At 24.8% G+C, this 64,846-nt stretch overlaps 2 protein-coding genes and 1 pseudogene across 2 annotated transcripts; 1 reads left to right on the top strand and 2 right to left on the bottom strand.

The window, feature by feature from the left end:
- Window positions 1–534: 534 nt before the first annotated feature.
- LOC145846539 (serine/threonine-protein kinase pim-3-like) lies at window positions 535–9,711 on the top strand (the record flags this gene model as incomplete). Its single annotated transcript, XM_082953261.1, has 5 exons — window positions 535–672; window positions 2,910–3,052; window positions 3,705–3,868; window positions 5,018–5,171; window positions 9,555–9,711. Coding segments are annotated over 5 exons (756 nt in total), but the record flags the coding sequence as incomplete, so codon positions are not given.
- A 20,164-nt stretch (window positions 9,712–29,875) lies between these two features.
- LOC145846538 (double-headed protease inhibitor, submandibular gland-like) lies at window positions 29,876–37,802 on the bottom strand. Its single transcript, XM_082953260.1, has 4 exons — window positions 37,702–37,802; window positions 35,554–35,612; window positions 35,177–35,289; window positions 29,876–30,154 (listed from the first exon to the last, which is right to left on the bottom strand). Exons 1-4 carry the CDS (start codon window positions 37,763–37,765, stop codon window positions 30,091–30,093), a joined length of 300 nt encoding a protein of 99 aa, XP_082809386.1. The 5' UTR covers window positions 37,766–37,802; the 3' UTR covers window positions 29,876–30,090.
- Window positions 37,803–39,317: 1,515 nt separating this feature from the next.
- Window positions 39,318–51,008, bottom strand: LOC145846537 (cationic amino acid transporter 4-like; annotated as a pseudogene).
- Window positions 51,009–64,846: the final 13,838 nt, after the last annotated feature.

Below are 64,846 nucleotides of genomic sequence, written 5' to 3'. Positions count from 1 at the left end.
GGTAGATAAGTGACTTAGACTGATCAGAAAAACGAGTGTATACAAATCATGATCATAGTTACATAAATGAAATAAGTTAATAGTTTACAAAATTTCAGTATTGTATATCATATCGACCTCAAATGCTAAAAATCTATCAAAACGTTAAAAAAGTATTTTTTTTAAATTTGCAAAAAAAAACATATAATTTCTCAAACTTATAGTATAGTTTTGCGGTTTGTGCAAAAATAGTTTGAACAAACAAACATTATCAGCCACAAGATTATTTTTAGAAAACAAAAAGATACATTGCTTTTTGTTCTAAAAAGTTGTAAGAAAAGTTACTTTTAGAAGATATAAACTTTGCGTATCATTTTAAGTGTTGTTGAGAAGTGACTTTTATCTATTTTTTAAACTTTCTTACTATGTGCAGTAGAAGTTAAAGCCTCAATTTTAAAAATGCTTTCAAACACATTAACAGCACTTTTGTGTTTATTTAATAGCAACACAAACATTTTACACAACATTCTTTCATACTAAAAATTCAAAACGCAGGTTATAGCCGGGTACAGGAGGTCGGATGGACTTCGTGTGGCGATCAAACGGATAAGTAAGTGCGCAACATCGAGGTGGGGGTGGCTGGGCGGTAAAGTTGTTCCTCTTGAACTCACTCTCCTGTGCCAAGTAAACGAGGTTTGTAGTTCAGCTGTAGTTAAAACAAATATAGTTTGCTTTAAAAATAAATGGCTTTTTGTGTTTAGACAAAAAATAGTTTAGTGTTTTACTGTTTGTGTTAAACAACTTCAATACAATAATAACAGTTTAGTTTAACAACACAAGAGTTTGAAAACTCAATGTTTATTATTGTTATTTTGTGTATATAAGTATTTTATTGAAGATTGATTTTTTTTTGTTAGTACTTTCTAACTCAATCAGTTAAAAACTAATTTTATATCAAAAATATCAAACACTTTATAAAAATATTTTAGCAAAAATTACTTATTTTATTCAGTACAAGTTAACTAAACTTAAAACAATAATTTTCTTCTTATTACCAATCCTGTAAGCTTTCAATCAACAACTTGATTAATCATAAATTAAATGTTTTTTTTTTTTGTAAAAACTTATTTAGAAAAAGTAAAAAACATTATCGGTTTGAAAACTCTGTGTGACTTTAAAGTTTTTGAAACATCAGTTTACGCCAGCAGTATCTGCAGCTAGAGGCTATATAAACAATTGCTGTAATTTTAACGATAAGAATTCTCTGATTACATCAAAAAATTCAAAGCAATAATAAAAATGCTACTTTTTTCTCAATAATATTTGAAGTTTTTGCTTTATTGGATGACTTTTGCTGCTTTGAAACTTTGCTTTTGTATATTTTTTTCTGTTCAAACTGGTTAGTTATGACAACATTAACTTTTTTTAAGACTTAAAACTACGTTTATTATTTAATCAAACAAAAGCATGTTTTACTTATTTTATACAAGTTTAACTTTTGTGAAATTACATAAAAAAATTGCTTTCAGCTAATATACTTTTTCTAATTTTAAAACAAAAATTTTTAACTAAAAATAAAGTGAAACTTAGCGTATAGTAAAAGAAGTTAAATAAAAAAAAAGTCCTAAACAAAACAATACTGAGATTTAAACAAAAAGTTCAATTCAAGGTCGTGTTTTTATTTTTATTTTGAGGTTTAGTTGCACAAAGATGTTCAAATTGATCTTTTATCCGCAAATTAAGTTTACCTCAAACAAGAGCTGGGTAATTTCTTACTTCTGCTGTGCAAAAATATAAGCCACTTACGAACAAACAAAAACGAAACTTAACTTTAATGACTTTAAAAGTTTGTTTACATAAAAAATGTTACACAATTCTAAAAACTAAATAAAAATTAATTTTTGTCTAAATCACTTAAATATCACTTTTTTTATAAAAAATATGTAGAGGTGCTTTAGAAAAAACTAATATAACTTCTGCATAATAAGACGATTTTTAAATGTAATTTTTTTTCTTTTCAGTTATAATTAAGTTATAATTTAAAAGCACGCGTGCAAGAATATTTCGAAATCTTTGTTAACTTGCATTAACTTCTTAAGTAGTCAGTTATTACTAGAAGATAATTTAAATTTCAAAACCTCAAAGTTAATCACTCTAAGCTATTTCATAAATTAGTAAAAAATAAGTTCATAGGAATTAGAACAAAGTTTTTGAATATAATGGCTAACTTTGTGAGGTTAAATTCGTTTAAATCAAAACATTGTCAATTAATACGCAATTACGTTCAATCCTAGCCTAAAGGGTCGTTACCGTGTTATTTTTGTTTATTTAAATTTTCATCAAACATAAGCTTTATGAAATGCAGCTTATCTACTTTTTACTATAACTATACAATACTTTTCTCGATTTTTTTAATTTACTATTTAAGTAAGTATAACTTTGAGTTTATAAATTTTATATCAGCCGACTTACGAAAGCGCTTGCTGCTACTCGAGCAAAAAAGTAGTACACTAAAATTACTAAAACAATAAGTTTTAAGTTATTTACTTGTAGTTTGTGATAGTTTATTTTATCTAAAAGTTGTCGTACTAAGTAGGCTAAAAACTCCTAAAAGTGTTACACCATTGTTGTTACACTATACCAAAAAACTTGTCAGATTATCAAGAGTGTTTTTAAAACTATCTTAATTTAACAAAAAACGTTTTTTATAACAAAAAAGCACAAAAAAACTATAATTAGCTATAAATGTACTAAAAGTGTTTAAACACAACGAAATTTTTGTGAATTTGAACTCTATTAAACTTCAAAATGCGATCTTAACAAGATTTACTTATTTAATCATTTTGATGTTGTTTGGCTCTTTTTTAAACCAGCTAATTCTCTTCAGGTGATTTTTATTCTTATTGATAAACATCAACAATATTATTAAGGTGAGAGGCAGCGGAGTGGTGGAAGTGCTGGAGTGGCACGAAACTACTGAAGCGTTTCTTATCGTCATGGTGCGACCGCATCCGGCTGTTGATTTGTACGATTACGTCAGCAAGCACAGAAGATTGAAAGAAAACCTGGCCAGGTGCTGCTACAAATTTTGTCACTTATTGTACGATTAGTGATTGTTTTAAAGAAGATTTTTTAAAGAAGATTTTTTCAAAGAAGATTTTTTTTATCAAATTGTAACTTTGTTTTTTAGGTAGATTAAAACAATATTTACAACTTGCATAAAAAGTTTTATTTTCAAAGTTTCTTATTAAGTCTTCTTTTAAAAGCCTTAAAATTTGTAGTAAAAATGTAGTACGAACAGATAAGGTAAATAATTTATAAGCTGAAATTATTGTTCTGAAACAAATAAAAAGTAAAGAACAGAAACTCATTTTTATAACATTTAAACAATGAATATAAGTCGCAGTTCTTCAGCACGACTTTTTTCTAAGAACAAAACAAACTGTATTGACCGCACCTATATTGTTTCACTTAAATTATTTTCTTATTTCTTTGTTGCTACAAATAACTGCACTAAAAAGATTCAATTGGATGCAAACTTTTAAAGTAATTTATTAACATGTATTTTATAATATTTTTACTTATTTATAAATTAACACTGAAGGTTCAATTGTTTTACTCGTAATAAGTTATGTATATTTTACTTATTTTCTTTTATTAACAACTATTTAAACGAAAATGTTAAATAAACGAAAGCTTTAAACATTATTGTAAAAAAAATATAGGCACATAGGGAGACAGATGATGATAGCGCTTCAACATTGTAAGTCCAGCGGGGTCTTGCACAGAGATGTAAAGCTGGAGAACATGCTCTTCAATCCTGAAACTCATGAGGTAACACTGATTGACTTCGGGTGTGGTGATTACGTCAGAAGCCACTCATACAAAGGTTTATGTTTGTGTTGTTAAGCTTTTTAAATTTAAAAAATAAACAAAAATTTTATTAACAAAAATTTTGAGATAGATTAACTATGTACAAACATTATTAAATTTTAATTTGTAATTTTTTCAAGTTTTAATATAAGATAGAAAATTCTAACGTATTTATAACATTTATATAATTAAGTAGTGCATCAATTAAAAAAAAATTGATAATTATTTTATAAAAAATTCACGTAAAACTATAAAACAATACTTAGTTTGGAAAGGATCATAAGATTTATATTAAATACCTTTATGAATTCAAAGTTGTAGACGGTTTTTACTAAAAAGTTAATAAAGTTAATATTCTTTCAATAATTCAAAAAAAAATGTTTTTTTGTTTCTATTATTAAATGTTTATTACTTTACAGTAAAATTTGAAAGCAATTTAGATTTTAGAAATAAATAAAAAGTTGAGAAATTAACTTGCATAATGTGGTTAATTATATAGTTAATTTTCAAAGTTTTTCAGCATTTGAGTTAAGTTATAAATTTCTTAGTAAAATTCAAAAAGCAACATTTTATTTAAGTGTTGGACATATCAGTAAATTAAAGACTAAAACAAGCATTATTTATAAGAAAGCTGACGACAAAAACTATAAAAGTAAAAAAATTCTTTAAGATTTTTCGAAGTTACGTCAAGGATGATGTCATAACTTAAGCAACATGAAAGTAATGTCGCGAAAACTTTTTACGCTGTTTCCTCGTTTTTACATAAAGCCTTCAACTTGTGACAGTGTTATATTTAGATTTAGTTTAGCTTGGCACTCTTACAAAACAAGTTTGTTGAAGCTTACACCAAAATGTCTATGATTTTTTAAAGAATGAAAAATGTGGTTTTTTAGATCCAAACAACAAATTCTGTTTGTACTTTTTATCACTGAATTGTATTTCAATCAAAAACATTATAAGAAATATTTTCTATTAGTTGTTTACTTTCCTGAAGTAATACCAAGGTTTAATAATATCCTGTAAGTTTATTAAAATTAGAAAAAAAAATACTTCATACGTTTTCGAATTTCTTTCATATAAGTTTAGATTTTATATAACGTTCTCTAGCTTATGTGTTTTAATATTTTGTTAAATATTCAATTTAAATTAATTTATTTTTATACAGAATTTGCGGGAACACCGGAGTACTACCCGCCGGAATGGTTCGTCAAGAAGAGTTACGACGGAGACCAGTTGACTGTGTGGAGCGTCGGTATTTTACTCTACTCGGTCATCTGTGGTCACCTTCCTTTCAGAAGCCCTAAGGATATCACTGAAAAGTAAGTCGCTTTGTGACAAAACGCTATACAGAGTTTTGAATTAAGTTTTTTTTTAACTTTTAACTAAAGTTGTAGAAATAGAAATAGCTTCTTTGTATTCTTTGTTCCTACTTTTGTTACATTTAGGTCTGTTTTTAAAAGAAAAGCCACTACACAAAAAAACTTTTTGTATAGTTCTATTGCTTAATACGCATTAAACTCACATGTTAAAGTTTTGACAGAAAAATTAAAAAAAAAGTCTTACTGATATCTTACTTGCTGTACTAATATTGAACTTTAGAAAAGAGAAGTTATACGCTACTTATTGGTCATCTATCATTAAAAAAACATTTTTCAACTCATCGATCTTGTCTTTTAAATACTTAAAAAAAAACTTTGAATGACATTTATAAACAACTAAGTAGGTATGAAAAATGTCTGAAATTATTTTAAAAACCTTTAAGATTTTAGTTATAATACATGAGTATAAACTTAATATACACTGTGTTGCAATTTTTTACTATTTTTTAGACTAAATTAAGTTAGAACTTTTTTGTCTAGTGGTTTTTAAATGAATAATAGTTCTATTTTTTTCTTAATTTCTTTAGTGTTAGTTCACTACCATGAAGAAGAAATCATATTTAAAAACGTGAGTTTTGTAAAATAACTTGATTTATTTTAATTAGAAGTTTAGTAATTAACCTTAAGTTTATTATGCTTTTTCTGTTTCTAAACTTGAAACCAATAAAGTTACTATAATTTAAAACCTGTAGAATTTTTGTTTTCAATACTGTTAAACGAAATAAAAAAAAAAACTCTGGTGGTATGATACTACAAATTTAATAAAAACGCTTGTTTTTTTAATTATACAACAAAGTTTTAGTTGAGTTCAGTTACAAACAAAGTGATTTTTTGAACTAATGTTTAGTTGAATTGACTTAACTATCAGTTTTAATGCTGAATACTTGTTTAAACTTTTCTTACTCATATCAATAATTTAGTTTTTAGATACCATATTATCTTTGTAACATAATATTAAAGTAGGGTAAATTATTCAAACTTCCGGAAAAAGAACCTTTTGTATGTAACATAATATTTAAATATTTAAGTAAAAATGTTAAGTCTATAACAACATTAGTTTAAATTTTGAGATTGTTATCCTTGTTTTAGCCTTTTTTCTTGTATTTATTGACCTTAAGAGTCGTAAAAAATTATAAAAAATTAAACAGCTTTTTTTATAAAAAAATATTATTCTAACTTAGTAGAATTTTTGAAACATAATTAATAAAAATATAACACTTTTATTTTATTTACTTATACAAAGTATTGTAGAACTTCAATATTTCCAGTACTATTTAAAAATTTATTTAAATACTTTTTCCTGTAAGAACTAGTTTCATACTTTCGACTTTATTTTTTTTTTTTTTTAAACAAACCATTTGAATAAAAATGATTATAAATATTTATTAAAAGTTTTTAACATAATTTGTTTTATACTTTTCCTTTTCGTCTTTAGTTGGCGTAAGAATATTTTAAATAAATAAATTATGCAAAGAGAACTTTATCAGATTTTGTATTAATAAATTTGATTGAATGTTCTGTTGATTTATTATTATTATTTTGTTTATTTTGCAATGTTAGACTCAGGCATCAAAACCTGAGCCACTCAAATAGGACACATAATGTGAAATATAAAAATAAATAAAATACTTTTATTCTCAACAAATAAATAAACATAAACAAAACATTGAACAAAGTTAGAATTATAAAAAACTTATTAGTAAGTTTAAACTTTTTTGTTTATTTAAAAGGCGATAACTTAGTACATACAAACACATTTGTACAAAACTAATAAAAGTAAATTGATAGTCTGTTAGGGGGGAGGCGTAGGGAAATAAAAATAATTAATATTACTAATAGAAAAATTAAGAAATCACTATTTAGTTTAGATGGGATAAAAGCTATAAAAAATTTATTTATTTAATTTCTGTATTATTTTCGTGGAAAAATACTGAATTTTATTGACATTTATACTGTTTAAATCAATTCTTTTTAGTTTTAAGCGAAAATGTTCCACCCTCTTACACGATACTACATCCTGTGGTAATATGATAGTACTTTTTTTTATTGATGGCTATGAATAATTGTCTTTTTATTAACATATAAAAGCGATTCCTTGTTCTTAAAAAAATAACTTATAGGCAACGTTGGTAACAAATAAATATATCTTTTTCGTAGTGTACGTTATATATTGTTTTAATGTGCATCAAATTTTGTTTTAACTTATAAAAAAAATTATAATTATAAGTAGAAGATTTATAGATTAAGGAGGAGGTATTTAGTTTGTATGTTTTTTCTCAAACAATCTGTTTTTTTGTTTTTCTTTTAATATTTATCACTATTAAAACGCAACTATGCATAAGCTAAGGTTTAATAATACAGTTAGATAAAATTAATTTCAATTAACATAGCAATTAAATGTATAAAAACAACTGATAAAATAACTTTTTAGGGTTCTATCTTATGGATATTATTTTTTTTTTTTTACAACCAATTAGTTTAAATTTTTTGGAATATATAATTGTCTGTGAAAAGACAAAACGTTTTTTGTAAAGGTTTTTTTTAACAATTTTCAAGCTGTAATTGTCCAAAATCATTAACTAAAACATATTGTAGAATGTAATAGTTTATACTACTACAACTTTAAAAGTATAGTTATAGTTTTAACAAACATTTAAAAAACCTTTTAAAGTTATTATATTAATCTTATATGGAAAAAACTTATAAATTTGATTAAAATTAATATTATAATTAAACTTAAGACCTTCAAAGAAAAAAAATTAACAAAATTAATAATGTAATTTATATATATAAATTAAACTTTGCGCGCCCATACTTCACTAAAGGTCAATACAAATAAAAAAGTTCAGTTGATTTTTTACCAGCTTTAACAATTAAAGTTCTAGTGGAACTAATTTGATTCCAAGAATATTTCAGTAGTTTTTATACTTTAGACTACTTTTTAATAATAATTAAATGTTTATAATCGATATTTTGTTGTATACTTTTTCATTCAAACAGTAGCAAAATAAAATGTGTCATGAGTTGTAGTAAATATACTAAACATTCATCAAAAATTCATTGACTTGTCTTAAAGTTGTTTACTAAATCTATTCATAAATCTTTTATACTTTTAGTATAACAAAAATTTTTTTCATTTACGTTGCTTATTTTTAGGAAACCTACTTTTTTTTACATTTTTTTTATAGTTATAGTTTGACTTATTTTACATCTTTGTCTTTTTAAGCTTTTTGAATTAAAGATCCTAAACAGTTTAACTTGATTTCACTTCTTCCACTTACAATAGTTTTAAAACATATAACAAAACTTTGTGTAAAAAAACGTCAATGCTTGTAAATTATCAATTAATGTCACGAAGCAGAATTTCCCAAGTAAACTTTTGTAAACATAATTAATGAAGTACATACTTATTCAATTCATGCTTTGATTACTAAACATTTAAGAAAAAGGATGTATAAGTACAACTAATAAAGATTGTTATTGTACATAAACGTTACCAATAATTAGCTTTTTCGACGTAAAAAGGGTTCTATCATTTAAATACAATACTCATTTCAACGTATGGGAAAAACCTTTTAGCCTGGGGTAACGTAGTGACATTGGCTGTAATTACTCAAAACAATTTATGGTTAACGTTGTTTTCTTGCAGTTTGTTTTAGTTGGTGGTTTGTTTGTAATGCTTTTCAGTTTAATACTGGCGTCATGTTTTTTTCTATGGTTTAAACATTGATTCAACTACTTTTAAAAATTATCATAAACCAGTAAAATACAACCGAAAACCTATTTTAAGTTTATACTAAATAAAATTTGTAGTTTTAATCGTACAATAAAAACTAGCTACTTTTAAATTAAAACGGTTTTTTTAGTATAGCTGTGTTTTCCAACTAAAACATAAAAAAATATTAAGTTGTATAATAATTTTCTTAAACGTGCTTTGAAATTTTTAAAGTGAAACTTTTGAAGTGTATTATTTTTTAGACTGTTTTTTTAACTATTTTATTGGTTCAACTTGTTGGCTTTGTTAAGTTTCTTGATAAATTTATTAAAATATTTATAAACAGTGACATTTATTTTTTAATTTTCTTAAACGTGCTTTAAAAATTTTAAAGTAAAATTTTTGAAGTGGATTATTTTTAGATTGTTTTTTTTAACTATTTTATTGGTTCAACTTATTGGCTTTGTTAAGTTTCTTGATAAATTTATTAAAGTATTTATAAACAGTGATATTAATTTTTTCTTTAAACATTTAGTATTAAATTATGGTGTGATATAGTTTAAAAATAAGAATCTTTCCTTTTTCTTAAAACTTTTTTTTTATAACAGGGAAATAACCAAGTACCCCTCAGATGTTAGCGAACATGCGAAAGATCTTCTTTCTCGAATGCTGCGAAAAAACCCTAAAGATAGATTGAAATTCAAACAGATACTTAATCATATCTGGTTTTCCGGGGGATCATACAAAAACGAAGACTTGAGGTGAACGGTTAATAACTTTTGATAGTTGTTCAAGTTTACAAACAAAAAGAAGAAAAAAAGTTTCAACTGTTTAGATATTAGTAAACTTTTGTTTTAAAATAGACGTTATTTTTGCTGACTTCGTCATCTACTAAACTACCTAACTTTTTTTCAAATTTTAAAAGTAATTTATTAAAAAATGTATTAAACTATTTTACAAGCAAAAATTTATAACTAACTAAAAAAAATTAATAATTTTTACTGCATGAGGCTTTGAAAAAGCGTTTGAATTATGATAATAATTAACTTTTGCTATACATAAAGTAACTATAGCTTTGATATAATTTCTTTTAAAGTGTTAAAGAAATATATTTCAAATTTCTTTTTGTTTTCAATTCTTTATTTTTTGTGCCTTTGTACCTTAATTAAAAATTGTTGTATTGATTGTCTTGAACACTCTGTAGAAAAAATTACAAAAGCTTACAAAAAATAGTTTTCGACTATAAATTTCTGAACTAAATACAATATATACTTTACTTAGAACTAAAATTTAAGTTAAAAGATAAACTTTTATAGTTTAGACTATAAATAGTTTTATTATATAATCAGTTTATTAGAAAAATAAAATAAAACATAGAGTACTTATATTTTAAGATAATTATAAAAACTATAACATTTCAGTCTATCAATTTTTTTCGATGTAGTAATGATGTAGTATTACCAGTTAAAATCAATTGAATCAGGATGTATGCTAAACTATCGATAACTAAGAGAATTCATGATTTTATGTCTAATTTTAAGCCGTTTTCTAAATACACATATGTTAATGCTACTACTAATTTTTGTTTTATGTAAAACCTCATTAGTTACAGACTGAACTAAATTGTACCATTAGTTTTATAAAATTAAATTAAAAATAACATGTTTTTACAAAAATATACATTTAATTTTTTTAGCTGTGCTTATTTATTTAACTTGAGTTACAGTTTCTTATTCAAAAATACTGTAGTATTAAAGCTTATTAAGTGGTGCAAATAATCCTTAGGCTTAAAATTATTTGTTTTATACTTACAAATCTTAATAACTATAAACTGTTTCAACTTCATTTATTTGATGCTAAAAATTTAATGCACATTAAACTTTATTATTATTTAAAAATAACTATTGTTCTTTTAGAACTAGACTGATAAATTGTATAATATTAGTTCCAAAAAAATTTTATTTATGTATTTCATTTCAAAAAAAGGTTTATGACTTTTTAAAATGACTTTCAATCAAATTATCATTTGTGTTGTGTTTTACTAAATACAAGTTAACCAAATGTTTAACTGTTATTTTGAACATCAATTAAAATACATTTTTTCAAATATGTTTTTTAAGATAATTACAGTAAAAAGTAACAACATATGGAGTAGTTACAGTCGAACCTAGTAAAATTTTCAGACAGTAGAATATTACCAAAATACATTTTCACTCATCAATGGTGTATTACTTAGTTTGTTTGTAACAGTCTTAAGCTTTGAAATTTTTCGTACTTACATTGTTTTATTTAACTCAACTTTTTTTTATTGTAATAGTGTTGTGTTTGAACTTTGAATTGGTTTTATAAAATTTCCTTACATTGCTTAAATAAAAAAATTAATGCTTTTTAATGAATTCGCAGCAAAAAAGCATTTTTGTTGTTATGTATTATGTCGGTAAAGCTTTGTATTTAGTTTGGTTACAAATATACCTAAAATACAAACTCAAAAACAGCATTGTTTAACAAAAAATTATTAATCTTCAAACTTTCTTTTTTAAAAAAAGTACTATGTTTTTTTCATGAAGTTAAAAAAAAGTTTTATTAATTAGTTTTTTACGCATAAAGTCGATAAAATAAGTATAATAAGTTGTATTTACTTACTTTTAGTTCCTTTTTTTACTTACGTATCATTTAGTTTAGAATAACTTTTTCAATAGTTTCGTTGAAAATATTCAATTTAAAATATAGTACCTTAAATCATTCCTTATAAACTTTTTTATTGTTAGATGGTATATATTTTTGTTACATTTTTCGTATCATTAACTTGCATTTTTTCTTATATAATAAATAAAAAAACCAGCTATCTGCAGTTTTTTTTTTACGTAAAAGTTTTATAATTTTAAATGATAGTTAAGTGTCTAAATAAAACTTTTTTTCTGAATTATATACCAATAAATAGATTTTAAATAAAACATTTACGTTAAGAACTTTGATTAGCACTTAAAATTATTTAGTTTATGCTAAAACCATTTCAAAACTTAAGAGATAGTTTCTGACAGCATACGACTAGTTTTTAAATTAGATCATATTTTTTAAAAGCCAATTTAAAATGTGGCATACTATGTTAGAAATACTTTTGAAGTTGTCTTCCTTACAAATATTAATAGTTAATATACATCTCAGAAATACCAATTTATTCATTAATCTTTTCATGTTTCAGTAAGGTTAATTTTTGATTTAAACTTATTAAAAGTGATATTAGTTGTCAAAACATATGCTTATTTTATGATTTTTAAACACGACTAGACATAAATTATAAGTTTTATTTCAGTATTTATTGAGAACATTTTAATCTAAGTAAATATCTAAAAAAAATAACTAATTCTGTTACTTTTCATTAGTTTTAAAGATTATTCATCTATTGATTGATAATAATAAATAACTGCTCTTAAATTAAACAGTAAAAAAAATCAAAGTTAATTTTACTCAAATTGAGACAAATTGCAAAATTTGCTGGCTATAAAAATTTTCAAGCACTTCATTTTATTGAAAATTTAATATTTAAAATAAATTTTAGTCTTATCTATGTCATCATTTTTTTCAAAGGTAAGTACTACTTAAAGTTTTTGTAAATTAAATACACGTCGTTATTTAAATATTAAACTCTATTTTAGTTGAAAAATTAAAACTTAAAAGAAAGTACAAAGTTTAATAAAATGCTCGATTAAATTTGATAAAGATCTTTAAATGCTTACATACATAAATGCAATTAGACTTTTTATCTAAATGAACTCATTATTTCAATAAAAAAATCATCATTTGATAAAGCCTAAGAATCAACTTAATATTAAGATTTTTTTTGTTCAAGGACTCCATTTTAATTTAAATATACAAACGTTCAACAATAATACTTTAGTATTAACTTGATGACTGTAAAAATTAATTTTATGGCTCCCGATGCGAGTTTTCGGTAATTTTAGATAAGTTTCTTTCTAAAATGATAAGAGATCGGAATATATTGATTATTGGAAAAGATAGATCATCTGTGAAATACCATATGTCAACTAAAGCAATACCAATACTTCACTTTTCAATTTTACTCTATCGTTGATTTATAACTTTACTTATTACTTTTGTGACTTTAAAGTAATAAAAATGATTTATTTTGTAAAAACAAAATTAAAAAACAAAATTATTTTTCAACAGTTTTACTTTATTGGTTTCAAACTTAATGTTTGTTTTTCTAATGATTTTTTTTAATTTTAAATGCTTAATCTTTATTTTCCAAACTATTAATAAGTGAGAATCGGTAAATTAAAGTATTTGTACTATATTTTTATAATGCTTTTTGCAATAAACTTATCTAAAAGCTTAGTGAACAAACTCAAAATTTATTAACATACTTAGATTTTATTTTATCTACAAATACATATATAAATTATATATATATATATATATATATACATACGTAAACTTAGTACACAATAACAAAACTTTATTCTGAAATGCAATCTAGTTGTTTACTACGGGTCATAAGAATTTTTTTTTTAGATTTGAAAAAAGGTTATTTTTAAGTAATAAACTTATAATTGGCATTTACGAAAATTAGAGAGTCTCATTTATCATCCACGGACTTCAAAAAGAAAGTATATTATAAATATATATACATGTATGTATATATTTATGTATACTTAGAGTTTTATTTATATTTTATAATAACTACGTTTCAAATAAATTTTAGAACAAAATACATTGTTAAACACTTTAACATTTTACTGCAATTCTTAATGCATGGCTTTTAACTTTTAAAGCAAGATAATTATACTTTCAGAATCGAAGAAAATTCATAAAATACAGATACTCTCTTTTTTTTAAGCTAGTGACTTAATAAATGTTATTGATTAATAGCTGCTAAGTTCTTAATATTGAATACTATTCACTAAAACTTTGCTGCAAGGTTGATATTATAAAAAAGATTACGGTTACTATAGCGATAAGAAAAGTAGTTTATTTAGTCTCTCTAAAAATTATAAAAACTTTATTTAAGTTAGATTACAATAGAACAAAATATTTATAAAAGACTAAACAAAAAAAACTACTCGTTATAAACAACTAACGAACATAATTGACAAACGCTTAATATTTTAAGACAAGCAAGTTTCAAAAAAACAATTAACATTTTCGAAATTTGAAACAGCATAAACTTTTTTAAACATTATATAGTAAAAACTAAACTTAAAATATTAGACATTTTTTTGAACTTCTTGTTTTAAAAAACTAATATAGCTCTATAAAAATAAAAAATAATAACAATTCGAAACTACAAATTTAATAAATTTTAAGTTATAAATACAGGATAAACTATAACTTATTTTAAAAGTTTTTTTTTATTCGTTTTTTTTTACAATTTTATAACTTTACTTAATTATCTAAGTTTAAATAGCCCAAAAGAAAATTTTTAGTTCAGTAAAAAATCTACGTAATTATTTTTGAATAAAAAAAGCTTATTGTAAAATAAAACTATGCATTATTTTTTATAATGAGTTGTTATTTAAAGATATGATATTAATTCAAGGTTCCACTGTCTTTAAAAAAAATAATTTTCAAATAGTTAAAATAGTTTATAATATCAACATAAAGCTTACTTAACTTCAAAAAAAAGAGTTTATCTAATTCAAACAAGCCATTTAAACAACGGTTTATTATTTACAGTTATTGAAAACTTATAACAAAATTGGTCAGATAAAATATTTAAATTGTAAATTGCTTCTAATAGACTAATTTACGCTAAACAAATCAGATAAAATATTTGAAGATTTTTAGAACATTTAACAGCCTATTTGTTTTTTATTTTACGAGAATTTATCATTTTGAAATCTATGGGAACTTAAATGGAACAACTTATTTTAAACTCTTTAAAAGCTCTAAACTCAGTTAGTACAATGTTTTTTATCTGAAGTTTCTTATAAAAAGTAGGTAAAAGATAACTTAGTAAGTAGAAGTATATATTAGTTTCTATAAAACTTTTGTAACGCTCTTTTTACTTTCTCGAACATAGTGCTACGGGTTATAAACTAATTAAAAATGACCTTTATATACTTTTTTTTTTATTTCGATAATTAAATTTTGGTTTCTTATTTCTTTTAATAGTTTTAACCTGTTTAAAAAAAAACTTATCAAAAAGTTATAAATGAAATTATGCCTAAAAACATAAAAAACTTATAGTGGACAATAAAGTACGCTATTTTTCATAAAATTGCTTTGAACATAAACTAAACCTTATAAGACACTATAAAGTAAATATTTAAGCCAATGATGAAGTTTTATGAACTTAAAATAATTTCTAAACTATTTTTTTTAATAATCTTTATAGCTGTCAAAAAATAATCTACTAGAATTCGAGTTTCTATAAATAGGTTTTGTTTCATACAAATAATCTATTATATTATCCAAATGTGTTATATAAACCATTATTTTATGAATTATAAACTAAAAAAAACCTAAGTTTGTATTCTGGAAACAATGTTAATTTGGTATATATCAAACGAAAAAAAATTATTAATTTTTTCATAAAATATAAATAGTTGTGTTTTTATTTTGTTGTAATAAACTTAACTTTTTCTAAGGTTTATACTTATTATAAACATTAAATTTCATTTGAAATATTTGGATAGTAAAATTAAGTGTTGTTCTTTAAAAATAGCTTCAACTTTATCTATACTTGTAGTTAAAATGCAAATTCAACAATAAACAAGATATATTTATTGTGATGATTGCTTTTGATCGACTTTTTACGTTAGCAGTAAGAAAAAATATTATGTTTCAAATTAAATTATAGTTTTAACGGTAACAACGCGCCCAAGGGTATATAACTAGTAGGCAGTAGGATATTTTAACTAAAATTTACTTACCTACTGTGTTTAAAATTTCTCAAAATGTTCATTCAAAGCAATATTTAATCAACTATTTTGTCTATTTATACTAGTATAATTTATACAACTTCTAAACAAACTACGCTTTAATATTAATAAAGTAAAAAACGTTTTAACTTAGTTTTTTTTTTATAAAAACATCTGTTTTCCCAAGTAAAAAAAAAACATATTTTACTGAAATCATTATATTAACATTTTTTTAATTTATTTTTCTAGATTAACTTCGTTTTATCAGATTTATATTTCAATTGATTAGTAAAGTTTGAATCAAGGTTAAATTCGAAATTTCAAGATTCTGTAAGAAGTTTACTCATTATTAGTTAACGTAAAAAACGTTTAACTAAACTGACATTTAAAACGCAACACCGTTTACCTTGATTTCTTAAGTTATACTTAAATATTTCCAACCACATATCACCTCAAATTGGGTTCAAGAATAAAGAACTAGTTGATAACTTTTTTTTTTAAGTTTTATTTTCTTATCAATCAAAAAGTTTTTTGATACGAGTTTGTAAAGGTTTCCAGATTTCAAGAAATTTACTGTAGCATTTAAAGCTGTCAGTTCATCATTTATTTTTTTATGTCCTCTTTGTGAAAAACAAAATACTCAAACGACGTGTGTTTAAACAAGTAATATATTTTTTATATGCCTCTAACATATGTCACTCTGTGTACTGTTTTAAGTATATAAACACTTGAAACGTTTATGACGGTATGATAAAATTAGTTCTAGTGGAATCGTTTTTCTATTTTTTATTTATTTAAGAACTGTACAGTTTTATTTATTTAATTTAACGAAAGTGTAACTTAACAAATAAATTTGAAATATACTAAAATAAATAATGAAAACAATTTAATAAGTAAAATAAGTTTATCACGTTAATCGACGGATAACATTAATGTAATCTATTGAAGGTATTGTTTGGAATTATACAGTCATATTAGTCTTAGTTTTAAAACAGCAGTTTATTAATTATGTAAGGTATATATTTTATAAAAAAAAAAACATTAGCATGTAACAATAAATATACTAACGATATATTATTTATTAAAATTAGTGCTGCTTAATTATTTATACTGAAGTTAGTACTATTAAGTATAAATGTTGATAAAATGATAGTGTATTTTTTAAATTGCAAGTTAAGTAATTTTTTCTTATTCTAAAACAAAAAGTTTCAACATTTTTGTGAACATCAAACTTTGACTTGCTCTTATAGTTGCTTTATACTCGTGATTTTTAGTTTTTTAAGTAAATTATAATTCTTAGGCTTTAATATCTTAGTACTAGAAAATTTAAAACTGTAATTTAAACTTTAAACTATGCTTTATTTGTATATAAAGCAAAATACTGAAACGTGCTACTGTTTTAGTCTAAAGTAAACTTATATTTAACTCCTGAAACATTTGTATTGAATATACTTATCAAGATTTTTTTGGCTAAAACAAATGTTGATTGGATACCAATAAAATTTTAGTAAATGAAAAATTTTTAATCTTTAAAGTTGTAAACTGTGAAACAGTAAAAATAAAATTGTTAAAAATATTTTTTAGACATTCCGTTTGAATGCTTCTAAAGTGTACATGTATTTACTTACGATAAAATTTAACTAGTTTTTAGCTTAAAAAAATTGTACTTGTTCAATAGTTTGCTAAAAATTATAAGTAGAAAAGTTAAAAATGCTATTTTTTTTCAAATAATTGGTATTCCGTTAATTCTTTTGGTAAATGTATAAAAATATTCAACATATAACCGATACTTTTAATTGGATTAGGAAAAGTTTAAAAGAAATTTGAGAATATATTAAAGATTTTAAGTATATAAGTATGTGAATAAATGGCAAAATTTGATGATAACGTTTGTAAATAGATAAAGTACAATTTTTAGACCTGAAAACAAGTATTTTAAAACTAAAAGTCATAAATATAATATCATAATATAGTTATGTTTTTTGATAATTTTTTTCATGTAAATCGTATACTCTAACATTTACCTTAATGCTTTAAAGCTTAACTAAAATATTAAATTATGCCTGAATCCTATCCCATAAATAAAAGCATATTAGTTTTAAAATTTAAACAAATATCTAGAAATAAATGTTAAAATTATACAAACAATAACTGAAGTCTCTCTTTTTTTTTTAAATTAGACTATATTAATCTCAAGTTCTAGTTAAAACTTTAGACACTGAAGAAAAATACGTTCTCAACCGTTAGTATGTACTCAAGAAGTATTGTTCTAAAATTTTATACATCATATCTAATTATACTATTGTAGGAAAATTTCTAGTAATTTCAGGATATCGTTTATGATGCAATTGGTTTTTAAAAACTCTTGTTTGATTATATAAAAAACCAACAGTTTTTATAACTGATCAATAAATTATGTAAAACGAAAGATAAACAACCATCCATAAATATTTTATGATTTAGTTAATGACAGTTTCGTTATTTTGTATTTCTTAACTTCTAGATTAGTTAACGACTTGTTTCAAAACTTTCCAACAAAAAAATGACTGCTAGGTTCAATAAACAAGCTAATCTTGAAACAAACTTTAAGTATAATATTATAATTTAGTATTTCAAATTTAATAAATTTTTTTAAATATATGTAAATTTTACTGTTTATTATTTCTTTTAATCAGTTATTATCAATTATTTCTATGGCTTTTATACTTTTTATGTTTAAATAAAGATATATGTAAGTATAACTGACTGCAGTGTTCCTTATACTTGTTGTATATTTAAAGAATATACTTTGAGTGCAGTAATACTTTTGTAATTTCTATTCTTATTTTTAATTTATTTTCTTTTTATATGAAAACTCTAATTAAAACAAAGAATTTTTTGTTTTCGTTTTCTTGTAGTATATATTTTTAAAAAGCATTTAAACTTCAATATCCGTATTCAGACAAAATTGCGTATAGTGAAAAGTTGATGTAGTTTACAAAAAAAAATACAAACTATAAATAAGCTAAAGCAGTTTAAAATAAAAGTTCACAGCTAAAGCTAAATTTTTAACTATTTTTCACACAAGTTAAACTAGACGAAAAATGTATGAATATTTTTATTTTTTACCATTTTTTATTGAAATAAATCATTAAATAACTTCACCTTTTCTTAAAAAACAACATTAAAGATACTTAGTAAGCTTAGTAGTTTTTTAATTATATTGTTTATCAACTGAAAACGTCACTATTTAATTTTTTTTTTAATTCCGCCGTTAAGAATACCTTGGTTTTTATTCGGTTTTGATTGACTAATTATGTTTTCAAGCTAAATCTTTATATATCAAAAAATATGTATCTAACTAAATGTAGGAAATAATATTTTAGCTATATATAAAGAAATTTAACAACAAATGTTTCAATAAAATTTTGTTTTTCATTGTTTCGTTATTTAATTCTTTACACTAAGTTTAGATTTTTTAACTAGAAAAAAAATAAAAGTTATACGATCTAGCATTTGGAATAATAAATTAAACGGTATCTAGTTTATATAAAAAGCGACTAAGACTTTTTTAATTGGAATTGTAAAAAAAATTATGAGTTAAGTAGATAAAATCGGATCTATAAATCAGTTACATTAGAAATATTAAATCATTTAAAGCAGTGCAGTCTATAACTTTTTACATCATAGTCATTTATAATATTATATGTTTTGGTTTTAATGAGGTCTTTGACCGAAACTTAGTTTGTAAAATAAGTTCTTGAAAGAAAAAAACCATAGTCATTTATAATTAAAACTGAATACCTATAGACTCCGTTGTTAGTAAACTTGACTCTGAACATAAACTATTTTAAACTAAAACCAGTTGTTAAAAAAATGAATTTATAGAAAAGCTTATAAGTTTGTATTAGTATTTAAACTTACTAAAACCAGTGATCTTATCACTTCTTATAAACACATTTTAGGGTGTTTTTGAATTTTTATTTCTCTGGTTGTTAGTTAGTTTAAATTCTTAGTTCTAGTTCGGTAAAACACAAACAATTAAATTTATAGTATCTCCTAATACTCGAATTAAACGGATAAAATTAATAAAATCACTAACTTAGTACAAAAAATAGACGGTTGTTTTATTAAAAAATACCTAATGTTTTAAATGTTTGATATTATAAAACACTAGAATAGTTTCTAAATGTTGACACTTCACTTATTTAAGATACCTAAAATTAGTTAAACATGTCTAAAAGCAGGGAACGGCAAGCTGCGACCCATCAAGGGTAAAAGTTTAGCTCGCAAGCATGTTTTTATTTCAAAAGGGATGCAGCCTATGAAAGGTTCAACCTGCAGCCTGCGAGCTTGAAGTGAGGCTCGCAAATAAAATTTTGAAACATACACTCTGACGTTTGAAGTGAAGAGCCAAAACAGGAGCTACAACTGCGGCTGGCAAACGTTTTTATTTTTTAAACTTAGCCAGCGACCACAGTATACCTGCCGACCTTTGACTTTATTTAATATTGGGTAGTTTTATTTTTGCTTACTGAACTAACTTTTTAATCAAGAATAAAATGTTCAAAGCATATCAGTAATGAAAATAGTTAACCTTTATCGTAAATAACATTGTGTTTTCGCATTAGTTTGAATAAATAAGTAGTTGATTTACGAAACAAAACATAGATTTTTCTTTTGACACTAACAACTTAATTTCTATAATACTTTCTTCTTTTTTTTCTTAAAAATTGTGTACCCTAATAGTTTCATTATGAATTTAAAAGGAAAACATCAAACAAATAAAAACTACAGTTTTTACTCACTAAATACCATATGAAATACGTTAAATTCTATTTAATTTATCAATTATAGAAACTTTTATTCATACTTTGAAAATTAAATATTAAAAATTTTGTTGTTTAGTTTTTTATAAATACTAAAAAGTCTTAGGGTTTACTTTACTTTGATATCTATTAACAAAATGCAGATGTTAAAAACCTTTAGTTATAACTTTTAGTTTTGATTACTAAAATTGTAATTGTACAAATAAAAGATACTACGTTGCAGAAACGCAAACTTAAAGAAAAATAGAAAGACTACAAATAATAAACAAACTCAAGTTATAATTAATTTAGTGACATCTTTGAAACGAAAATAGTTTAAGTGGTGCATAAACGTATGAATATGACATCAAAAACGTCACTAATGAATATAAAGTCAGTAGATTGTAACAACTTACTACTATTTTTTTTAAATTTCAATATCGACACTTTACATAAAACTTTTATTTTTTTATTTTATTCAAAAACTTTATTGTATTACTAGAAAATATGTTTTAAACTTAGTTTTATATTACTAAATAAATTACTAATTTATATAGTAAATTTATATTACATTAGTAAATTATATAACTAAACTTATATTACTATATATTAAAAAATATGTTTTATAATAAAAGCAGTATTTAAGCAAACACACATCGTTTATAACTTCAATTGATTATGTACTTGATGGCTTTAAAACTGTACAAAATTGTATTTATAACGGATTAAACTTATTTAATCCCGAATTTAGCATTTGTAGTTAAGTTACATTCAAAAGCACATAAAATATAAATGTATATGTAGTTTAAATTGAATTATATTTTGTTGTACTTAGAAAGTTTTAAAAATAACAAAGTTTTTTAAATTAAAACATTTTCTAAAGAGAGAAAACTAAACACTAAAGTGTTTTTCTTGATTTTTATAAATATAAGTTAAAACAAATATTTCAACGCTGTAAACAAATAAGTATTAAAAACATAGTTTTTTTTTCTTTCCTAACTACCTACCTTTGATTGGGTTTTAAATAGTCACTTTAATTAATTTTATATTTTTAGTAAAAAATGACTTTTCAGGAATTTTAAAAGCTCTGTCAGGTAACGTTTAAAGTTTTACGCCGTAAAATTCTGACGCGATGGACATACCTTAAACTAATTATGGTCGCTTGTACATCTGTAGTTTTCGATCAAATGTTGTCAAACAATAGTAATGATTTAAATTTTTCTTTTAAATTGACTTACCATAAAATTAAAATTTAAAAATAATAGTTAAGTATTATTTTAAGTCCAACTCAATACCTCGATATGCATAATTTTTCAATAAAAAGGTTAAGTAAAGATTAATTTTTAAGGTTTAAAAATAACTTACCATAAGTACTTCTATAACAGCATTATTTAAAGATTAATTGCATATTATGTTATTAAGTACATTATTTCTAATTTTTGTTAATGTAATAAAATTATTTTTTTACGCTTTTAAAAATCATATTGTATGGTATTAGATCTAAAAAGTTATTTCTAGGTAAAATTTTATGAATTTTAAGTACAAATTAAACCTAACTAAAAAGGATTGACTTAAGAAGTTTTAATTTTTTTCATACTTTGTATTGAAAAATAGAAGCTTAGAAACAAAAAAAATATCTAATTAGATAATTTTGTTAAACAGATACCGTAACTAGCTTTTTTTAATAACATACTTATCCATATTTAAGTAGTTAAAGTTATTAACTTATAAAATTCAAAAAAACTACTATGGTTACTACTTGTCCTGCGATTAACCACAAATGGATTAAATTATTTCAAAAGCTATGTTTGTGGTCTTTAAGCAGATTTAAATATATTACTAAAAACAGGTTATACCGATTACTGATATTCTAGTGGCAATTAAAACAACTTTAATAATAGATAAGTTTTTTGAACATTAATAAATCTGTGTATTGATTTTGTATTGTTCCTTTTTTTTCGCTTAACAGAAACAACTTAAGATAAGTTACAAGTGTTAGTTGTATCAGATAAACTATTTTTAAAGCCAAATTTGTAAATTCTACTTAAAAGTGTTTTATACGCTCTGTACAAGCGCACTTTAAAATTTAGTTTAAGACCTAAAAGTTTTGAAATCAAAGAAATGGTCATGGGCTAGCTCTTAGTTTTTTAAAGTAGGCTTGCACAGGTCTTTAATTTTCTATAAAATTTTTATTACAATATAAACGTATTAAAACTTTGTTAAGTATAGTTTTGAAATAATAACCATATATTTTAGTTATAATTGTTCATTGTATAGATTTAAAAAAATTATAATACTAATAAAATTTTATATAGACAAATATTTTTTTTTTAATTTAAGTTTTATTTCTTATAGTTTATTAAAAACTACTTACATGATTGTAAGAATTAACAATTTCTAAACTCTACTGTATTAATAATCAGCTTTTACTTTGTTATTGGAATTTTAACTTTCTTTAAGTTAAGTAACTTAAACCTATTTTGGCTTTATGTGCAAGTGTAAACTTAATAGATAAAAGTTAGAATGTAACTAAGACGTAATTTAATGATAGTAACCCTGTTAATATTCAAATTAAAGTATCTTTAAACGGCAAGACAATGTTAATTTTTGGTTAGATGACTAGTACAAAAAAACAATTAAACTTCACTACATCAATGTCGTGGTTAAACAGCTGAAATATTATTGTGAGTTTATAACGAAATATAAGAATCAGAACTTAAAAATTTAAATATATATTGTTTATTGAACGAAAAAAAAAGCGCTCAAATGTTTGGTTCAAGGACCTGGTGTACAAAAAAATAGCCTTATCGAGTCATACACCAGGATACAGTTCAAAGTCATGTCCAGGACATATCAAAAAGAAAGAAATGCTAATAATGTTTTATGAAATCTGCTTTTAATGAACCACTTAACAAATGCTATATTGCAAAATAAAAAGTTTTCTTATAACAGTTTTTTTATAATTATTAAGTATAAACCTGCCATTGCAAATTAAGAATTTAAAACATTTTAAGTAAAATTGCAGTTTCTGATTAAAAAATAGAAAATTCTTACTAATTGACATATACTGGTAAATTTGTTTTAATTGATAAACTTGAGCAAGTTAGTGCAGGATATACTTTAAAAAATACGCTCTCATTAATTTCAAAGTTATGATGACATAAAAATGAACTTAGAATTAAAATTTGTAGAAAAATAATTATCTTCAAAGTTTCATTTCTTATTTGTGCTACTTCGAGTCTAATAATAACAACCTATAAATTCACCATACAAAGTCTTTAAAACTATTAACAAACATTGACCAAATATATTGAAAGTAATAGAGTTTCTGTTTTGATAACATTTACAGTTAGTAATCTAACCTTCCTGTTTTTACTTATTTTTTATTTATTTAATGGTTTGCTAAGACGGAAAGTAACCAGTCAAAAGACTCTTCTGTTTAAACGTAAAAAGACCATTATAGTTTTCAAAAAGCTATTTAAACTAATATAAATGTTTAAATTCAAGTTACGTTATTTCAAATTTTTATAAATATAATTGAAAAGGCCACGTCTCAAAAAATCGCTTTAGTTTTTGAAAGTAATAATGCTCATTCAGGTCTGATTAATAGTATTTAGGAAAAGTATTTATTTAAAGAAAAGTTTGATAGTTACTAAAAATAGCCATATCTTAGTAAGTTAAAAAACTTACTTTCACCATATCTCAAAAACAAACCGAAAAAAAAGTCTTTAAAATGGTATCAGTTTTAAAGATAGAAATAAGTAGCTTATTTTTTATCCTTTACCATCTTTTTTACTTGTTTATTTTTTGAAAGCTCGTTTTTCCTGTGTGATAACCATGGCATATGTAAAATTGAAAAAAAAATGTTGTGCTATTTCAACCCTTAGAAAGAATGTAAACACAAAACAAGGCAATTAATACTTTGTTATTATATATTTTTATCGTTGATAAAATTAATTTCGTATACTTTTATCACAAATAAAGGGATTGTTAAGTACAGCGTTGTTCTATAAAATAAACTTTGAATGTATAATAATATGTTTAAATTGCTATTCAAGTTTAAGAGGATCAGGGCTTACTTTTATAAGGTAAAGGAAAATTAGTCTTAGTAATTCAAACCTAGCTTGAATAAGCCTGGGTTTATTAAAAAAACTTCTAAAAAAGTTTTTAGGCTTAATTACAGTCGCCTTTAAAGCCAGTGTGCGTTTTTTAAACTAATATGTATATAGTTAGTATAACTGTTCAAAATATAGTTTTAATTTGCCCAAGAGAGCTAGTAGGTTTTTTACTGCAGGTTTATACTTAGCATATGACTACCTTGTTGTTTTACATTTTAACTTCCATATATAACATAACTTACTTATTAAATATTTAAAATATCTGCATGGAATATTTAAATTAAACAGCCGACTCCTACTTTACCAATTAATTATTTTATTAACTGTTTTATTAATTATAAAATACAATATATATTTAATTTAGTTCATTATGATTTTATATATGTCGCTGTAAATTAATTATCGGTCGGTACATTGTAAGCCCAATGGCAACTTTTTTTTTTTTTGTGTTTTGGCTTTTCTTAAAGTTTAGTTTTTTCATTTTTGATTTTTACATTTAAACTAAATCTGCTTCCTAATTCTGTAAAGCTTTAATTCAATCATTGCAAACATTCAGTATATAATATACATGTTGCGTCGAGTTTCTGTGACTTTTGTTGCCTTCACCGTCGTTGAGTTTTATTGAATTTTGTTAATTCATTTTCTAATGGTTGATGTTTTATTTTTGTTCAAAATGGATTACATAAAAACTAAATTAATGATCTTTGCAGTACAAATTAAATAGTTTAAATAACCTCGTTTACACGGTGACGTAATTATTAGTTGCAATGAATTTATTTTTCATTAGTTAACGACAATAAATTTTGAATCAGTTATCTTTCCCATTAACGTGAGTTGTTCGTTTATATCATAATTTGTTGTTTTGTTGTGTAATTTAGCTTACTTTACTTATTTTAGACTTAATAATCATAAATACTATATAGTTTTATAACAGTCGGATTTAATATTAAGTATTTTACCTATTAATGGCTATTATCTGTGGAAAATATCTTATTTTAATGAAAACATGTATACACCTACTTTGATCTATGCTTCTATTCTCTCATTACAGTAATTATTTTTTTACAGAACCCAGTTGAAGTGTGTTGATTCGTTGACACACAGAAACATATGTTGGTAGAATAAAGGAAGATTACTGTATAATTTGTTTTTATATAATTAGTATAAATATTATTTTTATTCATAGCACCTTCAGGACTTAAAGTTGAAATATAGTTAAAACCGAAACTGTAAATTTAAAAAGACATACATCATAAGTTTTCTTTGCCACTGTTCAAAGCAAAAAAGTCAGCCTGATAATCAAAACCTAGTCGGAGATTTTAGAATTAAAAAAAAAACTGGGACAATTTTTTTAATCAAGAAGTGCCACCATAAAACTTTCTTTTAGTCGTTTTAAATTGGGCAAAATATTTACATTGGGAATGTAAAGAAAATTCAACTAAAAACTGTAAGGTAGCATTTTTTGGATCCCATAAAGTTTGCATCTGGGTGGTTTTTAGAAAATCAAATTCCGCCAAGATATGAAAGTTTCTTCAAATCATCTGAAATTTTATACAGGGTGTATTTGTGATACTTACCACTAAAAAAATAGGTAAAAACTCAAACGTACCGTTTTTATAATAAGGTTATACCGTATTTTTAAGCACCTTAGTGTACAAAAAAAATAATTTAAATTGTACAGAAAACTTATGTAAAACATTGAACGACTCAAAATCAAAAAACAAACAGTTGTACCTTCTGTCTTTTATTATGATGTTTTAAATGTTTCTGTGTACATAGTGGAAATATATACTGTAAAAATTTAGGTTTAAATTACATGCTAAACAAAACACAAAGTTTAAAAGAAATCTAATTTTAGGTCATTACTAGGCATTAATTTGGTACAAAATAGAAAACAATCGCGTTTAATTAATTTATTTAAAATGTGTTTCATAAATAACTTACTAAATCCAAGTACTTATTTTTACTTAACCAGTTGCTGTTGAAAAAAGAAAGTTTTAATCTAAACTAAGAAAAAACACTGCAAAAAAGCCTAATCCGTCCTTTTCACATTTTAAGCATAAACAGTAAAAAAAATTATGGGTTTTAAACGTTCTCAGTGACTTAAAAGAAAAAATAATCAACTACATCATTTTACCAAAAAAAAATCGACTGAGAAAATAGTTTTGTTCGGCAGGTCACATTTATATGGTCGCGGGCCGCAGATTTTTCTTTCGCGAACTGCATTACATTCAAAATAAAAACGTGCTCGCCAGTCGCAGTTTGCCAACCCCTGCTCTAAGCAAATAAATTACAATTGCCTGTCAAAACTTCTAGCAATAAAAAAAAACAAGTTATAATGGTTCACGCAACTTGAAAGTTTTAAAGAAAATTTTTAGTATTACTTTATACCAGTTGTAACTGAATCAAATTATTCAAAAAGTAAATACTTTTCAAACTTAGTACAATTATTTTACTAGACAGCACAGAAAAAACAACATCAGCAATCCACGACTTATTCTCATTTTTACATACTTAAGTAGCTATATATAATATGTAGCTATATATAAAAATAGTATGTTTAAGTATGTATAATTAACATTTAAAGCAGTTTTGTACTTATTGAACACTTACAATTGAATAGTTTGACTCACGGGTTATTTTTTAACCTTATACAGTTTACATTTACAATAAAGTTAGGTTTTGTAAGTAAGTTTAGTTTTATAATATATTTTTGATTCACAGTCTTAAAAATTAAATGATTGTTATATAAAATTTAATTTTTGTTAGTCTATCATTTAGTTTTAAATAACAGTATTAACAACATTAAATTATTTAGAATTATACTTCATAGCAAGAGCTCTGTTCTAATAAATTTTATGCTTCTTTGTCATTATTATAAGGTTTTCCGCTAGTTGACGTTAATGAGCTAAACAAACTAAGTTGTATAAAAAATAAGCTGATAAAAACGTAAAAATGGTTAAAAACAAACTCAGTTCGTTTAAACCTCTTAGTTGCACTTAAATCTAGCGTTTTCTTAATTGTCCATAAATGTTCGCTATGTGATGCATATTTTTTATAACCTTGTTTTAAAAACATTAAAATCTTTCAAGGTATTTTGTAGGATTTGTATTTGTAATATCTTTAAATAGTTAGTGTTTGATAGTAGTTTAAATTTTTCTTATAATAAAATACTGGTTAAGATCACAACAGCGGTTTCTCGCGACTATTCCTGCCGATGAGTCCTAATTAGGACGAAACCGGTCGTAGGATTGTCTCGGATGCTGTTGTTGTTAATCTTGCGGTGAATTCATTGTTTATTATCGATGGCATAAAACATCTTAACTTTGTTGAAGGTGGCCGAAATAATACTGGCTGATAATAATTTATAACTATTTAATGACTGTTAACTAAACTTAATTGATTATATTTAATTTTAATCTTTTAGCTATTTAGTCAGGGTAGTTAAAGAAGTCATATTAAACAAATTACAGGCTTAAAAGATTTTTTTACGCCTATCCTCAGATGATCAGTACGTTTAACAAAAAAAAGAGAGAATAAGGTAGTTTTCGAACAATCTTTTTATAAAAATCAGCTGTTCTAAATAAACTGCTCTAACAAGTAACATTAGTACCGTATCTTAGGTCCCTACCAGAGGCGTGTTTTGACTTGTTTCCTGTGAACCCCCTAAAAAAAAGATTCTTAGGATATTACTAAAAACGTTGTTTATTGACTTTGTTTTGATTGTTTGATAAACTTTGAATAATGAATGTTAAATTAATAACACTGAAAGATTAAAAGGTTGCAGAAACAAAAAATGCTCGTTTTTGCCCAGCTGAAATAGATTTTAAATAAAATTTTAATTGTGACGTCATAATAGGTAAAAGTTTTAAAGTAGTTTTTTTTTTTTCTAGGAAATTTTTTACTAAGATGCTCTTAGTTCCCATTATAAATTGTTACTTAGTGTAAATAACTTTTGATTAAGTATTGTTTTTGAACTAGTAAGTACAATTTTAGTTAAAAATGTCCAATATAATCACTAAAGTTTTATTTTACTTAGTTTGTTGTATATAATAATGTTGAGTGAAGCTTTTGTGTTATGTTGTTATATAATAATGTTGTGTTTTTACTTGAATATTTATATTATTTGTTTATGTGTCAACCAACTGGGTTTAAACATTGAAAAGTTCAATTCAGAGATTTTTCAAACTCATCTTAGACAACTACACCACCTGGCAATTTATTCTTTTATCATTTAATGGTATTTCAATATTTTTATTTCAGTTGTTTAATTTTTGTATATCTGTCGGCCACTAAGTTGATACTTGATTTTTTAAAATTTTCAAATCAAAGAGATTTCAAAACCATCATTTGAATCCCTGCACCATCAAGCAATAATTTGAATAAAACTTAAAGATATTTTAATTTAATTGTATAAGTCTAAACATTTTTTAGTGAATTTTCAATTTTTGTAGATTGAACTACTTGAAAAAAAATATTTTTATTATAAATAGATTTATAAATGTAAAGAGTTGAAAATTTAAAAGAAAAATTTATAAGAACTCCATCTATTTTCATTTTAATTCAAAATTAAAATTCTCTTTATAAAAATTTATTTTAGTTTTAATTATTTTATAATATTGTTTCCTGATAAAAGACTTAATTTTTTATAGAGTAAGTTAGTTATGTCTGTAATATTTTGTTTTAAATAACAGATTTGAATTTTGATATACAGTTTGTAAGCTCATAACTTTTTTTCTGGTTCTTTTAGTTTTAATCTATCTAAATTTAATACAGCATAATAGATAAAAAGTATACTATTTTTCTATATCTACTTATATGTTTTCTTTTTTCTAAGCAGAAAAAAAAAGCATTTTAAACACAGAGTTTTTCGGCTAAAAATTGCGTACTTAACTGGCAGTGCATACCTAATAAATGCGTACTTAAGCGGCAAATTAAGAACAAAAAAAAAATGTGAACCCCCTTTGAAAAAATTCTAGACACGCCCCTGGTCCCTACTACTACAACTGGCAAGTCTAGTACTATACTGTGTTTAAGACAATTCTTCTATTTAAAAATAGTTTAAAATCTAAATTTCTATAACTTAATATTTTTTTAGTAAAAAATATATTAAACAAAAACATTTTGAATAATATTGTTTATATTTTATAGTCTGTAAAAATGTATAATAGTAAAAAATTTTAAAAAATTATACAAGCATTTACTACTACAGTTTTCGATTCTAAAGCTAAATTTTTAAAATGTATCAAAAGCATTTAGTATAGCAAGTGCAGCTTTATTTAGATTTAAAAGGGGTTAATTTTCTTTGAAGTGATTATAATAAATGTTGTAAAAAACTTTGTATTCTAGTTATTACTTTTAACAAAAACGTTTTCCTTCTTCACCAATCTTTGCTTCTCCTACGTACTTTAGCTCAGGGTCGCTGTAAAATAAATAATAATCTGTAGTTTTAAATTTAATTAAAGCTTTATACCAGGGTTTCCCAAAGTGGGCGATATCGTCCCCCTGGGGGCGATTTTAGTAATTCGGGGGGCGATAATTAGTAAGGGGGCGAAAGGGTGGGCGATAACTAGTAAGGGGGCGAAAAGGGGGCGATTTTAAAATTTTGGGCTGCTATAAGATTTTTACTTTTTTTCTTGCTATTTTACTAATTTTAGCTTGCTATTAATTATTTGACCCTGAGGTAAAACTTGAACCAAAAAGTTTCTTTTATTTATGTTACAAATAGAAAAAAAAAATCAAGTGCTTATGACTCCTACTTTCAAGTAAATATTTCCTTATTTGACAATTACATAGATCATAGACGATTGGAATCCCTCTCACTATTTTATAACCTGACATATATGTTATTTGGAATCATAAATGGTTTGTAAAAATCTATGTTATTTATTATTAACTATCACCTCATGATATTTCCAGTTTTTTTTTTTTTTGAAAAGTCACTATGTTAGACTAAGAAATAAAACTATACAGAGTTGCCAATTTACCTAGAAACCTGGAAAATTCTGAAATTTGACAATTTAGGCAAAAAAAAACTTGGATTAATCTGGAATTTTTAACAATTTTAACATATTAAGTAGTAAAATTTAGATTTGACACAAAAAAGCTATCATATAGATAAAAATATAAATCCCTTCGAGGCAGATACTTTTGAAGTAAACGACTTACAGGAAACCTTCTCAGACTTACAAACTGACCTTCAACTTAAATTAAGTTCTTCCAGAGAACGATATGAAAGCTTTTGGACTCAACAAAAACTAAGGCAAAAGTATCCAATCATTTGAGAGGAATTTAGACTGTTGTTTATAGCTTTTCCTTCTAGCTATGTTGTTGAGAAGCTTTCAGTTCAGTTATCAGCATCTTGATCAAAAGATCTAATCTAGATATTTATAAAAGAGGTAACTTAAGGCTCTATTTTACTGATTAAGAATCAGATTAGAAAAACTTGCAAGCAGTTATGAACCTTATCCTTCACATTATATTAGACTTTAGTAGCAGACATTTTTTTATGAAAGTTTTCAAATTTTATTTGATCATTGAAATATTTCCTATTTACCCCGGTTTGTATTGTATTTAAGTAGTCTTTTTAAAATAACAACTTTATTAAGCTATTTATTTTACAACAGGTTTGCATAATGCCTAATAAATATTAATTATGGTAGACTTCCTCTTGAGTTCGTCTTTTTTACCCAAAACAAATTGCAAATTTATATTTTCTTAAATTTAACTTAAGTAAAGTCTATTACTAACTAAATATTTATAAAACAAAATATTTATAATATTTAATAGCTTGTATAGATCTTTTTTTTTTATAAAAGTTTGTTTTATATTTTCGTGGATTTCATGATTAATCTTAACATTATTGCATATAACATATTGAAATTTGTCATTTTGTAAAAACAAAATGGTAATAGTTTTTTGAGTTTGCACTTTTGATTTTTTTCAAAGTGCGAACTCTACGGAAGTCTACTATATTTCCTAAATGGTTTATGTTTAAAAATTGTTAATAGTTTTATTTTGACCTTCTTAATTTTGTAGTTGATATTCGTCGTTTTACATTACACTAAAAGTTTTTATAGCATAGTGATTAAAATATTTGTTTGAAAGACCTTTAATTGACAGGTTTTTTTTATTACTTGTTTAATCTGTATATAACTTATATCACTATATAACTGTTATCTGATTGTAAAATTTTGGTAACCATTAAATTTTTTATTACTAAAAAGAATTTTTTGGTTTTTAAAGAGTATAAATTTGAGGTCTCTATTTGAAATGACTTCTACGTTTTCATTTAAAAGTTTCTTAAACTCAATTTTATTTTTTAACTTTATTTATTACTGTTAAAAAATTTATTATTATATAAGGAGTTTTAAACTATTAATACAACTGTTTTTTGTATTATTTTAATTTAGCATATATTAGCAATTAGAACATACTTAGTTTATTTTAATACTTCAACACTAGCTTTTAGTTTTTCACTATTTTCCTCTGTTAAATTATTAGAGGCTAATAGCTAGAAAAAAAATTAAAACAGAAATAAATAAGCCATCAAAAAGACTGCTACAGTTACAAAACAAAACTTTAACCTAATAAAAAGTTTTTTTTTTATTACTTTCTTTTCACAGAATTAATTGTAAAACATTTGATTTTTTTTGAATTTAAATTAAGAAAAATAAATTGTTAGAATTAAGGTTTAGATTCCTAAAAGTTATTCCAAGTCAAATACTATTTCATGGTGTTGTACTACGAAACAAATAGTTTAAAAAGTTTAAAATTAAATTTTTAACCTTACAATTAACTTGCTTACAATATATCTTAGCATTGAAATTAATTCAATAATAAATTTACTGCATTAACTGAAGCTGTTGATGAAACCACTTTTCATGTGAGATAATCAACCAGTCGGTCAAACTTCCTCAAACTAGATCAGAAATTATTTTAAAATTTTTATTTTATTATGTGTAAAATAAACTGTTCATTATTTTATAGTTTTTTAATCTCTGGTATAGTTATTTTAAAATATGCCTATTTATAAGATAATAAGTATTTTGTGCGGCTTAAATAAGTTACTTAGTATTAACTTCTAAACGTCCGAAATTTGTTATATGTGATATTATTATAATGTCAGGTTTCAGTTAAAATTTTAGATGGGTAACGTACGGCTTAGATCCAGCCGCAGATCCAGTTGAATTTCGACCCGCTAAGTAAATTGAAAACTACTTGTGCAAAATAAATAAAATTAAGTTTTTTGATACTAACATTTTGAAATACGCTTTCATTTCGTTTTCAGTTCACAATAGTATTTTCTAGATCACAATAATACTAAATCATTTTATTACAATTTTGCTCGAGTTTTTTAATTTTCTTATTTGTTATTTTTTTTAAATCATGCAGCCCGAAATTACCTTTTTTTAACGAGTTGAAACTAGAAAAGATATTTTAGTAAATATGAATTGCTGACTACAAAAGTTGTCCACCACTGACCTAAAAGTTTAATTAGTTTCAAAACAGTTCATATTTAAACAAGATTGATTACAGATCACACAAGGCTTTTTTAATAATTAAGTATTTTTATACACTTTACTGGGCTTCTAAGAAAATAACTGTAAATTATTTTCTTAAGCCCTGTAAACTACTTTGAACACAAAAGTGCGTGCATAAGAAGTACCAGACTAAATCACATTTCGAGCACAACTTTTTTAAACTCAAAATATAGTACTCAAAAGAAAAACTACTTTGTAAAATCGTGGGGGCGATTTTTGTTCAAATTACTGAAAAGGGGGCGATTTAGTAAATGAGTTTGGGAAACCCTGCTTTATACAGTTACTAATGCACTAACCTAACAATTTTGTTATGAAGTACGTCTTATTTTACCTTTAAAATAGTTAATCGCATATTAGGGTCTATACAGTTTAAAAAATTTAAAGTAATTAGTGCTAAAAATAAGCTACTTAAAAATTTTTTATTTGATTAGAACAAGTAGTAACGTTTTTAGCTATAAATCAGCAGAGCTAATATGATTTCTCAACATCATAATTAGCACTAAATTAAACCGCACGAAAATCAACAACATTTCATACTACATTTTTGTCCTCAGAAGTACTAATCAGGCACAGATAGTCACGATGAATCGTTTTAACAGTCATTGTAACTGTGTCTGCCTGATATTGATTTTGTTACAAATATATGTTTATAGTTATTATGTTTAATACACAAACATAAAATTTTGCATGCCTTTTTTAATATACCTTAATCTTTTATAAATTACTAGAATATAGGTTAATGTTCATACTTTTTTATGAACAGTGAAACGCCACTAGTCAATAAAGTTTTTGCTTAAAAAACACAGTTGTTTACAATTTATTGTATATATTTCTAGTTTGAATAAAGTTAAGTCTATTTTTGATAATTTTAATATAAAGAATAAATTACTTATTCCTTTTAAAAAAATTGAGGTAAAAAAAGACAATTAATTTTAAACTAAAAAAAACGAACTAGTGCTTTCTATTGTCTCAAGCTTGTACTTTTTTCATTAAATTTTATCGAAATAAGGTACAGTTAAAAAATTTGATGATATACTATAGACCGGGGTTTCCCAAAGTGGGCCAAAGAACAGACACTCAGGGGGTCATGAGCAGCAAAGGGGGGGGGGGGGGAGGGGGGGGGGCATTAGGTTATAATTTGAAACTTACACTAGATATTCTGGAATTGCTGAAGAGGAGCAAAAAAAAAACCTTAGGTGTTACAAGGGGGCCATTTGAAAAAAGTTTTGGAAACCCTGCTATTGACAGACAAGTCAGAAAAAAGCTAAAAAAAATTAAGAAAAGTAAAATTAGTAAAAACTTTTTCTTTATTTAACTGACATATGTTTCTGTGTGTTAAACGAGTTGTGCTTCAATGGAGTTCTGTAAAAGTTAAAATACTGCAACAAAAGAATAGAAGAAAAGTAGGTGAGTATGTTTGTTTACAAAAAGTAAGCATAATCACTACAGATTAATAGTTAGTATCAGATACACTAAATTTTATACAAACACTGTTTTCTTTTAGTATTTATATTTTTACAGAATTCCGTTGAAGTGTGTTAACTCGTTTAACACACAGAAACATACGTCAGTTCAATAAAGAAAAGTGCTGCGGAAATTGTTTTTTTTAATATACTCCAGGGAGCTTGGTTCGCTAGAAACTGTATGAACAAACGATAAGCTTTAAATTTTGAATATCAAAAATAATATATTGAGTTTAAATACTTATCTGAAAAGTATAAATTTAACGAATGCACCTTTTTAGTAAATTATAACAAGATAATTTTTAGCTTTTACATTACGAAACTTTAATGTCACTGATAGTTAGGACAATAGCTGTCTTTTGTTAATTTGGTATCCTATTTAAACAACAAGATGTATTTTTATTTTCGTCATACGAAAAATTTTAATCTATAACTGACTTTTTTATGTTACTGCACAAGACGCAAAAATTGCTGTATTTTTTGCCATCACTTCCACAAACAGGTTCTAAAATTCTAGTACATGCTCCAATAATTTCTCTACACTCGCAATTCTGTTTATTTTACTAATTAAAAAGTTTTTTTGAAATAAAACATTAAGGTAAAAACTTCTGAAAAAAAAAATCAATAAATTTTAATGTTTTAATTTATACTTTTTAACAATTTAAAACTTTTAGTTACTTAAAGAAATACTTAGCTAGTGTTTAGTAGGACTGTATAACGATAAGCTTTTTATAACTTTAAAAAATTAACCACATAAGTTTAATTTAATAACGAGTTAGATTATATAGCTAGAATAAAACATTGGAATAACTTACTCTAGTTGGGTTACCAATTTTAAGGGGAGTAAAAAAAGTTTTTCCGTTATGAATGCACTCTGTAAACAAAAAATAGTAGTTTTTCTTTCTGACTTAAAATTTACTAAACTTTTTATACCAGTTTATTTTATTTTTATATTCACTAAAAAATCTTTTATAATAAATCTAGTTTTTAACTAAATACTAGATAACTATTGTGCTTGTAAAATACACATACAAAGTGAAAACTAATGAGATTATAAAGATTGAAAAGTTTCCAGTAGAAATAATCTCTATTATATAAGAAATATTGTTTCCTTACTATATACGAAATAAATATGTTCTTCTGAAGCTGATGTGAGTTTAAGTTGATAACTTTTAAGCAACTATTACGAGAAATTTTATACTGCTAAGAATGTATAGAAATACTAGCTACTATACTCCTAGACAAGACGTTAAACTGTATCCAAGTGGTGTACGATTCGATAATTGAAAGGTTATTTCGTACACCAGGTTCTAAGAACTATTATATTTAACGTTTATTTTTTGTCGTTCAAGAAACAATATACTATATAAAAGCTGAGTTATTACTGACTGACAAATTTTTTTGATTTTTATGTGAAACATCAAAACTACTTCTTGCCTAGAATCATTTTAAAGTGTACTTAGATTCTTTTTTTTTTTTGAATTATCTCGTTTTAAAAATTTTTCTAGATGAGGGTGTAAGTGTATATCGAATAAAAGTATTTAGCGCATATTCTAATTTAATCAAGCTAATAAATATGTAGTATTTTTGTAAATTTTATATTCTCCTTTTTAATTATACTTTACTGATATTCCTTAAAAAGTTTTCAGGTAACTAGTGTCATTAAGTAAGGTAAGTTTTTGCTTAGATAGAAGTACAAAGTCTAATACAAAAACTGGTACCAAAATATTGATATGCATGTTAACAAACTAAATTTTTGAAAGTTTTGACAATTTTAATTTATTTTGGTAGGTTTTTAGTATCAGCTAGCTTATTATTTTTAGCAACTTATACAGCCATTATTCATTATATACTTTTTTAAATATCAATAACACTAATAAAAACTCATATTTTACATGTTTTATTAAACAGATTACAAGTGCTTTTTTCTAAAATAACAAATATTTAACAGCGTCTTGTTATTCTATTAGAACAAACATTTTTTATTAATATTGTAGAAAGCTTATAAATTTACTTCTAACAGTAATTTTTGAACTAGTTGAAAAGTGTTTTAGATATAAGCACTATAAAAAATAAACTATAAAAAGTTTTTTTATTCCTAATAACATATTTATTTGTTATGTCATAACTACAGTTGAGTATTTCGTTTTAACCAAGTGTCAACTGCCTTTTATATTTGTCATGAGCTATAAAGTCTTTTGCAGCCTTATTGTTAGAAAAAGTCTTTTTCTAAGCGCAATAGTTTTTAAAAATAAAAAAGTAACAGTTTTAGAAGCAAAATTGTAGTGACATGACCGTTGAGTAAGCACAATTAAGTCAGGAGCATATTTCTAAACACATACTATAAAAAAATTAAGTTTTCTTGTTTTTAATAAATACTTTTCTAACTATAAAATAATTCGCAGGCTATAAATTTCTGCTTGGTAGGTCAGATCTACCCTACTGGTCATATTTTGCCAAACCCTTGTTCAAACTTATAAATCTGTATGAAGTGCAACTTAACATTTATCAAGTTTATTTATTATTCTTTATGAACACATCAAAGAATAAATTATTGCTAAAACTATATTTCTTAAAAAAAAATTCAATATTTATTATTAAAGTCCCAGAATACTTACAATTTTTATTTTTTAATAGTTAATTTTTAATAAAAAGTAGATCTTATCTTATGTAAAACAAAGTCTTATTTACACAACCAAATATAACAAACTATAGCTGTATTTATATTAAGTTTATAAAGATTTAAAAATATACATACCCTTAGATTTACAAAAGTTTATCATTGCAAAAAAATTCAATATTTATTATTAAAGTCCCTGAGTACTTACAATTTTTCTTTTTTAATAATTAGTTTTTAATAAAAGGTAGATCTTATGTATAACAAAAACTTATTTACTCAACAAAATATAACAAACTATAGCGGTATTTATATTAAGTTTATAAAGCTTTAAAAATAAACATACCATTAGATTTACAAAAGTTTAACATTGCAAAGTAAATAAAGATGCTAAAAAACATGAACTTCATCTTATTTTACAGATATGCTTACAAACAGAGTGTATTTTAAAATACTATGATAAACTTGAGTTAAAACTTATGATATTTTTGCATGAGTCATCACTTCCGCAATTTAAAAGTTTCATAAGGTTTCAAACTACGTAAATACAAAAGTCATGTATTTAAATACTTGTTTAATTTTAAATGTTTTTAAATTTATTTTAAAAATAAACAGTAGTTGTGCCACTGTTAAATTTTGATAAGGTTTTATGTTTTAAAAATGACTATCATACTGTTCTTACCTTTTTTTAAATAAAAACTTGTATAAAAAACCGTAAACAGACATTTAAAGAGTGTTTGTTTTTAAAACATAGGTTTTGACAGATTTTATATTTTGAAACACTTATAGTTTATATTTTTGTACGCTCTCCGCTAAGTCTTTTGAAAAAAATTTCGGCCCACAAAAGAATTTTGTAAATCCGGCCCGCTATATAAAAAAGTTCCCACCGTTTATATTAAAATATTTAATATATATTTAAAATATTAAAAAACTAAACATATTTTGATGCATAAACTTTTTTCATAACATATTTGTTTTTTTACTTTTTTTATTTCGAATTGAAAGTACAAATACACATTATTAAGTACTATACATATGTAATATTTTTAAACAATAGTAAACAAAAACATTTAACAATTATTTTATTGTATTCCTACATAGCATATAATTGCCTTCACTGTCTTACAATACCAATACAAAACAGTTAAATAGTGTTTAAATACTAAATATATGCAGAAAGTTATAGACAGATAATTTGTACATATTCAGCAACAACAAAAATAATAAATTATATAAAACAATGGTGAAATAAAAAGCGAATAAAGCTTATAAAACTATTGATTGGTATTGTAAGACAGTGAAGGCAATTATATGCTATGTAGGAATACAAAAAAATAATTGTTAAATTTTTCTCAACTGTTTAATTTAAAATTGCATTAAATAAAAACAAAATAACCTGAAAAACAATTAAAAATACTTGATTATAGGAAGTTGTGAAATACGTATGTAAAATATTATAAAAGTAATTTTTGTAAAATAATAAAATAATCTCTACATACAACTCAGAGAACAAGGTTTAATAAATTAAAGATGTATTAAACTTTAATAATCTAATAGTATGCTGTAGTTAAAATGTTTTGTAGATAAAATGATCTAAAACATCCAAATAATATATCTGAGACAATTGATTTTTATTCAACTTCTACTTATTAAAATAAATTCATTTTTGAAGATTTACTACTAAATTTATACGTTGTTTATCATTATTCTAAAACATTTTTAGACTTTGTAACTAAATTTTAAAGAGTATAATACAGATAAAAATACTTAAATAAAGATCCATAACACAAAGGTAAGATTTAAAATGTTGGGACTAGGAAAAAACGTTTTAATTTTAAAAATATTAGAAAAAATAAATTTTTAAATAAAATTTATAAAAACATCTTTTACAAAAATAATAAGAAGTTTAAGCTAAGATATTATATTCTTAGCTTGAAATTGATTGCTGATGTTGAACTCTTTTTATCGGACATCTTCAGTGTTTATTGGCGCAAGCTTGCTATGATTAAAACCGTAAGATAAATACACGATTAATCCTAAAATTAGTGTTAATGGTTAATAATACTTAAATACTTTTAAGACATTGTTTAAGTTTTATTAGTTTTTTGGAACAAAAATCTATATACTCTTAATTAAATTTCTTTCATTTAACCTGCTATAATCCAAATGAATAAACGCAACCAAGTCAAAGGGCTGAGTTTCATTATTAGTGCAACATTTATCAAAATACTCAAGAAGGGAACCAATGGAACTAATGGTACCTTAAAGAAAAACTTTAATTTAATATATAGCTCAAAAATAAAACTGATTATGTCTGATAAAAGCTGAATTTACTTATATGTTTTTTATTATAGAAGGTAATAAAATATATTTTAAAAATTAATTAAAAAACTGGTGTTGAAGTTCAATAAATATTATATAGGTTTAAACACGATAAAAGTATAAGACATATGAGATACTGAATGTTTTTCTAATTAATATTTTATTTTATTCTAAAGCATTTGAAAAAAATACACATTATTTGTTGCTTTTTTATTAAAAATGAGGTCTAAAAAACTGTTATAAAAAATAGAATACGAACATGAACCTTATAAGTGGTAATAGTTGAATCTTGGTAGAACAGGGAAATTAGTAGAAGACACGCAATTATGGCTGTAAAAAGAACAACAAGTGGTATTACTACGTATGCTTGCTCTAAAACATTTGTGGGTACGAAAATTAAAAGGGATATTATCACAATAGAGCAGACAACCGCCAAAACTAAAGCATTGAAGACAAGTTGACCAGGTCTATACGTCAATGTCCAATAAAAATATGATCCAAAAGAGGAGTTTATAACTGACTTTTTGATCGTACCACAATTGTTTTGTCCCAGCAAAGTATAGTTTTCGCAGCTGTTTCTTTTGAAAATACATATTTAATCAAAATGATAGTTAGTATTTTGCATTCAAAGTTGTTTACTTAAAATTATGCTAAAACTATAAATCAGATACTATATATATAATGAACTTCTAAAAAATATGAAAATTTAAGCTAGTTTTATATGTTTATAAATACCTTTCGTTCTTTAATTTTTTCGTTGACTATGAACAAAAGTAAAATTACATTAGAAATTCTTGAACTTTAAACTAATCTGTTTGAATAAGATTTTAAACAACTGAAGATCTCGTTTTTTTTAAACGAGTGAAACATTGTATTGTAATAAAATTTTAAAAACTTAGCATTGAATCATTCTTCTTTTTAAGTCGAGAACTTTGATTGCAACCTTTAAAGCAAAAAGTACAAACTTTAAACTTAATTAAAGTTTTTGAAAAAAAAAATCAAAAATTTTAACACGTCTTTTGTCCTCTAACGTTTTTAATATAAGAACTTTTTTATCAGTTTTAACCGTACCTTTAATGAATAATTGCAATAGCTTTTAGTTATGAGCAAAAAGTAAACTCATTATCTTTACTCAAAACCACTAACTTTGTCACAAAATAAAATTTCATACCTATCTATTGTAACTTTTTCTTCCTGATACTTCACTGAACAATCTTTTTTTTCGTTCTCGTAGGAATCTGAACACGATCCGTCACCGGGACTTCTTTCCACGATGACGTCATCATCTTTGTTGTCGACTTCCTTGTTATCTACTGACGATCCTAACTGCTTCATTGCCATCGTTGGTGTTATTTCTTCGTCAACTTTATCTGATCTCGAAAGACTGCAACAGACAAGTTGTATGAGTATATGTTAGTTGTATTTAGTTTTATTTAGTGATGTACCGGACTCACTATCCGGGTCCGGATCCGGCCGGATATTGCCATTTTAGTCTGATATCAGGATCCGGCCGGATCTTGATATGAAAAAAAAATCTGGATCCGGTTCCGGCCGGATTCTAATTTGAAAAACAGTTTTGATCCGGGTCCGGCCGGATCCTAACAGAGATCCGGCCGATTCTGATAGTTAGTAAAAAAGAGCAAACAGAAAAGTATTTTTCAAAAACAAACCCTGTAAAAATTAAAAAGAGTCATTTTCTTCAAAAAATACGTTCGAAAATTAAACACCTACCGTGATTGGCTCATTTTGTACACGTGACTAATTTAAATTTGTTTACATTAACTATGAAACAAACATTCTAGAAATGCAACTCTTTACCTATGTTGTAAAATTAAAAACTTTACTACCAAATTGTCAACCTTATGGCTAGCTGTTCTACTGATTATTAGATTAAAGTAATTTTATACACAAGCTAGTTTATACTCACTCTAGCTAGTTTTTTTTTTTTGACTTAACTAGTGGCAACCCTGCTAGTTTGAAAATTTTTGGGAACTTTTGAAAATCTATGGCTGCCCTAGGCTAGTTTAGTTTTAAAAAAAAAACTCAGGCTAGTTTTCTTTTAGATTTTGAATGAGTTTGAGATGATCCAGTTTTCAATATTTTGTGATTTCTAGTTAATTTTATTAAAGAACTTGATTTTAATTGATTTTAGATTGGTAAGGCTATAGGGGGGTCCATCTTGATTTTTACAAGTTGATCTTATTTGATAAATTTTAATCTTAGCTACCAGATACTTTTTACAGCTACAAATTTCAAAGTAGCTTTTGAGATACAAGGGGTCAAAGCCGGCCAGCTCAATAGCTTCCTTATAGAAGGTGCAAACTAAAAAGGCGAAAAAAAACGATTTTATTAAAAATATATCTACTCCTACAGTTTTTAAGCAATCTTATTAAAATTTTCATAGTTTACTCTTTACTAAATTTTAAATAATCTGAGTGTAGGAAATTTTTTATGTTGAGAAAAAGTCCCCTTTTTTCAAAAAAAGGTGTTTTTTTCTTGAATTTTAGACCATAAATTTGTAAATTTCAATTATTTGAAATTCAAACACTCAAAAGCTTTTAAACTATGTAAGGAATTTTTTTTTGAAAATTTGAGGTACCTAGCTTTAAAAACCTAGGAGGAAATAGATTTTTAGTTAAATGGATATTTCCGCGTTTTTAGCTTGCACCTTCCATTAGGTCCCTATGGAACTCTCCGACTTTGACCGCTTATATCTCAAAAACTACTTTGAATTTTGTAAAGCTATAAAAAACATCTGGTAGCTAAGATAGTATTCTATTTAATAAGATCAACTTGTAAAAAAAGTGTTTAACCCCCCTATAGCCTTAATTGTAAACATTACTTAAAATGTTCAACCTTGAGGCTAGCTGCTCTACCTAGCATTTCTATTAGCTTAAGGTAATTATTTTTTTGGTTTTTCAAAACCTCATTCTGACTCAGGAAAGTTTATAATCACTCAGGTTAGTTTTTTTGATGCAAAGAGTGGCAACCCTGATATTAGCTAAAATTAGGTGGTATTCTGGTTGCAAGAAATCATGGAAAGTTTATTAGTTTAGCAAAAAAGATATTTTAGTGTATTTTATTGTTCTTTCAATTTGAAGTTTTTTTTACTGTTCTTTCAATTTCAAGTTTTTCTTTTGTTCTTTCAATTTTAATAAAATTTAAATGTAAATATTGTTCAGAAAATTAGCAAACAAACCAGCTAATATTTTTAACTGTTAATCTTAACTAGACCTTAATAACATATCATAAACTTTCTTATTATTTAATTATTTTAGCAGCACATTAATATTTTTTAGTCTAAATTTTTTTTTTTAACTATAATTTTTCAAAATTCAAAAGTATATAGTTAGATATAATATAACACATAAAAGATAAACTTCACACAATTATACTTAGCTATTAGTTAGTAATATAAAATTGCATTATCGTACTTAGTAGTTTTTATACTACTTACATTACAAATAACTTAGAGTATTAAGAATCCGGTTCCAGACCCGGCCGGATTTTAATTTGAAAAAAATATCCGGGTCCGGTTCCGACCGGATTCTAATTTGAAAAAAAAGTCCGGATCCGGGTCCGGCCGGATTCTAATTTGAAAAAAAAGTCCGGGTCCGGTACATCACTAGTTTTAATATAATATAGATTTTAATCAAGTTAATTAACTTATTTTAAAGCAGTAACTAAACTAACCTAGAACTATGGTCAACTAAAATAATTAAACAAATATACTTTCATCATTATTTTAATAAGTTTTCATTTGAATTTACATTGAATTGTCGTTTAAGTAGTTTTTTAATGTTATTTAAACTTGTTTATGTTTCTTAAAATATTATCTATAACACTATACTAGTTAGAATACTTCAATTTAACTAACCTAGACAGGTTGTTTGGAGAATATCTGAGTGTAATTACACAGAAAGCAACAAAACTGCAAGCAAGCAACTGGCCTATTGCAATAAACTCTACTAATGTCTCAAGACTGAAGAAGATAGCTAACACAGTGCTTATTGCTGCAACAGTCAATGTTGCAATGTGAGGTACCTGTTACATGATGACTGCAAGTTTTAACTTTAATTAATTTACTGTTTATATTAGTTAAGATTTTTAGAACATTGTAGGCTCAAAATAGATTTTTTTATAAATAATTTTTACCTTTTAAACCTTATGTCTTGATTTTTATTTTGTATTGTATAAAAAGAAAGTATATTTTAAATTCTTTACTTTATACATAAAACTTAGTCTGTACAAATAAAAAGTGAATTGGCTTTTATTTAGTTTATATTTTTATGATAAAAAAGTAAAAAGTTGAAATTCAATTAATAAGACTAAAAAGTATTTACGATAAAAACAATGTTTCAAAATACAAAAATTGGAATAAGCCTGTATTTTTTAGTTAAACAATAAGTCAAACAAGTACATACTAATTAAATAATGTTTAAAATTTAATGATTATAACCATACGCAAAAAGCACTTTTCCTCGTCGTTACTTTTTTTTTTTTTTAAACAAGTTTACAAGCAAACCTGAGTAGCTGGATGAACTCGACCTAGAAATGACCACAGAAGTCCATCCCTAGACATAGCTAGTAGATAGCGGGGGACAACAAACAAGATTACTAAGAGGCATGCCAGCATGGCAGCTAAAGCACCAACGGAAATGACGTACTTCGCCCAATAAACTCCCCTCAACTCATAAGCTGACGGAAACGGAGTTAATGCATCAATATCGTAGTAAGGCACCATCAAAGTCAATGAGGCCGCACCACCGACATATGCTGCCATGACTATTGATACGGAAATACCCAATGACAAAGGAATGTCTCTAAAATTTAATATATAACGTTTATTGAAGGACAAAAAAAAGCGCTAAAAATATTTGGTCCTAGGATCTGGTGTACAAAAAAACCTTTCGGTCGTAGAGTCGCACACCACAGATACCTTTTAACGTCTTGTCCAGGACATTGTTATAGTATAAGCATTTTTAAAAGCATATTATACACTTACTAATTACTCTACATTTAAAAAGTAGTTACAACACTGTTTTATTCTAATTAATAAACTAGTAACTTACTTTTTTGTTTTATACAGATTTTATTACATTATAGTTTTTTCAAAATGTCTTTATTTTATTACATTTTACATATTCTAAAAGTTTTTTTTAATTCATAAAAGGTTTTATTACTGGACGAGTTGATTAATTATATTTATTTTTTTGTAAAAAGTTTAGAAAGTTTAACTGTATAAAACCTAGCAGCGTTTTTAGCTTCTTCAGTGGCAGATGATATCATTTCATAGCCTACATAACTGAAAATTAATTTTGACGCTCCTTTCAAGGTGCCTGACCATCCGTATGGAAAAAAGTCGTTGGTCCAGTTTTTCTTTTCTCCAAGTGCAAATCCGGTTGCTGGAAGTTTATTAGTTTACAAAGTTTGAAAGTATACTATTTACTTGTACCAAAAAGTAAGTAAGTAACAAATTTAGGACTCGTAAATTTAAGATATAAAAATAATATTACCAATAATGAACAGAAGAACCATGAGGTTAAGAAGTGAGATAGAAATATTTATTTTCGAAGATATTTTAACTCCAAAAAGAAGAACAGAAGTGAGTATTATTATGAGAAATGCCGCTAAAAAATCAGGGTATTCTGACAAAAATCCTCCTTCACTCATAGGCATTGTGTGGCGAAAAAATTGTTGATGGTACCGTTGCTAAGCTGATCGATGTAACTGTTTAAAATAGTTGTAAGTCAGTTTTAAATAGGCATTTATTTATAGTAGAAAACTCCTTAAATTAGAGTTTTATAATAGTCAGAAATAGCAACTAGACACTGAAAGAAAGAAATATATATTCTTAGAAGTGAATAACTTTTAGTAATAAGCTACCAGTTTGTTTCAATTGGATTGTTTTAAAAAACTCTTAGGTAGTTTAATGATAGCAAAAGTCAAAAGAATAAAAAAAAATCCCATTCACTCAGAAGTTTTCTAAAGCACCTAATAGTTCAAATAAAAAAGGTTTGTTGTTTTTAAAATATTTGCAAAAACTGCTGATTTCTTGTCACATTTAATTATCTTAAATTAATATCTTCTCATTTATTTATCGGTTTGTTTTGAAGAAGCCAAACAATACACTAAGTTATCTCAAAATAAGTTAAGCTAAGTGTTTTAGTATTTAGAAAGTATCTTTTTAGAAAGTATCCTTTAACATTAAAATGAAATAGAAAAAATACTTTCTAAATACTAAAACACTTAGCTTAAATAATTTTGAGATAAAATAGTGAATTGTTTGGTTTCTTCAAAACAAACCGATAATTAAATGTGAAAAAAGTTTCAGTCGTACTATTTTGTTTTGTTTACAAACAAATTCTTACTCAAAAACAAACTGGTAAGACATTTGATTATTTTTCGATACGAATGCCTTAATTAAAAAAGCTTAACAGTATTTTTCATTGAGTTGTTTATATAATGATGCATTTAAATAAACTAGACTAAACTTCTAAGTTATAACATAATAAAATAAAGGTCGCCATAGAGCGGAAGTTTTATCGACCGAAAAACAAACTACTTAGGGAAAGGCAACAGGCGCACATGTTGTAGAAGCCAAAAAAGTGATGACAAGTTTTAACCAAGGTACAAGCAAGGTGCTTACTCAATGAATTATTTATGAACTTATGCAGTGCTCTTTCGCGCCAGCAAAACTTTAAAATTACACACAACACTCGAAATTCCAAATTTACACCTAGCAAAAAGGTTAGTGTTGTTGAAAATCTTTTTACTGTTTTGTTTGTTTCAACTTTAAATTTTTCACTTTACTTTCTTATCCGATAAATAAAGTAAAATAAAAACTATAACTATAAGAAAATATTAACATACGATTCTTTAAATTAAGTTAGTCTTAGACATAACATCGTACCATGTTGTTTAAAAAAATCTGATAAACAAAACTTATGTGTAAAGTAAACAGTGAGTATAATAAACTGTTAGCTTGCTTTTTCAGCATGAAAGTTTTGATATTTTTAAATAATTTTTGTAACAAATTTATTAAGTGCAAAAATTGAGTAAAAGAGCAATTTTTTAAAAACATGTCAAATATGATTAATTAATTTGAGTGTAAAACTTCCTAAAAAATTGATTAAAACCATTTTTAACAAAAACTAATTAACTTTAAACTTTTTAGAGTTATTAAAAAATACCTACAATCGTAATAATATCTAGAAGTTTTGATACTTTTGACTTTTTTAATGAAGTATTGAGAATAAGTATTGAAAAATAATGTTTCCTTAGCAACAAAGTTTTAACTGAACCCTAATACTGTATTTTTTGTTTGTAAGTATTCTGTGAAGGTTAGTATTTTCTATGTATTGTATAGTAATAAAAAGCTCAAGTTTATTAAACAAAAAGCTGTATTTTTAAATCGGTTGCTTGTGTAGTAACTAAAAGCAATAAGTTTTTTTTTTGAAATTTGAGCAATTAAAAAATATATAATAATTTGTTCGATGTTTGTGGAAAACATTATTTAATTTTGTTTCAATAGAAAAACTTAGCACCACAATCGAATCGAATATATCATCTATAGAAATATATTTTCATGAAAATTCACGCAACTGCATGAGACAGACCTGGCACATGATTTAGCTGTTGCTGACAAATATATGGCATGCTCGATCGCAACGTTCCATCCTATTATAAAGGCCCACAGTTCTCCAACGCTGAGGTACGTGAACTGATAAGCTGATCCGGCTACTGGAACTCTTGCCGCAAACTCTGTTGCAAAGTTGATATAATATACAAACTTTTATGATCAAAACTTCAAGCTTAGTAGTTTTTATAAAGAAGAGAAGTTATATAAAACATTTTCATATTTAGTCAGTTACAAAACTAACAATTAAGTAGAATCTTTTTCACTAAAAATTAAAAATATGCAAACCTTACAGCATTGTTATAATAAATTATTAACAAATTTCAGTCGTCTAAAATCTGAGTTTAAGTTTTTTAACAGGCTTCAAAGTTATACCAGCATAACAAGTTGCAGAGAGTATGGATGCAACAGCTGCGAGAACATAAGAAATCACTATAGATGGCCCTGCAGTGTTTTTTGCAACCGTACCAACCAAAACATACAAACCCGACCCAACCATGCCACTTATCGCGAGAAAAGTCAGGTCTAAAAGTCCAAAACATCTCTTCAGGTCTGAAAAATTAAATATAGATAAACACTAGTCCTTCATTAATTTTTTTTCTTATATTTCATAAAAAACATATTTTATGCATCTTGATTTTTTATCTTTAAAGTCTAGCTTTTACATAATAATTAAAAGTTATATTTATGGAAAAGCTATAGAATGTAATTATTTTTAGTACTATTATTACTAGTGACTATTATAGTATAATATTTATTAAGATTTAGTTTGATGGAACCAAAGTGGTTTAATTCAAGTAAGCACCTTTTGTAGTTTCAACAAAAAAAATATTTGCCAGTTTATGGAAAAAATAAACTGTTTTTTCATATTTAATAAGTTTTGTTTTAATAACCAGAAACAATTCTAAACTCTAAGTAATGAATAAAGCACTAATTAAAAAAAAAGTTCACAAAACTTATCTAAAATTCATTTATGTAAACAACTAAACTAAAAAAAAATAAGAAAAAATTGTTTGTTGCCATTTGAAATAATAAAAATTCACTAACTAAACAATAAGCTTGTTGAATTATCAAGTAATACTTATTTTACTTATAGTTATTAAAATAAAACTGTTGTAGCTTTGTTGGCATAAATTATTTCTTTATTGAAAAGAACGTGTTAAACTATATAGTTTATGCATTTACGAATGTTCTTGTATATCTACTTTATTTTTTAAATTTAGTTTTCAAAAAATTTGTTGTAAAAAAATATTATTTATTTAATGTATTAAAAATTATATAAGATATTTTGTTCACCAATTTATGTACGATTGCTTTCTTGATTAATGTTTAAGGTTGTTAGACCGTTACAATATTGATAAATGCTCTATTTAATAACAATGTATAATGAAAAATATTAACTTGAGAAACTATTACAAACTTTTTTTTTCTTAGCAACTATTCCATGTGCAAGCTTTCTGAATTTTTTAACAGCTTATCATTTATCAAGTTAACAAAAACTAAGTCAATAACGTTTACGTTAAGCTAAAAATGTGATTTGAAAACTGTTCTATAATTTTTTACCAATTATCCTCACTTTAAATTAGTTAACTGTCCTGGACAAGACGTTTAAAGTATCCGTGGTGTGCGACTCGATAACCGAAAGAGTTTTTCGTATACCAGATCCTAGGACCAAATATTTTAAGCGTGTTTTTCGACGTTCAATAAACTATATATATAATATATAAAACATATAAAAAACATAAAAAATAACTAAAGTTATTAAGACATTGTATTAAACAACAGTGTCATTATTTATATTAAAGTTGCACAATTTTTAAATTAAAATTATGTTTAGTTTAAAAAAAAAAATCAAAAATTTGCTTACAAAATAACTTTTTAAATTATATAATTATTTTTTTCCAAAAATTTACTTTAGCTAAACTTTCTTTATTCAAAACCGTACTTATTCAAAATTAGAGACTCATGAATAATTAATAAGTCTAAACAACTTGCGATATTTTTAAATCAAAAGTGATAATTCTTTGAGTTATGATAAAAGTAGTGTATTGTAAAAGTCATAAAATTGTAGGAGCTATATATATACTAACTTTTAAATGTTCGTAGTAAGTTGTTTGTTAAATTTAAAAGCATACTTAAATTATACTTCATTATATTGAACCGGATAAAAATGTCTACAGTATTTTATAATTTTCTACAGAAACTACATTAGTTTTTAAATTAAACATTTTAAACCTGTAAAAATTACGATTAAAACTGTAATATTTTAAGGCATAATTTCGAATAACTTTATAAAGTTTAAGAGTACTGCACTTTAAAATTGAGCACGGAATGTTTGTAATTTACTACAATAGAAACATTGAATAATTAATTATATGCATAATATATTGTTATGAAAGCATATCAAATATTCTTAATAATTTATGAGAAAAATCAATACTAAAAAAAACTTCTCGATTTTGCTAAAACTTTTTAGCAATAACTTTGTTTGTACAAGTTTCTAAGTAATTTTTATATTTGGGTCAACTTTTAAATATACTCAAATTAGTTTTTACAAGTCACCAAACATAAATTAGTCAGAGTTAAGTTTTAAGCAAACTTAAACGTAACTATAATGAATAATGAAAAGCTTAAACAGTTATCGACAAATAACTTACTACTTTTTAAACTTTTTGCTGAAACAATGAGAGTAAAATTTCGTGTGAGCTATATTTTATTTTTTTTATTTGTCAGCAAATTAATATTACATCAAGCTAGGTGTTTATATTTTTCTAATGTAAACAAACGAATGAAGTGTTGAATATAAAACTCTTGTATAAATACTTTACTTTTGCATTGATTACATTTTGGGAAATACACATTTTCGTTTACTTGACACGTTTTTAACTTTTACATCAACAATTTTTTACAATCCAATTTTTTTTTTTCTCTTTAAGTTATATATAGACTTACAGACTATGTGTAATCATGTTAAAAGCTGATACATCGATTTATTTTTTGAGGTTCTGCCTAAAATTTAAACATAATGTTTTGTTTTCTAACATACAGGAAGCATTTTATCTCTAGATTAACATGTAGAAGTTTTCACCTTAAATTTTTGATAAGAAAAAAAGAAAATATTTACCTTAATTTTATTATTTATATAATGTAGCAAATTTATTCTTATACTAAAATGTTGCTTTTTCAGCTAAATTTTACCGTCGAGCTTAAATAACTATGAGGTTCATGTGTTCAGGATAGTACTTCTTTTATCTCTAATCAATTAAATGAACCGTTATATAAACATATAAGTATATTATTTTCTTAAACTAGTATGGTTTTAAAGAGGATAACAGTTTGTTTAGAACTTTATTTAGTTTTTGCTATTTTGATGTTTTTAATACTTGAATAGTAGAAAAACGAACAAATTGTTCAATACATTTATTAAAATATAAATTAAATGCTTATAAAGTGTTTTATAGCTTTTTCTTTCAAAACGTACGAATATAATTTAGAAACGTTTTTAAATTATTTTTTTTATTTAGTTGTAACGCATTATGCTAACTATTCAAAAATTCATACACCTTAAGTATAAAAAAAGCATAAAGTTGCGAACCTTTTCGCATCATATCGTGTGAAACATCTTTTTTCCTTTGAAATCCTTCCCTCAAAGTGTTTGCAAAGGAGTTCAAAACTGCTCCCCCTGCTACCATCTCGATTAGTGTTTGTTTAGTCTGAGCACCTAAACTTCAACTTCCACAACTGCAGTCTGCATCGAGAAAAAAAAAAAAGCTAATAAAGAAATGTATCGATCATTTTCTAAAATATGCTTGCAAAATTCATAGTAGAGTTAAGAAAATAAAAGTTGTACAAGTTGTATAAGTTCTTTTTAAACGAAAAACCTTGTTTATGACAAATGAAAACAATTTCCTAAGTAAATATCATTTTTAATTTTATTTTAACTTGGTTTATACCTTTTTGATTTCTTTCCTTCTATTAAACCTTAATCAATAAATGTTAACTTTTTTTTTTCTACTCTGTATAACTTTTATAGTTTTTAGTCGTTTTTTAATAAAGAAGATTTTTCTTGATTACTAGGTATTTTAAATAAACAGATACATAATCAGAATAAAATGTATGTATTATCATAAAAGATAACTGTTTAACTTAAAAATTTAATTATATAAAACTATCAATAAAACTAAAAAATTTGAAGTTTGTTATCATTTCATTAAACCATTAAAATTAGCTAAATTCTAAATGTTTAAAACTTAAACAGCTCCTTTTTTATAGAATACAAATTTTTATTATAGTTCTACTTACATTTTAGTGAGTTTCCAAAAAAAAGGGCACTTTTGTTTTTCTCTTTTGACAAGCCTAAAAAAGACTTCAAACTTCTTCAGAATCAAAAACAACTTGCTAAACTTTAATTTTTCTTTTTACGTTTTTTTCAGTTATTTAGAAACTTTAAAAAACCCTTCAATTTATCTTTAACTTCTCATTTTTTGTTTTGGTATTTTTTTCTGTTTATTAAGTAATGGTTTTTTTAAAAACTTTTGTAAAAATTGATACTTTATAATGATAAATATAGATTTTGAAGAAATTGTTAAAAATTTTGTTAAAAAATACCGATCAAATAAATCTTATTTAGTATAAACAGTTGTTCAACATTTTTTTATTACTTATTAAACAGTGGTTTAGTATTCAAAGTGTAAAAAACTTTAAGCAAATATTTTTAAAAAATTAAGAAAATACTTTAACAGTTTTATACATATAAATTTATTTAATTAATTAACACCGATAAGTTATGTTTTTAAAGATATTTTTTAATATTGGTGGTATGCTATCTAAGTAAACTTAATTCTAGATATTAAACAGACACGTTTTTAGTTATATAATAAAAAAAAAATAAATATTGATCAGTCTATCACAAGCCGGAAGTAAATTAAAACAAATTATATAGCTTAAAAATAAACAAAACTAGCTATTATTTATTTTTATGTTGAATATTTTAACTGTATAATTTTAACAAGTTGTTACAGTATACAAACAAAAAAAACTAATGATCTTATCGTTTATTGATGTTATGGGTTATTTAAAAATTTATTGTAGCCTATGTTTTGATAAACCTTATTGTTTTTAGTGGTTACGTCAGTTTGGCTACGATTAAAAGACTTGATTATGTTTTAAAAACAAAACAAGTTTTTTAAAATTTCTCTAAAAAATATCCAAACGTATATGTTTGTATATACAAGAAAAAGCATCTCCATAAAAACCTTTACAGATTTTAAAAAACTAAAACTTTAAAATGTATACACAACAACAAAAACCAAAACAAGGTACATAAACTTCATTGAACTCTAAAAATATAATCTAACAGACACTATAACAAAATAGAAGCTCATAAATTTGGTCTATAGACCAGTAACTTATTTACTTTAACTGTTTTCAGCTGTATCTAATATAAAAAAGTTGAAAATAAGAAACCTTAAAGCTTAAAATAAAGTTAACTATATCTTAAAATTAACAAAACATAAGGTGGGACACAAGTAGTTAAGCAGGGTACAAAAACTATATTTATATTTGTGCTTAAAATGTAAGCTCAGCCATAATAACATGTTATAATTCTTTTAGAATTAAACAAAAATTTTATGCTTTCTGTTATAACTATTGAGATAAAACGCGACAATTTTATAATTAAGTAGTAAGAGCAGAAAAAGAGAATAAATGTAAACTTTTATTATGTACGTGGGCGGCAATATATTATTTATATCAGGTGCGGATGACAACAACCCTATTTCTTTTTGAAATTACTCAATAATAGAAAATACTAAAGCTTATTAAGTTCTTTGGAATTGGAATTTTATTTGATATATAACTAGATTTTTTTAAACAACAAGAAAAGAATATTTTCTAAATGATGTATTACTACACATTTGTTATGATATCAGCATCTATTTTTGCTAAAATTTTTAATTGAAATTAAGTAGCTGAAGTTTTTTCACTGCTTTTAATCTACAACTTATCTTTAACGATTTAATTCTTAAAGATTTAACTAAATGGATATATATTTAGTCTTTAAATTATTTACTTGTAAACTAAAGTAGATTTTTTTGTTGTTTCAAGCTGGTAAAGATTATATCCAGTAAATTGTTTAAAAATGAGCTAGAAAGACTTCTAAAACTTGTTTTAACAAAGTATTAGTAAAGCAAGACTTTTTATATTTGAAATTAAAAGCGAAAATTGACGTTACATGTTACTTTTAATCTCTTAGGTATTTTACTCTTTTATTTACTTTATATTTTTTACTAAAACACCTTAGTTAAACTACTACAGGGATCGGCAAACTGCAGCTTGCGATGTACTTTTAGGTACAAACAACTTTTTTTTAAAAAACAGTAAAGTGTTTTTATGTAAGTGAAATATGTTAAATAATAATGTAATTTATTCATTAAAGGTAAAAATGCCTTTAATATATAATGATAATAATTAATAGTGCTTTATTATCGCATGCATATTTTATCAAGTTTTTGGCCTTAAATAGTATATTTCTTAGATTACTACAACTTTTTTTTAATAACTTTGGCCCGCGGAAAAATTTTCCTAAAGATATTGACACACAACTTGTAAAAGGCCGTCGACCTATGCAACACACTATTGGATATATTTAACAAGTAAAACTGACTTCAGGGTAAAAAAAATACCTGAACATAATCTGTCAAGACATTAAATTATATCCTTATTTATGACTCACTGACCGAAAGTTTTTTCGTTCAAAAGGTCCTTAGACTGAACTTTCTAAGCGCTTTTTTGTCAATTAATCAACGATAGATAAGTAAAAGCATGCATAATTAAGCTGTTCAAAGTCTTGTTTTTAAAACTTTTCTTTAACCAAATCTAATATTAATTTTATATCTAACTTACGATGATCAAAAGAAAACCGATGTTTTTATTTTAATCTAAGTTTAACTTCAGTATCAGATAACTTCGTTTGATTTATATTTTGTAAATAAAGATTTATAACTTTAATTTCAAAGGAATTTTAGAAAGTTTGAAGCGTAAATTTGTGTAACATATATATTTTATACTTTAGTAAGTACATAAATAAAATTTGCTTTAACTAAGCAGATTTCTAGAACATCATAACTATGCTGCATACATATAGCTGCCAAAATTGGGTAGGTGTCAGAAAAGCACAGCGTCACTTTAGCACGTGGGTGACACTTTAGCACGGGGTGACACTTTAGCACGGGGTGACACTTAAGCACGGGGTGACACTTTAGCACGGAGTGACACTTTAGCATCGGTGTGACACTTAAGCACGGGGTGACACTTTAGCACGGAGTGACACTTTAGCACGGGGTGACACTTTAGCACGGGTTGACACTTTAGCATGGCGTCACTTTAGCACGAAGTGTCACTTTAGCACGGGGTGACACTTTAGCACGGAGTCACTTTAGCACGAAGTGTCACTTTAGCACGGGATGACACTTTAGCACGGCGTCACTTTAGCACGGAGTGTTACTTTAGCACGGAGTGTAACTTTAGCACGGCTTCACTTTAGCACGGGTTGACACTTTAACACGGAGTGTAACTTTATCACTGATTGATTCTCTTGCACAAAATGATTCTTAAGCACGGAGTGACACTTAAGCGCCATCGATAGTTTTAAGTAATTTAATGAAATACGTGTAAAATTTGTATTTAATATAACGTTTAAAATTTTATTTATATAACAAGCATGCTGTTGATTATGCAATTTAGGCACTTTAAAGTGTGATTTCAAGAAAGAGTGTGTCTTCCAAAATTATTTTTAATAAAAATACTATCTAAGTAAGGAGTAAACTGTAAGTCAAAGTTTGGCAGTTTTTCGAATTATATTTAGAAAAATCATTTGTAGGTAGCAAAACGTTAGAAAACATCTTTAGTGGCCTGTATTTTTTAAGAAAAACTATACTTATTAACAAAAATAAGTACTGAAAAACAAGAAGTTGGTAAATTAAATGGTAACTAGTTTTAAAAATCTATAATTAATCAAATGTTCTCATGTTAATTAAATTTGTTATGAGCTCATTTTAGCTGTGCTTTTGCACAGTTAACTTGACGCCATTATTATGTTGCTCAGTTGTTCAAGACTTTAGTTTAAACGAAAATTTTGTGTTCTGTTTCTTTGATTCGGTAGATCGATTAGTTGGCATTCATGTTGTTTAGTTTTTTATCGTCTTTATGTTTCGCAGTTTATTAATTGTAAATACACCATTTCCTTGACTCGATTTTATTACAACTAGTCTAAATTTAAATAATTAACTGTTTTCTAAATCCTTTTAAATAAACAATAGTTCGTTTAGCACCTATAAAATATTAAGATAATAGTAAAAGTTTGATTCGGATTTAATACATCGACTTTATTAACATGTCAACTTAATTTAAAAGTAACTTAAGAAACTATCTACGACCTATCTTATAATAACGCGTTAAGTCAGTTAAACGCTAAATCCGCATATATAAAAGTAACAATATCGGCAGATGGTAAAATGCAAACATGAGTACAAACACTTTTGAAACAATCGGCTTAAAATAATCAAGTTAAAATTTTACTGATCAAACTTCAAATTATGCTATTTCTTAAAACTTAAAAGAATATATAACCTAAATAGACAGAGAAAATTGTAAAATAGTTCTATTTACTTTTGTTGCAGTCTATATATAAATCTTACACATTTACACATTTATTTAACGTATTTACTAATATACTAGTATTTATTAATATTTATACTTTACTCACTGAAGTTAAATTAAGCTATAATCTTATTAAATAACGTTATAAAAAACCTTGAGCTCGTATATGTTGCTAGGTTTAAACAAGTAGTTTAACGTTTAAAATATGATAGTAAATATTTAAATACGTTAGTTTAAAATATCTTAATAAAATGATTTGATAGAATTCTTAAAATTACTTTTATATTGTTATTATTAAGTTGAGGTTTGCCATAGAGTAACTAGTGTAATTTAATATTAAATACGAAGTTTTAGTTAAAGCTTTAATTTGAAACATATTAAAAGCTTGTAGTATTATGTTGCATAGTTTGTTTTTATATTTTCCAACATAACATATAAGCATAAACAAATGTGTCATTCCATGCTTTAGTGAAGCCGTGCGAAAGTGTCACTCCGTGCTAAAGTGTCACCCCGTGCTAAAGTGTCACCCCGTGCTGAAGTGCCACCCCGTGCTAAATTGTCACTCCGTGCTAAAGTGTCACCCGTGCTAAAATGTCACCCGTGCTAAAGTGTCACACCGTGCTAAAGTGTCGCACCGTGCTAAAGTGTCACACCGTGCTAAAGTGTCACCCCGGGCTAAAGTATCACCCCGTGCTAAAGTGTCACACCGTGCTAAAGTGCACCCGTGCTTTTCTGACCCGTTCCCGCCAAAATTTCATTTGTTAACTACTTTTTAAGTCTGATTAAATCAGTTGGCAAAAATTTTTAGTAAGTATACTTTTTATTAAACAAATTTAGCTACAATTAAAATAAAACTCAATAACCTATTTTTAGAAATAAAGTTACTATGAATAGTTAACTTTAATAAATAAATAGTTCTAAATCAAAAGTCTGGTCTGATTTTATTTAATTGTAAACAAAATAATAATAAACATTTTTGATACTTCTCTTCTAAATACTACAAAAAAAATTTAAAATAGTTTTACTGAACAAACTGTTAAAGCTTAAACAGATAATGTTTTATTATATAGTTTTTTTAAATTAATATTTACTAAAAAATTAAACTTTGAAAGATAATAATTTTTCAACAGTGTTTATTCATAGAGATCTGAACGAAACAAGTTCGTTGGGATTTAACATCAAATATTTGCTAAATACTTTATTTTATAAAAACTAACGTCGTTTTTCTCAACTTAATTAACAATGCAGTTATATAGAGTTCTGAAAATATTATTTTGAAGAATAAAAGATTATTTATAGAAGATATGTTAATAGTTTCTATAAATATAAACTTTATATAAACTAATTAAATATTAACAATAACAAACATTTTTTTGTATACAGTATTAATTTACAAACATTAACTGGTATAACTACAGTATGCTACATAGTATGTAGTACATACCAGGGGCGTCGCGTGGGGTGTTGCACTGCCGCAACTGCACCACCTTGAAATTTTGTAAGAAAAAAAAAAGTATCTGTAGCGTTTTCGTTATTTTTTAGAACGAAATCTCTTTTAAAAACTCCAATTTTGAAAACGACCATTTTGCCCACTTCACTGCCGCAAACTCTTAGCTGACTGCCGCAAATGAACTCAAAAAAGCAAAATTTCTTCAAGAATTACCGCAAAATCAATATCTTGCGGTAAGTAAACCTTTGTTGAAAATTCCCTAAAAACAGGGACATGCTTAAGTGTCATCTACAAGCTATTGTAAACATAAAATAAAAACAAAGCTAAGCTACTGCAAAGGATTAAACTTGAGTTTATATACCCACATGGTTTTTTTAAATTTAACAGATCACTTCTATTAAAACTGGACAATAAAAAGAACAAAACTTGTCATGAATCAAATATTTTGAAAAAAAAAAGATAAAAACCTCAAATCACTAAAGTCTAAGAAATTATTTTTTATTTTAATCTGCATACATAAACTTAATTATAAATTGATTATTGTTATCATAAAATTAATAAAATATTTAATTAAATTATATTTAAGTGTAAAGTTTAAGTTCTGAAAAAAAAATAAGAAGTTTATTATTAACTTCTAGTTCACTAGAAAAATAATATAGACTTATATTAAATGAAAACTAGTATTATTGAAACAGTCACATATTTAAATAAAGTAAATAGCCTTAACTTAGAAACTTTGATTACTTAGAGTAGTTTAACATTTTAGGAAAATTTAGTCTACTTTATATGACTTTTGGTTTAATTTTTTCATAAACACAGCAAAAGTTTTAGATAAAATTGTTGAAACATGGTTGCCTTGCCTCATAATCAGGATAACTTAGAAATGTTAAAGACTCAAGATGACCCAAGATAAATTAAAACAGACCAAATTATAAAAATATTCAGGCTGACTAAAGCAGTTTTAGTTTTTTACTCTGAAAATAACAAGCTTATCTAAAATTAAAAAATAAGTGTTTTACCCCTATGGCCACATGAAAACTAACTAACCAATTTTTTACTGCTATAAGGTTACTTATTTATAAATTATTTTTAAAATTCTTTAAAAGTTCAACAGCCTCACCAACTAAACTTAAAAAAATTGAGCTCCTGAGAAAAATACTGTCATCAAAATGAAAAACATATTAAAATTAAATAAAGAAAAGATACCCTTTTAAACTATTGAATTTTAAACCTCCAAAAAAAACATTAAAATTAGAAAAAAAGTAAATAAAAATCTTAATGTTTGTAAAAAAATAAGTGCAAAATAGTGAGGGGTAAGGGGGGGGGGGGGAAGGCTTATAGGCACTTTTTTACATGTTGTTGTTATTTTAACTTTTTCAAAAAGCTAATAGTTACTATTTAATAAACTTGAAATTTCCAATTAAACTTTTAGTTACAACCGGTCAAAGCAGAGAGTACAATGATTTATTATATAAGGAGCAAATCAAAACAGCAAAAGAATACAATTTTACTGAAAACCTATATTCTCCATCATTCTTAAAGCAATTTTTATCAAACTTTTTCATCCTAAGTTTTATAAAATTTGTTTACTTTTGTTGAAGAGAAATTTTAAATTTTTAAGTATCAATATATAATTTTATATATACAAAAAAAACTTTTGTTATAACTTTTTTTTTCTTAGTGTTTCAAATATCTATTTCAGCAATTTGTTTTTTTATAAAAGAAACATCTAAAGATTTTGAGGGCCAACTTATTAAAAAAAAGATATGATTTTAGTGATTTGATTTATTTCTTGTTTGAGTTTATATTATATTAATAAGGATTCCTTTGTACCTCTGACTGTGAGTTACCATATCTCAAAAGTTAATATGATTTTTTTATATTGATAAAAGATGAGTTGTAGTTAAATTAAAACTTTATAAAATAATTTCAGTCAAATAATTCTAAAGTAGATTTTAAGGGCATAAAAGGGGGGGGGGGGGGGGTAAAACATTTTTTTAAGCGCTGTTTTAGTTTGTGCCTCCCATAAGGAACTTTTTATTGCCTTTGACTTTGACCAGCTATATCTAAAAAAATATATTGAATTTTTAAAATCTGTGAAAAGTTATTTTGTTAAATAATTTTTTTTTTTTAATGTTTTATTTTTAAACAAAATTTCCCAAGTTACATTATGTAATTGTTGTAGAAAAAGTTCTTTATTTAAGATAAAAAAAAAAGTTTTAAAGAAGGGGATTTTTTTTTAAATTCTGCACCACCTAAAAAAAATACCACGCGACGCCACTGGTACATACTAATACTGACAGTCAGCAGTTAAAATGTTCTAAAGGAAATAAGACTCTATTGTAGGTAATAAAACGTTTAAAAGAATTTTCAATGGGTGCACGACTATTCAAATTCTGACAATTCAAATTCCGACAACTCAAACTCGACAATTCAAATTCCGACAACTCAAATTCCGACAACTCAAATTCCGACAACTCAAATTCCGAAAACTCAAATTCCGACAACTCAAATTCCGACAACTCAAATTCCGACAACTCAAATTCCGACAATTCTAATTCGGACAATTCAAATTCCGACAACTCAAATACGGACAACTCAAATTCCGACAACTCAAATTCGGACAATTCAAATTCCGACAACTTAAGTTTGGACAGTTCAAATTCCGACAACTCAAGTTCTGACAATTCAAATTCCGACAACTCAAATTCCGACAACTCAAATTCCGACAATTCAATTTCGGACAGTTTAAATTCCGACAACTCAAATTCGGACAGTTCAAATTTCGACAACTCAAACTCGACAATTCAAATTCCGACAACTCAAATTCCGACAACTCAAATTCGGACAGTTCAAATTCAGACAATTCAAACTCCGACAACTCAAATTCGGACAATTTAAATTCCGACAACTCAAATTCTAAAAATTCAAACTACGACAACTCAAAATTCGGATAATTCAAACTACGACAATTGAACTTTTTTATTAAGACGACTAAAGTGTACACATAATACTTCAATAAATTTTATAATGAGAATTGAAAAGTTTATCAATTGTTTAATTTTTTTTTAAATACTATAGTTTTTTTTTAATTATGTTTTTAGTTTTCTAAAGATGTATAAATTTTGCTAAATTATAAATAAATTATTAGATATAAACGATTATAAAGATAATATTAAAAATTTTTTGAATATTTCTAGACATAAAATTAAATAATTTTAAACAATATGTGTTATGTTTTTTTGTAAGTATATAAAACATCTTTTTTTTTTACTGTTAATTGAAAGATAAAAAAAAGCGGTCAAAAAGTTTGGTCTAAAGACCTAGGGTACAAAAAAACTTATCGGTTATCGAGTCGTACATTATATACTTATAAGTTTCTTATGAGCAATTACATTTTTTTTTATCATTTAAATATCTGAATATTTAGTTATAAAACAATCAATTAAACGAAATGAAATAAAAGCAAACTAAACGAATATTAATTGACTTTTGTGTTTAAAATGTTCTTGTTCAGTTACATAAGAACTAATAATTTTATATAACTTTAAACTAATGTAAAAAAGGGACCAACTATACTTATAGGAAACATGTGAATAATTGAATGATATATTACAAACTCTATAAAAAAAAGTCAAAATGTAATACGCTAGTAATTTTAACGTTTACTTTTATCAGTATTTTGTGCTTAGAGTTTAATTTTTATTCTATTCAAAAAATTTTTCCTGAAAAGTGAAAACAACTTTAAATTTAAATAGATAAATAAACTATTGTATATTTTTATAATACTTTCAAAGAATTTAATTCAACCATAACTCAATTTAACTATTATAAACGAAAATTTAAAGATAAATACTGTTAAATTTTAGCTTTTAATAAGCAAAATAAATAATAACAATAATAGAATTAACAACATAAGCAAAAACCGATTTGAAAAATAACAATAAGTTTTTATGTAATGATGTAAAGTAAATTTGCTATTTGAAAAGCATAGCTCTATAAATTAATTTGTTTAGATTAGATGTAATTTAAAACAAAAATTAGTCACTTATCACTGTTTTATATAAAGTTAATTTTTTTAATTATATTGAACATCATTAAAACATTACTTAACAAGATATTGCTTAACAAAACCTCTTTTCCAATACATATATAATATAAATAAGAAATAAACTGATTACAAATAATAATTCGATAGTCTAACTAGAATTATGCAATGTAGTCAATTAAAAGACATTGAGGGACCGAGTCACGGTGACAAGACCAAAACCCGAGTTCTGATTGCAAAAACTAAATCGAGTATTACAATACAGTATTTCGATGTCTTATAGCTGAAATTGGTAATATTTTTTACCATATTAACATGATATTTTAATTTCATATGCTAAGAAAATTAGAAAATAACATTTAAATAAGTAACCATATCAACATTTTAAACTTAAAATGTTTGTATTCTTTTAATGACATACAATTTTATAGTCAAACTTTTCTTAAAGTAAACAGTGTATTTAATAATTTTATTTTTTACAAGATTTAATGTTTAAAAACTGTTGGTAATACGTTTTTAGTACTTTTTTATAGTGACTATGCTTATGACGATAACAATTCAATTCAATTGTATAATTAAAAGTATTACTTTCGTTATAAAAAAAATTATGCGAATTAGTATAAGTCGAACAATTACTGTTTGTATTAAAACAATACCACACATACATGATAACTTATTACTTTTTTATTAACACAATTTAAGGGATATTAAATTTTCTCGTTAATTATTTTTAATTTTTAATTAGTTATGTCGATTGATATCGATTAAAAAATCTAGAAAAATTAAAATTGGTAGTTAATTAAAATTAATAAAAATTAAAATTAATAGTTACAATTACTAATTATTTCTAATTGGTAATAATATATCTCCCATGATGCATTCATACAAAAAGTAATAAAAATGTTATACATTATTTGAATTCACCTTAGTAGAAGAATAAAATAAAACAATATTTATTAAACTGGATTGAATTTTAAACTTAAACCTAAATATACTTATAAGAATAGTTGTGTGTGAATTTTTGATATGATGAAAAAGTAAAGTTTATTAAAGCAAATACTAAATTTCTTTAGTGAATCAAGTTGAATATGTGAGGACAGAAAGAGGAAAGCTGAAAGCGTGCTCCAAAGGTTTTTTGTATAATTTCACCTCAAAGAAGAAAAACGATCTAACAGTGTCATTTTATAGATGTGAAGAATATTGGAAAGATTTTAAGTGTCCTGCTAGGGTTAGTATAATAGAGTTAAATTAATAATAATAAGAAATGTAAACTAAAAATTTAATCTTTATTTAAAACTTATTCATTTGAAACAAGGTTGTCCCTTTACCTGGAAAAACCTGCAATTTGAGAAAGTTTAAAAAAACATGGAATTTAAACAATTTTTACATGTCAAGTATAAATATTTAGATTAGACTTAAGAATCTACTATAAAGATAAAAAAATTTGAAGTAGTTTCACAGTATTTTTCAATGTTTTTATACTGTTTACCTTAAACTTCAATTTAAACTAAAAACAGACCCAAAAACAAGTACTTTGAAAAACCTGGAGAAAATTTTCCAAAAGTCGGTGGCAAACCTTTTTGAAATTTTATATTGTTTGTATTTTTAGCTGCCTTATTGTAAATTAAGTTAGTTGAGTAAAAAAAATAATTGTTTAAATTATTTTTATAAAATATAACTCAGATTGTTGTAAGAGATGATAGAGTTGAAGAAATCAAAAATGAACATAATCACAGTCCAAATCACACCAGGATAACTGTACGTTTACTTTTATTTAAAACATTGACATAGCATAAAATAAACATTTGAAGTTTTTTAAGTAGACATTAGGTGAAATCTAGTTAATCTTCAATATTTGTAAACTATAAGTTTATACTTTAATTTTTATTAACACTAAAAAGCATATTTAATTTTCTTTTAGCCTTTTAAGAATAAAAAAAAACTATAATTTTGGACATTTTAAAGCTACTTATTAATTGATTATTAAGAACAGTTTTTGAATGAAAGAGTGGCATGTCTGAAATAACAATTATTTTATACTTATAGATAATTTTTTTGGTTATAAATATATTAGCTCCTACTGTAGTTGTTATATTGAGTATATAGTTTTAGATTAAGCTTTCTTTTTTAATATTGTATTGTTGATTTTTTGATAAGAAGTTGGATACAAAACAAAAAAAGTTTATTTTCCACCATACAATTTTATATTATTCAATGATAAATGTACTGTCATAACTAATACAATTCAAAAAAACAAACATTTTAAAGCTGAGATTAAAGCTAAATTAAAAAACATTTTAAAGCTAAATTAAAAAAGCAATGTTAAAAACTGGTTATGTTATATTAACACGTGAACAAAATTTAGAATTCTCCCAATTTAAACTGATCAATAAAAGCTCACCATTGACTAAGAAAACAATTTAATTGTTTTTTGAAACTATAAGAAACGAAAGTGTTACACTAAATAGAGTAACATACCTAGAATATCATGCTATAGATATACATTTAATTTAGCGCTATATACACTAATCTAATCAAAAAAAAATTGCCTTCAAAAATTTGATAACTTGAATAAAGAAAAATGGGCAACTCAAAATAAAAAGTAGCACAATTTAAAATCAAATCTAGAGTTAAATTACACAAGAATAATAAATTAAATGTTTTGTATTGCATCAAAAACAATTATATTGATTTTAATATTAGAAAATGATTTTTTTTATCAAAAAAAAAAAAAGCATAGAATGAAGTTTTACTGTATATGTAGAGATACAATTTATTTTAAATAAAACGTTACGACAACGTGACTTACATTAAAAAAATTATAAAGCTTTAAAAGAGAACAACTATTATAACGACATTGTATTTATTGAACATACATGCAAACGTTTTTTAACTTCAAAATATTAAAATTTTAATTTTAAAGATGAAAACTTTATACAAATCGGATAAAACATAACCGCAAATATTACCCTTGTAACTGCTGCTCTTAGATTCTATGTCCTTGGATAATAAATATTTAACCCTTGACCGACTTAATACTATATTTATAAATACAAAAACTCGATTACTTAAAATTTACTCGAAAGTAAGGTTTTAAGCTAAAACATACGACTTTTTATTAAGTTTTTGGAATCATCTATTTGTTGCATCCTTGTGCTGAACAGTATTTTAATAACATTTTTAATATTAGATCTTGTAACCGCTCTGTAGCGTTAGAAAGTCATCTTATTTCATTTTCTTCTCTCAAGTTCTCTTTAACAGTAACGAACTCGTTTGAATTTGGCTTTTTTAGTTGACTTACTGTTTGTTATTATTTGTTTTTTATTGGTTTTTTTGGGTTTGTTTTCGTCGCTTCGGCTGTAAAGCCGAAGTGT

This window comes from Thalia democratica, unplaced genomic scaffold (assembly GCF_965202585.1).
Source record: "Thalia democratica unplaced genomic scaffold, ktThaDemo2.hap1.1 HAP1_SCAFFOLD_491, whole genome shotgun sequence".
Classification (NCBI taxonomy): domain Eukaryota; kingdom Metazoa; phylum Chordata; class Thaliacea; order Salpida; family Salpidae; genus Thalia; species Thalia democratica.
This window is presented reverse-complemented; position numbering and strand designations above follow the sequence as displayed.

What these genes read in the sequence shown, in the direction of transcription:
- LOC145846538 (XM_082953260.1), bottom strand. Translation starts at nt 37,765, where the DNA reads ATGAAGTTCATGTTTTTTAGCATCTTTATTTACTTTGCAATGTTAAAC. An exon ending in AAACTTTTGTAAATCTAATG is followed by an intron (nt 35,613 to 37,701) that starts GTATGTTTATTT and finishes TTTTGTTTACAG; the next exon opens with AGTGCATTCATAACGGAAAA. An exon ending in AAATTGGTAACCCAACTAGA is followed by an intron (nt 35,290 to 35,553) that starts GTAAGTTATTCC and finishes TAAAATAAACAG; the next exon opens with AATTGCGAGTGTAGAGAAAT.